This window comes from Poeciliopsis prolifica, unplaced genomic scaffold, assembly GCF_027474105.1.
Source record: "Poeciliopsis prolifica strain line A6 unplaced genomic scaffold, Auburn_PproV2 SCAFFOLD005, whole genome shotgun sequence".
Lineage (NCBI taxonomy): Eukaryota > Metazoa > Chordata > Actinopteri > Cyprinodontiformes > Poeciliidae > Poeciliopsis > Poeciliopsis prolifica.
The window spans coordinates 10,412,275-10,484,363 of NW_026562380.1; positions in this window are offsets into that span (position 1 = coordinate 10,412,275).

The window sequence follows — 72,089 nt, forward strand, 5'->3', positions numbered from 1 at the left end:
GGAGTGCAATCCCACGCCACCTTGTTCAACAAGCACCAAAACAAGAAATGAATGCAGCCATGGCATTTCACAATGGTTATTTTATATGTTGACACATCAGTGGTGTTTCAAATTCTGCCAGGGGGATTTTTTTTTTTTTTTTTTTTTGTTCACATGAATCCTTGCAGTTCAAATTCACTTGAGGAATGTGCGATGAGACAGATATCTGAGTTTCTGAGTGCCGGGATTAATCCTGGATATAGAGGATCAAAAAAACTGGACAAACTAATGTGACCTCAGGTTAATCAATAACTGAATACTAACATTTGAAGGGCTGATTCTAGATATGTTTTCTTAACTTGTGTCCTCTCTGGAACTGCTTAAATATTAACTTTTAAAACTATCTAAGGTTGAGTCCGTGTTGATGATAGAAATACCAGTGACAAATCTCCATTTTGCCAGTAATTCATACAAACTGAGTAAAACCTTTGCTAAAGTTTGCAGTCAAAACAGATTGCACTTTATCTTGCAGCTTTTTTCCTTGGGATTGGTGAACCATGTCTAAAATCCATGTTTATAATCTTGAAACTGCTAAACATTAATTTATATTCATGTCCAGTGATACTCTTTAAAATAGTGATCTTTTTCTGCTAGTTCAGAACTCAACAAGCTTTTGAAAAGAATATTTTTTTCTTGTCCGAATGAGCTAACAACTCCTGATTCAGATCAAAATCTTCAGCAAAATCAAAGAAGATCAGGCCAATTGGAATTGATAAGCCTGATCCTCTTGTTTAAAATTGATTGCAAAAGAAAATGAACATGTATGGTACTTTTTTGTAGGCTTGGCTGATTGTTCAGGATTGTTGTCCTTCTGCAGTCTTAGTGTTTTTTGCAGCCTTCATAATTTCTTTCAGGAAAGCATGAAAACCCTAGACATAAAGCTTCTAATCAAGTCTTACAAACTTCTCTGTACCTGCTGGAATACATGCTCCTCACAGCCTGACGCTGCCTTTACCTTGTTTTGAAATGGTAATGGTGTTTTCAGGATAATGTGAATAATTAGCTTTCTGCTGCACAGAGTTATTGCATTTAGGCCAAAAAGTTTAACTTTGGTTCCATCTGTCCAGACCATCATCTTTCACACGTTGGCTGTGTCGCCTTCTTCTATCTTTTAACTATGGCTTTCCTTCTTACAGTATAACATGATGGCCAGATGGAGTACATGGTAAAGTTAATAAGAATGATTATATGAGTTAGCATAGGATTCATTTCTGTATGCCATGTTTAACTCTTCTTAGCTTGTCTCTCAGTGGAAGAAACTATTCTGTTCAGGTCTATATTATTATTGTGCAAACAAATTAGTTTTAAGTCAGAATAATTTGGCCATTCATATATGTAGTCTCTCAACAGATAAGGTTACATTTGTTTGCATACCATTACTGAATCATTTTGACGATACATACATGGAATCTAACCGTGACTGTAAAGATTGCATTCTCCAATTGCCACAAAAGGAGAGTTAAAAATGGAAAACATGTATTTACCTGTGATAGATTAACAATAAAACATATCGGAAAACATTTTTATGGCATCATATCGCAAAACACTCAACATAAGCTTTTTATTTGATTGAAAAAAAAACATCATCTTTTACCTGAACCACAACATGGAAGAAACTTTTTGCATCAGTAGCTTTTAGAGAACAATGGCTACTATTGATCCAACATTTCATTTTGACAATCATTTCATGTAATGGGTGTCTAAATGGGTGCAGTGTGATAGTGAAGAAATGTATTTCAACTTTCTACAAAAACAACCACTACCATGGCTCAGTGACGTCCATGAAAATCAACTCTGTCAGTTGCTCTTTTTAAAAGTGTTGTAATGTAAAAGTAATAATCTGGTCTCTGAAAACAGACCTTTTCCTTCAGTCAATAACCCTTCAGTCAGGGAAGGCTGAAGGTTAGAGGTCAAACATTTACAAAACCTGTTATTGGATAATCAAGGGGAATAGCCTTAATTAATCGATGGAGTGTTCAGGAGGAGGGGTTGTTTTCACCATATAATTTGTTGGTCCCCATGACCATGAAGGATTCCATTATTTATGTAAAAGTGTCCATTATGTCACTAGGGAAAAAAAATAGGCGTTCTTCTTTTTTTTTTTTTTCCTTTTTAATGCCATCAACGTTTAATCAAGCAGAACTTCATTAATCCCCATAATTAATTGAGCAGACTTTGCTATGTTTCTTTTGCTACCTTTACTTTCTGGTCGGACGGACATGTTTCACCATTATTGTTGTCCCATCCCTCCAAGGGTTGTGAGTTAATCTGCATGACCCAGCACCTGTCACATACTAATAAACACAGGACTAATTGACTTTGTTGCCCCACTTATCAGCTACCTTCCAGCAACCATGGAGATTTTGGTTTGTTTACAGCAGGGCCACCAGGTGTGTCCTATCAACCAAGAAAGAGGTATTTTATATAAAAAAGGTTATTATTAGATAATTACGGAAGAAGGTTGTATATCATTAATATTTAAGGACAGCGTTTTCAGAACAGGTAAAAAAAAAAGCGCAGTGACAATGTCACTGGATGCTCTGATGTCTCAAATAAAATATTATATGTGCAGGTTTTAAAATCCTGCACTTTATAGGGAGTTTGTTATGTTGTTTATTGTCCCATGGACAGTTAAGTACTCAACCCAAAAGATCTCAACTAATCTAAAGAGCTAATCTTCTGTTTATTAGACATGGATATAAGAGAAAAATGCTGCAAAACAAATCGCCTTTAAACCAAACAACATGATGAAAGATACTTAGAAAGCAGGAATATTTATTTGCATAAGCTGGTCCTTGTAATTCAGGATTGTCAAAATCTCAGCAGACACCTAATGGCAAGCTCCATTAATCCCAGTTAGATGTCAATGGTCTCAGTCCTGAGCTTAAATTTGAACCAGAAAATAAACGTGAAGCTCTCCTCAATTGATCAAAGCTATAAGTGACTCTCATGCACAGAAAGTACTCTTTTTTTCCTCTCTCCTCAATGGAGTTATTGTTATCATAATTTTTATGTTATCTTTGTTTTTTTTTTTCATACAAAATCTTGGCTCCTGTTTTCAGGCTCTCACACTGCCTGTTTCTGCTGGTGTAGCTCCTGCTAAAGGAAAGTTATTTCTTTCCAGAATGCTTTAGCAGGATGAGGAATTCCTGGATAGTCAATGACTCAATGCAAATGACTGAGCTATCCAACTTTTTATCAATTTGGAGTGAACTCATACTCTGAATTTAACTGGATAATAAAATAATTTGAATGTAACAGGACTGTGTGACTCTAAATCTTCCTACAGGGGATAGCACTTGATCCAGGCAGTTACTAAAATGATGCTGAAGTTTCCATACATGTAATGTAAATAAGCAAAAGTATAAATGACCCTGTTAATAGAATTACTACCTTTCACACACCTTTTGTGTAACAATTTGAAATATGTGGGCTTTTACATTGAAAACATCAAGGTAACTTCAATGTCAGCCCTTTTCTTTTGAAATGTATTGTTTTGAATTGAATCTGAACTGAACTGGATACCATAAAATATCTGTCACTCAGTCCTTCAATCAAAAAATAAATTAATTAATAAATGCTGTTAGCTTTTCTGTTTTTCTTGCACTGTCGAAAACATCCTAAAAAAACAACATTACCTATGATTGTGATAACTTTTGATCAGAATCGAAACAATAATTTATCATTCTGTTTGTATGTGGGCCTGGAGTTCTCAAAAACTACAGATTTCTTGCCTTACACGTCTAGCATTTCACAACAATTACCCAGATCTTAGGAGTGGCAGAGACTTAGGAAATATGATCTTTATATTGAACATTTAAGTGTTATCGGAGATGTTGGGCTCATGTGTGTTCAGAGTGCGAAAAGCATGGCAATCAAAGCAGAAACAGAAGTCGTAGTGTCCTATTTATCCTGAAGTGCTGCAGTGAGGGAATGTGCCAGGATCACAATTATGTCACACTGTGAACTGCTATACCGCTCTCTCCTTCTCCCTGTTGTTGTGTCGTTGTTTTACACACTTACTTAAACACACACACATACAATGGCTGTTTAAAGTTTTTCCAGGGTATTTCTCGGTTAATTAACAGATTAGTGGTGTGGGGCAGCTCTGAAGTTCAGGGGTCAAGACTAAACCCTCTATCTGAGAGGATAATCAGTGGCAGGTGGGCCCACACTTCTCTCATTGCCCCCTCTGAAAACCCTCCCCCTCTTGACTTGACTGGACTTATAGCAAAATAAGCCCCCCCGATGCTACTAACATCGTTCTCGACTGTGGCCTCGGACGGCGCAACTGAAAGAAAGGAAGAGGACAGTGATGGATGTAAGGTGGGAATGGAGCAGGAGAGATCTACATTCGATGATCTGTGGAAAGGTTTTCTCTTTATTCCTTTCATATAAGCTGCCAGGCCTCGTATTTACAAAACTGAACAGTAGGAATCTTAGAACACAACCTGACTGAATGAGAAGTGAACTATAGGACAGAAGGCCTGTTGCTAATGCTATGAAACAGAAACACAAAAATAGAGTTCCACAGTAAATGAGATTTTTTTTTGCCCTGTTTCTGCAGTCACTCCTCCCATATTTCATTCCAGGTTCTGCTCTGTGGTGATCTCCATTGTGAGGTTGTGAATGGGAGACTTTGGGAGTGTCTCTCCTTCGGTTAATTAGGAGTGGCCAGCGTTTCCGCTCCCCTGCGAGCCCCTCCATTATCATTTCCTCACATTCTTTTTCAGTAGTTAACCCCATTCCTTCGCTTTGACTTCAAAGACTTTTGTCACAAAATAAAGTTTGCAGACAAAAGATTGTGACATGTTTATACTAAATCTTTCATTGCCCAGCCTTTACAATTCAAATAATTTTGGGGAAAAAAAACAGCATTAAATAAACATTAACAAAGTCACATAAGACAACAACTTTAAACAGTGGAAGACAGAAGTACATACATATAACTTTACAACAAATTAAACAATTTGTTATCTCATAGCAGAAGTAGAAGGTTTATGAAGCTTTGCATATGTGCACTATCGAACTAGCTTGATACACACAGTTATTGAAACACCAACCTAAAATATACCTTCCCTAGGTCCGTGGTGAACATCAACCAGAAAAATAAATCCCGGGGTGCATTCTCTCAGTGCCCAGCAGGCATCCATTTGCTGGAAAAAAATCACTTTGCCTCATTAGCTACACACACTCTTAGTTTGTCACAATGCCTTTGCTTGAGCTCTGCTAACAGAGCCCTCCCTCTCCTCCTTCTCTAGGTGGAGACTTCAGGGGCCAGAGGCACAGTTTTGGTGAGTGAGGCCTTTTCTTCTAGCCCTCTCCTAGCTGATTTAAGGGTTGTAATTATCTTTTGCTGGGGGAGGCTGTAAATTGGATTAAAGTGGAGGGTTTCGGCTGAGTGGGTCACCCCTTCTCCACTGCCCCCCTCCTGCAGCCCTCAGCCTCCCCCACCATCTCACCACTTGGTGGGCCACACGCTGATAAAGTGCGGAAAACCGGATTTGGATTCAGCCTCTGCATTCATGGCTTCCTGCCGGAAAAAATGAAATTTTCCAACAGAAGGGGCCAGTGTGCCTGTGGTATCTGCCCGTGTGGTGTGTTTCATCTGGCCTCACTCTTCCAGAAACACCATTACCTACGTTATCTCTGTGAACCAACTCAGGCTGACTGGACAGGGAGGCCTGGCCAGCTACTACCCCACACAGACCTCCAGCTAACTCCTTATTGCAGCTCTCTTCAGTGCTGCCAGCCTCCTGAATTATGGTTTATTAAATGTAACTGCTTTGCGCTGAGATACGAGCATGCTGATGTACATTATGTATACCACAACATAGAGAAGTAAGAGTAAGAGATTGATGCTTATGTGGTCTCATTCTGCACTCAGATGAAATTTTATATATCAGAACAGAATGTAGCCACTTAAAACTGAACTTTAGACAGCAACAACATGAAGATAAGGCCGGGATGACGCTTTTTGGCTTTGAAGCCATTTTGCTGGCAATCTTACATTTTTAATCCTGTCACAGAAAGACTTACAGATTGCTAGTATGCTGGTGCGTGAAATGGCAAATTTCCCTATCCAAATGATGTCAACCCTGGCTTTACTGACCTTCTCAACCCAAGGCAAAACACAACATTTGCATTAAACGAACGTAGCTTTTCAGATTGACGCCCATAAGATGGATTAAAAACAAGCAAACAATAAAATCTATTGATGATATTATTTTTTTGGTCTTTCCACTCAATAATTAGGTCTTATTTGATAGTTTGAAGCTGCATTTATAAAGAAATACCAAGAGACCCGGCAGATTCTAAATTAAAATTAGTTGCGAACTCTGCCTCAATAATATGCCAAACTATTGATTTTCCTCTTAAGAGTTCATTGTTTTGTTGATTTTGAAATATGACTGAAGATCCTACAATGTGAAGTAATGTTATCCCTCTTCTACTTCAAAGGTTTTGGGTGAAAACTTAAAATCTAAAACCCCTAAAAAAAAAACAGTTTTAACTGATGAAGAGAACCCACAACCATGTTTCACTTTAGATGCAGCATTCTCCTGTATTTTGTTGTTTCATTGCAAAACCTGTCTCAATAAAATTGTGGTTGAAAAGTTTAAGTTTGTTCCATCACACAACACTTTTCCCTGAAATGTTGCTGGAGATATAACAGAGATCAAATTTCTGGAAGCATGTGTGTATAAACGTATGATTTCGGAAAACGTGCAATGTAAATGTTTGACATGTTGTCACCTATTAAAAATTCTACAATATTCTCTTGCCTTGCATGTTTGCAAAAGAGTTTCTAAAGTTATAAAAGAAATGGATGCCTTCAACCCTGACAAGCAGAAGATATGTCCAGTATTGGAAACACCTTTAGATAATATTTTGTCTCTTGTGTTAAGACTAAATTTCACAAGAGAGAAACTTAAATAGCAAAAATACCACTTAGTTCTTCACAGAATAAAGTGCTATACCAAGCTAAATTGAAGGGTTATCTACTGTGGACACAACAACCTGAAACCTGAAGAGAGTTTATTGAAGACAGGTTTTTCAAATCATATAAAATGTCAATGCATTTTCCAAGAGACACTTAAAAGGGATCAGTGGACCCTCAAAGTGTTCATGGAGAAAATAACCTTTAAGTTTTACATGGGGATGCTACTCTATTGAGCCACTGTATGACCATAACACCTCTAATGATTTATCCAAATAGCTTTGGCATTTTGAAAAGAGAGGGAGAAAAAACTACAACAGTAGCCTAACTGTGATTCATAAAGAAATAAAAACACAAGAAGACATCAGCGGTCATTCTGGGTTTACTTATGCCTTCGAGCAATCTGAATTTAATGCTCAGGCAAAAGTCCTCACAGAGAGCAGGAGAAGAAGCTATCCTTGGTGTTAGTTAACAGTGTAGAAGTGTTTTTCATTCAGTGCTAGAAAAACAGAGCTGCAGTTATATGGGAGGCTTTTCTTTTGATGTTTCTTCAGACTCCCAGCCTGGTGTCTTTTTCTTGCTCTCATCCACGGAGATTAATGGAGGGGAGTAGTGTTAGTAGGAGATCTGGATTGTTTGTTTTGCTCCTTGCAACTAATTCATTTATTGTTAAACTCATGAAATATTGTCAAATATTTTAACTGAAAGACATGAGAAACCAACTCCCTTTTGACTGAATCACGAGAATATTTAATTTGCTTTGCAAAAATAACATTAGTACTTGGTTCACTCATAAAACATATATTTTAGAGATATATTCAACTTTGTTGTCATGCCTAAATACTGTAATAGCTGTTTATAGTACATCACAAAAAACGAAAATTAAGAAAAACATTTTTTTAATGGATTAAAAACAAATAGTTATATTAAGATTTTGTGCTGTGACAATGGGTGCTGTGGACACATATTTTTGGTAATCCAGATCTATGCATGAATTATCCCTAGATTCTACATATCCAGAGTGGATTTGTGTCAGCAAATGAGGGTATTTTGTCTGTGTGTTTATTAGACAGTAGTCTGAACCTCCTTTCATCTTTGATTTCCTGCTGGGCCATCTGAAGACTGAGATCAAAGGGAGGACAAAGTGACCCTCCACGCTCTGGTCTCCTCTGAGGAGGGTAAAAGACCCCTGCTGCTCGCTCAGCCCTCAGCCCTATCTCTCCCTGCTTCCTCCTCACTCAGCCCTTCACCACAGGCGAACCTTTAAAACTTATCAAGGCTATTTGCCTGCAACAATCCCGTTCATCTTGCCTTACCGATTAGTGATTGACTTGGGAGCCATTAGTATCCATTTGTTTCTGTCAATGACAAATACTGTGTCAGCCCGATATTTAATGTTTTCTCTTTACAAGCGGCTGGGTTTGTGCTACACTGTCTTACTCTCCACTTTTAATTTGCAGTTTGACTTCTTCTGTATCTCCTTGATGAAATGGCCATTCGGTGAGCATTTCCCTTTCTCATCAGAATACTTTGATTGCCAATCTGTGTGATCTTTGTCAATCAAACATCTGCTCAGTGTTTTGTCCACTGCTGCACCTGCTGACCTCCAACTGACCTGCAAAATAAGCAGTGAGGCGGGAAGCCACAGGAAGCAATTTACTCTCCCAAAGCTACCTTGGTAAAGTAAGAACCAATCAGGGCCCTGCCTGAGTGTCCATTTCTGATTAAACATACTCTCTAGCTTGGCTTCTTGTGTTTGATTTTCTTTCTTTTTAACTGCACCCACAGTGTTTCATAGGCAAAGGGGAGGTAAAAATTCTCCCTTCCAAATGGATTGCAATTTCCCTCCATTTAGCACCTGAAGGTAATTAGCTTGAAGAGATTGCAGAGTGAGAAACACGTTCATGGAACATTAACTCTCGCACATTCTCCAGTTGCAGGGAATTAATAGGAAAGATTAAAGTTTAAAGAGAGCAAATGCCATTAGCTCACAAACCCTTTCTCTGGGGCTGCAACCAAAACACACAAACTAGTTTCAAGAAGGGTTAAAACAGAAAACATCAAAAGAAAAGAAAAAAAGAAGGTATTTACAATGCGAAACGTAGAGCTTCATGTTCATTGGTTCATGTAAGCTCCATCATAATTGTTTTAAGTCAGTAAATCTAAAAATCCTGAAACAGAAATAAATCACTATACGTTTTTCAAAACAAATTAGTATTCTAAATGCATTTTCTGAAAAAAAGCCTTTCTATTTAAAGTCCCAAATCTGTAAAAGTTCATCAACTCATGTTCATACAGTAATTGCACCATATTGATGCCTGTTATCGTCTTTTGCTTTAATACAGAAGTATATTGATTTCTTGACAAAAGAAGATGGTGAATATTTTTTATTGTTCAAATGGATGGATGGTTGTTGATTGGCAACACAGAAAAGAGAGAGATCATTGTTGCTATAAAGATCATTCAGAAAAACATTGAGCACCGTGGAATCAAGTTGTTTGACGATGATGGAACAATTGTAATTCTGAATTTGGGGGAAGGAAAAACCCAAAGCTGAGGAAAAAGAGAAACAACATAGATCACAAGACACCTGCACAGGTGATGAGCAACATATTTATCGGCTAATATAATAATTTAACTTACATTGTTGTTTTTTTTTACTCTCCAAACTATTTTCTTCTATGCTTAAGCTAAATAAATAGTTCCAACTGCATGTAGTTTTTTTCTCCTTGAATGAGCAAAATGAATGTTTCTCTCTCTACAGCTGAAATCTAATTATTGTAGGATGTTAATTTAATTTTAATTCATCACAAATGTATTAGTAGCTTGAAGTAAATGTTTGCATTCTACATGTTTCAGTTTCATAAGGAGCAACTTGTAATAATATTTGGCAGTTATATTACTTCGCTTATACCCTCATAAGTGAAATTTGTACTAATTATGTAGAGTAAAGTCAGACTTGCACATTCACTGAACAGGTGGTTAGTATAAAGCAGGCATCTCTGGTGACTTCTTATAATATTGCTACAATAGAACAGAATACAATGGAATAATAATGATGCTGGTCATAAATGGAGCAGGAATTAAGACATCTGTCTGAATGCTGTCAGACTTTCAGTGTTTTGAAGTACAAGTTTTGTCACCAGTGGTCAATCTTTTGGAACTTTCCACGGGTTGCACTTTGCGTTTTTGTTTTCACTTATTTCTCACTTTCTATGACATAAATTAATGTATAACTCAAGCTACAAAGTTGAATTCAGTTCATTAGAATAGTAATTATGACATCCGCCCTATAATTAGTTTTATATGTTCTCTCATTTCCGCGTACGTCATCCTAGTGATGCTGAGGCATGTGTTCAATTTAAAGGCAAGCATTAAAAACAGAATCACTAAGGACTGTACATGTTTCAGAAAGTTTTTATGTCTTACTGTTTCTTCTTTGCCATGCCTTTTTCACTTTCTTAAAGTATCTATATGTGTATCTAATCATTTATTTCTATCATACATTTGAGTTTTCATTCAGTTATGCTTTTCTCCACTTATTTGCCCATTTAGTCATTCATCCATCAATCTATCTACCTTAAGGGGGATAGAGGAAGCGATGGCAATTGGCAATGAATTTTTAGAGGCCATCCCACTCAGAGATTCCATCATAGCTGGAAAAATTCTGAGGTAAAAAAAAAAAAAAAAAAAAATGAAATTGAGACATGGTAGAATTTATTGCCCAGAAAATTCCATTCTACTATCTGATTTGAAACGTCCAGTCCTCCTAGCTTCAGAAAATCTATTTCCCCACATTTTAATGCCTCCGTGTAGCAGTCCTCATAATTCATTCGAGTGTGTTAAGCTCAGTTTTATTAGATCTGAAACAAATTTTGGTGAGGATCTTATAGGTCATTAACCATGGAGTAATTTTATCCTTGTTTCCCTAATGATGCCATAATGGTGAGTGAATTTCTTAACTAAAGACCAAAGAACATTGTGAAGGTCAGCTTCATCTGTGGGCTCCTTCAAGCGCTTCTCGGAGAGATTGGAAAAGGCGCACTTTTTTGAGGAGTCATTAATAACCTCAAAGCTGAGAGCCTCCTTGCGATCTTTCTCTCCACCTTTTAATTTCCATGCCTCTTTCTAGCTCCTTCTATGGCTCCCTGGCTTTTCTTCTGTTCTTTTATAGCCCTGGTGCAGAAAGCATGGCATGCTGCACATGTATTTGTGCGTCTGCGTGTGGGTGATTTGTGTAAATGGATTGGAGAAAGTCAAAGAAAATGACGGAGAGCAGAAACGGTAGTGCAGTGACACAAAGATCCCAGATGTGATGCTGCTATAATTTGAATTTTATGCCTTTGTTATCACTTTAATCATTTTCTTTATTCGTTTTGTTTCAGTGGTCTGCGAGAGACACCTGATTGGGTGAACCACCCAGGGACCCATTTTTATTTGGAATGTGGTGGAAGGTCTAATTAGAATTTGAATTTTGCTGAGCCTTGAAATGGCTGGTACTTTATCCTGATCGCCTTAGATATTGTTCCAAGTCAATCATTTGTCACTGCAAAGCATGCTGGGAAGGTTCTGCTAATGAAGCCTCGCGTTTTGTTCGGCATTTTTTTGCTGCCCTGGCATTTTTGTCCATTTAGTCAGTGTGATGTAAAGACGCCAGCGGTTATATATCCGAGTTACAACACGAGCAGCAGCATGCAGTGACTGAACTGCTGCTGTCACATCCATCTGAGGCTTGTCATCCTTCAGCATTTAAAGGGTGCAGAGAGCCTGACATGGCATTCAGTGTTGGATTATAGAAAACATTTTAGCCCAGGAAAATCAAAATAAAAAAAATTAAAAAAAATCTTTTTACACACCTCTCAGTGAATTATAAAAAATATATCAACTATCAACTGTAATATTTTCACACCAACTTTTATTTGTTTTCTTTTATTGAAGTTGTGTTCAAAAAGAGAAAGTTATTCCAAGGAGCATCAGCGCATTTGATCTCATTCAAACAGCTTGTTTAAAAATGTTATCTTTTACTGCTTTTGACTTTGTCTGCAACATTTACATGAAAATATGCAATTCCTAACAAATGATCTACATTCAAATTAAATATGAGCTTTATCTAAACAACACAAGCTCAGAAAAATGTTAAGCTAAAATAAATACAAAGGTGAAAAATACTTCATTCACCAATTTTAATCTTACTGAAATTATACGTTTGATCGATTTTTCCACTCACAATAAGTTCAATTTAAATATTTTTGGTTCAACTATAAAGTTTGTTTCTTGCTGTAAATGAGACAGGGCTTTAAGATGATAAAACTGTGTAAAAGCAAACAAAAAGGTAATGGTGTTTTGGTTTTGAAAAATAACAATCCTTTTTGAGTTTTTTCATATATTTAAAATGTTAACAATTATGCAATTGTTAATAATCAATGCATGCTCTAAATTAGCGTTAGAGCAATCAAACCCTGGTTTTAATTGTAGACCAGCTTTTTTCTTGTGTGTCTTCATTGGTAGTTTGATCATTGATCAGGATTTACAGATGGGGCAACAAAAAGAATAGAACCTAATTTCATGCAAATTTAATGGAATAAAAAACTTTGAGTTGCGCAAAAGTGGTTCCTGTTAATTATTTTCCCACCACAAACAGGCTGAAAATCTACAGATATTGTAGTGTGTGCTTCTGCTTTTGATTTGGATGGATTCCTCCAAGGGACAGGAGACTATTAGCTGTCCTGTATGTGACTGTGTGAACAGGAGAAGGTAATGGTGTTTTGTCAGAGCTTATCTGGGTTAACGTGTGTCCTACTCTCAGGTCCCCTCTGATCCGTTTTATTTTCTGAGTGTGTCCTTTTGGGGAGATTGGAGCTGACAGGCTTTTATTATGCAAAAATGTGCCAGTAAAAGGCATCCACAAGTGCCATTGTGAAGTTTTTTGGTGGTACAAAAGAAAAGCACCACCATTTCCTATTAATAAAACTGGTAAAAAAGAGTCATGCTATTTGTTCAGTTTGCAATTAAATATTATATTATTTTCCCTCCCATCTGCCTGGATGAATAGGTGTCTCTTGACCACACAAATAGGAGTAGGCTCTTCTGTTAATTGCCCCTAAAACTAATCGAAATTGCAGTAAAGAGTCTGGGAAGCCGTCTTTGAAGTCCTTTAAAACAAAATAAAATTCTTCTGACAGGATGATGGATCACCTGTAAGTCTACCTGACACTGAAATTAAGGCTTTTTAATGACAAGCTGCCTCCTCCTAGATGTGAAATTCAAATTCCCTCCCTGGTTTCCCTCCCCGTCATCACCTGTCCCTTTGACTCGCATATGCGCCAAACGCGGGCACTTTGTCTTTGTCACCGGGAGCAGGACAATGTTTTTCACCACCAAGCTTTTGTATTAACCAATCTCATATGGAACTGAGGACATAGCTCATTGAGCACCGTGTTGTTGTTACGTGAGCGTGTTTTTCCTCTCATAGGAACCAAGCAGAGAATTTTTGAGCCACTCATTCTGTTTCTGCCGTAGCTGATCTCATATTGCTCAGTACACTTACATTTGGTGAGAAATCACTTTCTACTAGTATTAGTTTAATTTAATTTAAATTATAAAAAAGAATATTTATATTAAAAATGTAAAATAAATGTTCTCCAATACAATATTATTTATCCATTCATTCTTGTACAGAGAAAACAAATGATGTCTGAGCTCCACTAGAAGACAACAACTGCATGGTGTTACATGTAGTCAGGTCTAGCAACTTTCATCAACACTCACCTTGAGTCTCTTGTTATTTCACGTTGCTCTATGTCAGCATAGAACCAGCAATCTCTTCAGAAACTTGGAGGAAAAGGGTCCCAGCCAGCTGTGAGAGTGGAGCCGGTGAGAGGTAAATGAAAAATCAAAGCCACTGTGACACATTAACTTATCCTTCGATTTCATAACTGGCACTAGATGTCAGGAGAAATCTGTGTTGTGACTGGGCCCTAATGGCTTCCATGGCTAATCTATGTAGTGAGCTGCTGAGAGTTTTATCATTTGGGCGCTTTTGGTTCAGCAATCATATTCTTAAGAAATTTTGCTATCAAAATGGCATTTTTTTTTCTTGTAGTAAAGTTATATGGAAATATTGTTACATGCAATATTTCCCTTGCATGTAGCAAAAAGATAGCCTATCAGGCCAAGTTTGTTGAAAAGCAAATAGGTCCTTAGAGTGACAAAAGGAAAACATTTAGCAAATGAACACCCCATGTCAGCTTGTTTTAGCAGCTGAAAATGACTCAAAATGAAATGAGAACAAAACTATCAGTGGATATTAAACATCTTTATGTGTTTCATTTTTCTTGGGTGGTGGAGCCTGCATTTTTTTGTGTTATTTTATAGGTTGGAAATAGAAATTAAAGAAAAATTTCTAGAAAAATTACAATTCTTACAATTATACAAATTAGATATACTGCCTCCGAGGTGTTTCCTGGTTCTAAGTAAGGTCTTGTGTTCATTTGTTACATCAGGATAATAATAATGTGGAGAGAAAAACAGCTTTCATCTGGAGAGCTAGCCTCATCAGTACTCTCTCTCAACTGTTAAATGTATTTAAACACTAAATTAACAACCCATAAAGGGCCTCTGGTACACTACATTCAAATTAGAGTCAGTTCTTATTTACTGCCAGAGAAGTGCAAAAGTGACACTTTCCTTGATCACATTAAGAAATGCAATGGAGTGACCTTGGTGTAATGGAGGTGGATGAGATACGACTGTGACTGCCCTCATCCTCAAAAACATACAGATTCACTGCTTCTTCAGCCAGCAGGCAGTGATCGAAAAAAAAGTGATAGAAAGAGGATGTCTGTCCTTATCCACAATGTCATTAAATCATCAGTTAATGGTGTTAGCATCAGTTCAGCCACTATCGCCGAGGAGAGCTGGTTTGATGTATGGGGATGGCATCTGAATCTGATAAAAATAGGACATAAAAAATGTTTAAAAACTCCCAGATCTTGGCTCTTGGTTTCAGAAAAAGCCTAGCCAGCTTTCTGATTCACCTCTAAGTTCTGTATCGGGGGTGTCATCTTGTTTAGCAGGAGTTGATCGTTCACATATTTAATGCTTTAATTACACCTCAACAGCTGTGCACAGTGATTTAACTTTATGGATGTGAAAGCTCTTAATTATGAAGCAAAATGCATAAAGTCATTTCTGATGGTGGATGCAGACAATTAAATTTATTTAAGATTTTCTGCAGAGGCAGAGTAAACGGCTCCCTGAAAATGACCCTTGCTGAAATGCACAATATGCCTCAACGTGCTCTGTAATGTGTGATCAGTGGGAACGGAAGGCATCAATCAGCCCAGTGTCACTAAAGAGCGGGGGGGATCTCTACACTGTCCTGGTAGAGTATTCAAGATATTAAATGTGTCTTAAACAAAATGAAAGAAAGGTTCAAAACAGTGGTGATAAAAAGTTAGACAACGTTAAGTGAAAAGATGGCTTCACCTACGTTTAACAAAAATAAGAAGAAATCAGTAAGTCGTAGTTTTCTACTTTTGAGGTTACATTTAAAGGAAATTAGAATCTACTAATTGCCAGATCATTTATGCATGAAACTCAAAAAATGGGTAGGGTATATTTCTCTTTGCATGAATGTAATGAGCAACACATCAGTATTTCAGTCTGATAAGTCACTGGCCAACTCTCCAAGAAGATGGGGCCAATGACTTATTTTAGTTTGTTTAGTTCATGTAGCAGGAGTATCAAACTCCAGCCCTCAATGGCCACTCTCCTGCAGTTTTTAGATGTGCCACAGGTACAAAACACTGGAATGAAATGGTTTTATCACCTCCTGCATGTGTAGATAAGTTCTCCAGAGCCTTGCTAATGACCTAATTATTATATTCAGGTGTGGTGCAGCAGAGACACATCTAAAGGTTGCAGGGCAGTGGCCCTCCAGGACTGGAGTTTGACACCTGTGATGTATAGAGTCTACCTACCACAGCTGAAGGGCAGTATTTGGTGTTTCAATATGACACAGCCAATGTGTATTAATGGTGTCAATTGTAAATCATTTTATAAAGTTCACAACTCAAACATTGCTCTGCTTGTATGGAAATAGTAAACATAAATTATGAAGATTTTTCATTCTAGTTATTCAAAATGAAAAACATTCCAGAACTCTAAACCTTATTGTGGTTATAAATTACAAAATAAATTCAGTGTTGACCAATCACCACTGTAGAAACATGCTTTAAATAGCTCTCCTTTGGTGTCATTATTCAGAGTTTGGTGGAGCTTGTTAAGCTTGACCTGTTTATGAAAAGCCATTGGGAAATTCAAAGCAAACAAATTGTGACTCTTCTGGCTTTCCATATACTGCAGGTTGTTCCTTACTGCTGTTGGATTTTACCTGGAACCAAAAACAAGCAGCTGAGTCTCAAAGCATTACTTTTATATGTTTATAAGTGTGGATTGGTATAGATAGTATTTTCATCTACAGATTTTTATTTTATCGATTTAGCTCATTAAACAAAAAGCAAAAAAAACTTTGCTTAGCCTCTTAATGGGTCTTTTTCTGAGTAATCCAAATGAATCTAACTTCAATCTATGGCAGGACAATAAAACAGGATTCCACATCCTCACTAAAAAGATTTTTGTGTTCACATTCATGTTATAATAGCTTTTACTACAGTTTCAGTCAAGACGAATTCTCATCAAATTCCAGTCAGTAATGAAAGACCAGCACTAAGTGTCAACCCAACAGCTGTAATTCTGTTATTTGTCAGATGAAATATAGTTGGTTTGCTGATTGCCCAAAACGTAGCACGTTAACCACACTGAAATGCCTCTTCAGTCAACTTCTACCCACATTAGGGGACAAATGGACTCATGACTGCCTTTTGTAACAGAAAGATAATGTGGGACATTTTTCTTTCTTTCCTTCATCCCCTCTCAGCCTCTTTTATTCTCTCGCTGTTGCCCTCTTTCTGTCTTACTTACAGTCTTTTAAAGACTTGTTCTTTCTTTTCTGCTTGAATAAAAAAGGCCTGGACTTGAACTGATGATTTTGAAAAAAAAAAAGGAATTTGCTTAATTTTTTTCTTCTGAAAACTGCATGAGCGATGAGACTGTGTTCTTTATTGATGACATCATTATTATGTATAGCATCTTTAAGTGAATAATAAGCCATGATCTGTCATTTTTCCTCTTTCTGGGACTGCAAATTGCAAAGGTTAGGCGATTTATTTTAATGTTTGGTTTGCCATTTGGTATGGCAAAGCACGATTGTTACATTATATTACAGACATCATTGATTCATTTTTCCACAGCTCACAATCATGAGAAAAAACAAGTTTCTCTGTCATAAACAATTTGCCAAGTTGTATTTAATAGTCCTCTGGTGTACTACTTCCTTATGTGTAAAAAAAAAACCATATATATATATATATATATATATACACATATATAGATATATATATCTATATATATATATATCTCTATATATATATATATATATATACATATATATATATATATATAGATATAGATATAGATATATATATAGATATATATATAGATATATATATATAGATAGATATATATATATCTATGTATATATAGATATATATATCTATCTATATATATATATCTATATATATATATATATATATATATATATATAGATAGATATATATATATCTATATATATATATATATATATGGTTTTTCTTTTTTCTTTTTTTACAATATATATATATAGGAGAGCTATATATATATATATACAAATACCACGAAAAAAACATTCCCTCATTCAGAAGCCCATTGTAAGATAAACACTTCTGCCTGTCTTGCTGAAACTCTCTGACAAATGTGCTTTACAGCAAAATAAATATGCAATCTTCTTGGACATATTCTGTTTATTTAAGTTTTTTTATTATTAAACCATGAAACCTAGGTGGACAAATTTTTGTATTATGAAACATGGAACAGAGAAACAGAAAAGGGCCTCGCATACAAAGACATTTTTGTACAGCATATTCCCCAAAGATGAATAGCTGTTTTGTGGTATGGTCGTGCAGAACAATGAGAAGGATTTCAGGAAAATGGGCTTTGGGGTGGCATTGTACTCGTACATTGTGGAAGGGGGGGAATCAGCACGCTTGAGCGCATTTAAATTTACACAAACTCTCTAGGAATGACAGTGATAAATGTTACACTCTATTCTACAATATGTTTAATGCATAGGTCTGAAGACTTAAGTTTCCCCCCTCTGGTACGAGACTGCTGCTGTAGTTACCACTATATGTTACATCAGATTCCCTTCCATTAAAATGCCAAGTGGCACAGTGAAGACAGCAGGAGAATATGACACTGAATTTGTTTACCTGTCACCTTCCTCCATCCCTCATTTCGCCCCCCCACCCTCTTTTGTGTGCATGTGTCTGTGTGGGTCTGTCTCACAGAGGTCAGGTTCGATGCATCATCATGCTTAAATTGGGCCAGGAAACGTGAATAAAATTTTATTGAAAAAAAAAAAAAAAAAATTAGTGACTTTTTGTTTTGCACCACAGTGTAAATTTGTTAGTGTATTTTGCTTCTTCCTGCAACCTGAAAGAGATGCACTTTAATATTGAAAAAATGAATTGTCAGGCGTCCGAGTAGTAAAAACAAGTCTCCCGATCTCTACAAAAAGTTAAGCTGAGACTGTTCATACTGTAGTACATTCCCTGTGCTTTGTCTGTGACTGTTGCTGACACACTGCAAAAATCTGCAACCTCTCTTACTCATTTCCTCCCTTTTCACCGTGGCACACATTCACTCAGGCTCAAATATACAGAGTGGCAAACTTGTGTGGATTACGAAGACTAGTTTCTGACCTGCGTTTGATCTCTTGTAAGCACGGTCTGCATGAGCAGCTGAGTGTACTTCTACTGTACAGCTACGACTGTAAGCACTGATAAGATAAGCTTGATCTCTCATAGGGATAAGTGTTTTGGTTCACAGTGTACTCAGAGGAACTCGGTAACACCTCAGTGGAGGTTATTTTTATGAGCTTTATATTGAGCTGCATCAGTATATATCATAGAGCCAGCAGAGGGGATTATACACACTGAGATACTTTGGGCTTTGGAACATTTTGATTTTTAAAGTTAAGGTACAGTTGGACAACTTAAGCTACAATGTCAAAGTGACTTGCAGAATTATTCAAATTTTGTCACATTACGTTTTATGACGCACAGTGTGTTAATAGAAATGGGAAACATCTCAACATAATATATATAATAATAGATAGCCAACAGATACACATATTGTATAAATAATATAATAAGCAAATCAAAATTACTCTAAAATTACAAAACTATGTTTTTTTATGTTTAGATCTTCTTTTCTGTTAACTCTGGTATTATTATAAACTTAATACGTTAATGAAATGAATGAAAAGCATGCAAAAAACCTGCTTAGAGAACCCTTATTCTAATTTATCTGGTATGACTGTACTCTTGTTTTAAAAAATTCTAACTTCAAATGTGTGCTGCTTTAAAATTTGCTACAAAAGTTCATCTAGATTGCAGAGAATTAATAAGGTGACTTCAGTTGCCAGTTTACACTTTATGCAGGTTTTACGACTCATACAAAAGCCTGTGCCGTGTACAGCTCCCTGTGTGCTCTTACTTGTCCTCTGTTAAGCCTGGAATATGTAAACAAACAAGCCCAAACTTTCTCAGATTTACAACATTAACTGGTCTTGGCCCGAGATCCTTTACCACTTTAAACAGGGCTTTGCCAGGCAGCAATTCCAGTCCTAGACAGCTTGAGCACTTTCGATTTTATACCTCAGCAACTTTTATAGCATCTTTAGCTCTTCACGCACAGAACTCGCTATATCCTCTGGAAGGAGACGGCCTGCTGAAGGCAGCAAGGGAAAGGAACACACTCACAGTATGGATAACAAAAAAAATTGAGTGCTCATGAAGGATGCTAAGCAGCTTGGTCATGTGACCTGGAGTGTTTTTTGCTGTGATTGGACCCTGATGGAAGATGGAGAGACGTCCTGGCTCCTGACTGAACTGGCTGACAGTACGGCGCTATTTCAGATTAAGTAAGGTAGAGTAGCCAAGCCTCTGAGGGCTTAAACATCTGTGCAGTGTTGCTGTAAGTGATACTGTGAAGGCATAATTAATGGTTCCGACTGAGGGAACTTTGCATGATGCAGTTCACACTTAGATAAATGATTCTGGAGGCAGGAAAGAAGCTGAGCGCTTCTGTTTGTGTTTTTGTGAAGATGCTGTAATAAAAGGTTGGAATAAAGAGGCGACCACCGACATTTAAATTAATTTAATGACCAAATGTAGCTTTGTGTGTATCTGTTGGCTATCTATTCTGTAGACATTATTGTCAGATTGTTACTAAACTACAAATACAACAACCTAACACACACTTCTACACACTGAAGCTAGGCAGCAAATGTGTTATTTAGTTTCTGTAATTTCATTTCATTTTTTTTTTTTAAATCACCTCATTTAAGACCAGAGTTCCTGGCATGAACCTCTGCATTCATATTTTTCCACCTTGCAGACAAGGTTAGAGCTTTCAGATGCAACATACTCCCACCCATTCTTAATTTACCTGCCAGAAAATCAGAGGCGACAGTTAAAATTTGACAGTAGAGGAACATACACTCTTTGCCATTTGGAGCTAATGTCATGTTTCTCCACTAATCCCTCATCATTTTGAGGCCTCGTTGCCTATTTTTCTCTATGATATTAAGTATTCAGAGCTCATTTACATTCTTATTTTTCAATTTGCTGCTGCAGTAGTTTAATTTATTCTATATAATTTCTTTTTCTGAGGGGGACATTAATCACTGACTGTACGTTTTAGCGCCTCTGGGACTTTTTTAATCAATAAAATAAAGGGATAAAAGCGTCAGCCCTTTGGAAAGGCTGCGGCGAGGGTTTCTTCTGTGAAGCACCTTCTGTTTTACAGTGTCTTTTTGTTTGTTCAAATTCAATTACAAATCAGAGTACAGTTAATTTGTTCCATCTTATCCATGAATGCTTTTAAAAGTTGGAGCTCCTGGAAAACTTTCCCAAAAAAAAAAAAAGTATTATTTTAGCTTTGATTATAAAGCAGTGACAAAAACATGTCTCAGAAATAACGTTCATATCAATAAAGCCCTGGTAGTTCTATATTTATGGTCTGTTAAGCTGGAGGTCTAACCACTTTTATCCTCTTTTTTTCTCCCCTTTCTTGTTGTTTCTTCATCCTTTTACATTCATTTTATGCTTGGCTATTCCGTAGGCTATCAGTATATTAATGCTGAGGCTTAAGCCAAACAGCCTCTGCGAGATAAGCCTCGGGGTCGTCATGTGGCTGCTCACAGTTCGCACTCCGCTTTCCTCCTTTCTTTGAAAACTCCAAATCATTAAATATTGTTAATCTTTATTTTCTTCTTCTTTTCCTTCTTGTCAAGTGTATGCTAATATCTCTGCCTGATTTCGGTGGCTTTAAAGTTTCTCCCGTTTTTCTGCTCTATCACGCACAATAGACATATCTTCATTAGTTATTGACTAGTTTCAGAGGCTTGACCTTCGTGAGGTGTGAGGAAAGGTGGGGGGTTTGATTGTTGGTTGATGAAGGGGTCTGTGGAGATGGAGTGGGGGTGGGTCGGGGTGTCTGTAAACTCTGATACATAATGCTGTGAGCTATAATACTCTGTGCATGGCTGGTCGCAGGCCCCGCTAATCACAAGGAAAAAGACCCGACTGTCTCACTCCATAAACCAGGCCCAGAAAGAAGACAGCCATGGGGGCACAATGTCACTTGTAAATCCCAAATTAAACTCAACTGCCCAAAGCTTCCCAGCGTAAAAACACGTTCACTCCAATCCCACCTTCTCACCATCTTCTTCCTTTTTGCACAAGGTGTAAATGCACGCACGGAGCACTGATATGTGTCCGGGTGCTGACAATGTCAAGGTTGTGAAGTGGTCAATTTGTCTGCTTGTTGCCTGTGTTTTGCTTTATGCATCCATTTCATGCTGTAAAACCTGTGGTGCAGCCAGGCCTGCTTACAGCTCCCACACTGCACTCTGATGCTTCCATTCCAGCCGTGGAGTTTTTATGGATTTTCTTTTTCTTTTTTGTGAGTTTCTCTTGACTAAAACATGTCTGATGAGATTTTTTCAATCCTTTATGATCTCAATGCAAACAACATCTTCAGAGAAAAAATTCAGATGAGCAAATGTCGGAAAATCTTACAAGGAAAGACAAAGTTTATTTCTGGTTATTCAAATTCAATATAAGCAAATACAGAACCCAATTAAAACATCATCAAAGTTTTCTTCAACAATGCATTGATTTAATCCATATTACACAACCAGACTTTGGTCACTTGATTTTTTTGTTTTACAATTTAGTTGTACAAGATATATTGAACTTAGAATTTTTTTTTCTATCACAAAACCTCACACTTTAACAAGTGGATACTTTTGAGAGTCACCGTAAAAATTGCCGGGCAATTTTTTTGTCTACATGCATCTCTCCCTCAAACTCTCATCTACATTGTGTCATAGATATTAAAGAAATTTCTTTATATGCATATGGGCTACTCTGAGGCCGCTATAGGGGAGGGAAAATGGTCTCCTTCAAGGCAATCTGTTCATTAAGATAATGTGTTAGTTCCAATTAAACTAACATTAAAATGGTCTCCATAAAGAGTCAGAGTCAGCGTTTTTCTTAACTTGCTCTTTTAATTACATCGTTCCTCTCCTGTCATTAAGGATATTAAAAATTCATTAACAAGAATAGTATTGCGACTGCAGCACTGCAACAAATCAGAGAGACTTTCATCTCATGTTGTCAAAAGATTATTGCCATTAGAGATTTCATCTGAAAGGTGTTAAGCTGCCTCCGAGCAATACTTCAGGAGATCTCAACAGGTTACTGACGTGCCAAACTGTCAGGTTGTTTAGACTTGCATTTATTGGAGAGATGTTTTAAAATTAGATTTAATAGGGAAAGAGGCAAACGTTTAAATGATGAATGAGCTTTAGCAACATAGGGTTTCATGTGTTGTATTTAGCCATTTATTAAATGCGCATTTATTCGCAGCGGCATCTAGCGTCCTCTCTAATGTGATTCCATTGCCGGTTGTTATGTTTTCTGTCAGTTATATTTCTCGCTCCTAATTTGTTTTCATCAAATGTGTTTATAGCCAGTTGAAACTGTTTTACAGCTTCACTATTGAACCGTGCTGCCGCTGCTGCAGGAAATGAGTCTGTCCATGAATAACACAAGTTCTGCCAGCATCATCCTCGCAAGAGAGAACAAGGGAAGGACTCAAAATCTGCATCTCTTTAATATTAAAATTGTGAGTTTATCGTTCTGCTGCTGCACAGCCCTCGGTAGACAGTACAAAAGCGGACGTTCTCAACCTTAATGAACACCAGCATGGTGCCAAAGCCGACTCACTTTATGACGAAGATTAAAGAGACAGAGCAAACATACATTCACAAGAAATGCAGCAGGTGTTCATTTTGAAATAATTATGAGGTTGGCATGATAGGGAGAAATAATGAAATGAATAAATGTAAAACAACAGTATTTAAATGTTTGGTTGGCACACATATGATGTATTAGTGCTCTAAAAATTTCCCTTGTGGTCTGTCTCAACACCCTCATTTAAATTTTTTCAATAATAAAACAAATTTTGTGAATTTCATGCATGTCATACATGGATTTTTAATGTCTGGGAAGCACCAAGTGTAAAGAAACTTAATAAAGCTATGATTGCTTCACTAATATGTTTATTACAACAAAAAGTGAGTGGTTTCTAACTTTTTTGTAATCCTCAGTGCTTATTTCTGCATGGAAAATGAATTTGATTTAAAATTATCTCTAAGTTTTTACAACACATGTTTATTTTAAACAAGTTTTTCTTATAGTTTTACTCAACTTCACTATATGGTTAACATTAATGACAACACTTTCGGTTAAAAATGATTTCTGCATGTTATTTCTGCTATGGCGTGTCTTGGAATTGGACCTATGTCGAAACACTTTAAATACTTTTCTAAGTAATATAAATTTCCTTTCAACATAAGCAGCATTAAAACACTGTTGCTCAATATGTTTAAAGAAAGTTTGTTGTGTTCCTGACTCCTTAAGTGAGAGTGAACTTCAATGTAAGGTTGGAAGACTGGCACTGCAGAAACAAACTGTAGCAAGTTCACAGGAGACCACAAAAAGCTAAAAGAAGTTTTCAAAAACACTTTCATGTCATCAAGGGACCTACAGAAGATTGTTGCTACTGTGTGTATGAAAGTACCAGTCTCTACAAACAAAACAAGACTGGACAGAGATAAAAATTGTCCAGGCTACAGAGAATATAGACAAAGATTATTATTCTGAAGATTGAGACAGCTTTTAATGTTGCTCTAAATGAAACCCACCATTTAATCTAATATGATAGCAGTTCACCTCACATAGAAGAAAAAGCCACACTCCATTGAGAAAAAAACGTTTCACAACTAAAACTTTGTAAAAAGAGATAAGAAACAGCGAGTGATGAATGTATCTGCATTCTGTGTCTTAAGAAAATATCTTCTAACAAATTAAATGTGAGAATGAGGAACATTTTGATCTGAAATAGTCATTCTCATTAATGCAAGTTTTAACTTTTTTCAGTTTAATTAAGTTCTGAGTGTAAATGTTTTTTTTTCTCATTTAAAATGTCAGTTTTAAAATGATGTTGCCATTCTCCTCCATGTGGCAATGCAATGCAGGAAGTTAGATAAACTCTATGGTAAAACTCAAACACAACAAAACTGCTGAAAGTAGAAATGCATGTAATTTAATGTATCTCCAGTGACTAACAATGAGTGATGGAAGTGACTCTGAGGCTCATAAAAATACTGAAAATCTCTTTAAATAAATTACAAAATACAATTTATTTTGTTTAATCTGCACTATTCTAACATTAAAATGTATATTTTCTTGTAACAATTTGATGCTATTTTCTTCTTTTTACTAGACCAAGTTTACATTTAAATGTTGCCCTTAATGTACAGTATTATTATTGTTTATTTGCATTTTATATATTGATTATTTGTACTTGTTATCATTTCTTGTCACTTTAATGAGATTGCACATAAATTTGCAAAAAAATTCTTAATTTGAGACAATAAAGGATATTTCTGTTTATTTGTAGCTGTGCTTGCTTGAGACCGAAGAGTGACCACTGGATGAACTCTTTCCCACATGCACACCTTCTCTGAAAGCTGAGAAAATAAGAACATAACGTCACCACGTTATCAATATTCCATTAGGAGCTGTTTGTGAATTCAATCTTGCAGCAGCCGCCAGTGTATCATAGAGCACTGAAATATTCATATCCTCCTAATTAATTGGCATCAGAAGGGTGCCTAGTTTTGTTTTTCAAGCAGTACAACAGTAAAGAAAGCCAGAGTTTAGGCTGAGCTACTCAGTGAAGGAGTTGATAGGATTAATGCAGAAAGTTTCAGAATGAAAATAAACATTACATAATTATTTTATAATCTCACAAATAATAGTCAATAAATAAAACTCAAGAATAAGCTAGAGTCCAGGTTGGCACATAGAGTAACTGAAAAACATGAGTTCGCCTCCCTCGTGTGCAGTTATTGAATTGCATTACATGGCTCTGTGGGGCTTCCATTACTCACTCTGGCTAATCTGTAATGACTGGCTATCATCAACCAGCCGAGCTAAAATGGGCTCCCTCATTGATTATACTCAAGCCTAAAAAAAAAAAAAAAAATCAGGCGCTCTGACAGAACAACTTCACATCCTTTTTCACTTCTCCCCAATGTCACTCACATATAATCCCAGTTCTGGATTTTAGTCCCCTGGTCTCCCTCAGCAGAATTTACTATAGATTGGCTTTGTCTGTTCGTATTGAGGAGAACGTGTGTGTTTGTGCGAGGCGCAGACGGGCCGCTTCGTGCTTCTGCGTTTTTTACATGCAAGCTTCGGCCATGTTGGCCTCGGTTCTGCGACCGAGGTATATCCCAGCTGTGTTGAAGATCCATCAACCCTGACAGGTCCATTGTGCAGTCCCTCTTCACAAGCTCCAGTCGACAACTCGCACCAAGGTATCATTTACATGAAAAAAATAATAATTTTGAAGTGTTGGAACCAAGGGGGATTTTAAGGTGTAGAACAGCTGGAATATACCACTTTATCAGTTAGCATCATATTTTAGAATTTCAGTTCTTGTTTTAACAACAAGAAAGAAAGCCAAGCAAACTGAAACAAAACACAAAGAAAAAGAAAATTTTCTCATTTTTTAGCCACTTCAAATGTCTAAGTGTTACAATTTTTCTTACCAGCTAATATAAATGTCTTTTTGCATTACAATAAATCAAATATATATGGATAAAAGATAAAAGCTCGCCATAGTCCCTCCAAAACCAAACAAATAAATGAGGTCCTTGGGGGCCTGCAGCTTCAAAATTCCAGAAATGAATGGGTATTTGAATGATTGCTGCTGTGACAGGCTTGCTGTGATAGAATAACACATTCTGTTGAACAAATAGGCCCTTGAGTGCTGCCTGGTCCCAGGGGTCTGTCTATAGCCCCGAGGCTGAGGCTCTCTGAAGGCTGGGCGACTCACAGCGTGGTTGTAGCCTGACAAACACTCTGTCTGAAACTGAAATACTCCCTGCAAAACTCAAAGCACATTATTGTTAAATCAGAGACCTAAATATGCAGTCAACTCCTTTGAATTTTACAATACATTTCTTCTACCTTGAGATGATGTTAAAACATTTTAAGTGGTAGAGTGCAAGTTGAATTTGGAGGGGAAACTATTGAGGGAGCTAAATATTAGGATGAAGGCATGGAGGATTTCATCACAAAAATGGCCACAAGGTATTTCTGGGTGAGGAGTGGTGTTGAGGTTTTGGGAAAATCATCCAAGATAAAATATATTAAAATATAACCTTTTTACTAAAGAACTCATAAAAATGTTGAGGTCTAAAATTTCAAAAAATGTTTTCACACACTCTTCACACTGACAATATTGTCTCTATATTTATGCATATAAATTCCAAGTATTTAACCTGTAATGAGATAGAAAGTTCAGAATTATGTGACCACTTGGAGGCATAAGTAGACTGTGCATAGAGAATTGAACCTTCATTCTCAGAGAGACAGCCACTCATCAAAAATGAAAAAAATAAAATTCAACATTTTGTTGTTACAAAGGCAAAAGAAACTGCTTCTGGAATCACTCATTAGCACGACACACATATTGCTCTCTTCCCAACACCATGCAAAGCACGGGTGCATCGAAAGCAGCACAATTATTTGAATGACACAAATTTTTCACAAAACAGACTCTTATTTCTTCATGTTCAGTCCCATATAAAACACAAGCAAGGGAAGAAATGGTGTCCAACTTTGGTACTCTGGGGTCATTTTTGCTCAGTTGGAAAAGATTGTCCAACAACAACAATTAATTTTTGAAAGATTATGTGAAAAAAAAAGAAAAAAAGTTAAGGCTATAAAAACATAAAAGATGTCAAATATTTTGAGCAATTTTTTGTTTGTTTTGGTTTGTAAATGATGCCATAGCGGTTTTCCTTATTGAAGCAGCACATTCGAACGAGACTCCAGTGAGACTCGGAGCACTGGCACCCAGCTTTGTTCATTGGTGCCTTAAAAGACATGTTGCTGCCGTTGTAATGGCCTGAATCCTACACTGCTGCTCGCCATCCCCAAACAGCACGCTCTTTGATGATGTCACCGGGTTAGATAGGCGCCATTGTAGATATGGGCTTCCAGAGAACTGCTACACACTGTTTTAGCATCTGCTGAAAGAGAAACACCCTCCCAAGTCCCTTTGACGGGGGTTTTTTCTAAAAGGGAGCTGGACAAAAGCCACAGTTTCTTCTGTGATATCCTGTTAAGGCTGTTCTGGAGCCAGCCAAGCATGGCCTTCCTTCAGAGAGCTGAGGCAACATCATTCAGCTTCCTTCGTGTGTTTCAAGGCACACAACAAACCCTGTGGTCCACAGCTCAGTAGCCAAGGAAAAAGACCCGCACACATTGTCTTTTACCCCTACACACATTCAGAGGCATGCACATTATGCATCACCCCCGTTTGGGCTTGTACTACACAGCACAAAGAAAGGAAAATCAGCCTCTGTTTTAAGAAGAGCTTGGAGGTTTTTCACCAATATATTGTTCTCTGCAACTCGGTCCTTTATATTTGTCATTACTGGGAACCAGTTTGTCTTCTCAAAAGCTAAAATAGCTGTACCAGTTATCTGATTCAGTAAAGTGTAATCCTTCCAAATGGTTTCATTTTCAGTTTTCCCAAAGCTCAATTAAAGGACTAAATCTGTATAATTAACAACCCCAATCAAACTGAATCTGAATTAATGGAAACACTGATGAATTGAAGTCGGGTTGGTGGGGAGGAGCCGAGGGTGTATGGGGGAGATGAGTGAGGCGGCGGGGGGTGGCATACGCAGAAATACAGCTAACATATCTCAAGGGTAAACATGATAGAATTACAAAATGAGCAGCTTGCAAACTGTCTCATCTTTGATGAAGAAACGTTTAATTATCCCCTTGATAGAAGAGGTCCCTCATTGTCTAAAGCTAATTTGTCCCTTTTGGCTACCTCTCTACTCCAAAGGCCTGTCTGTTTCAGGTTACCTTCCCTCCACCCCCAACCTCCCACCCTTCCTTCTCTTGCTTACCAGCCCGCTGCCACCCCAGGTATCAGCATCTCCCAGTCCCAAAGACATCCACAACCAGGAGTAAGATCCAGACAGTATTTTGTTTGTTAAGCACAGCCCTAAGATCTGGCCTCTTGGGAAAAGATGAAAGACTCTGAGCCGCCTCCCTCTCAAGGAAAGGATCAAGCAGGTCAATTTCCTCTGACTTTGTCCTGTCTTGGAGTTTGTATTCCCTCCATCCACAAAGGCCACCATTGGTCTCCACCGGAGGCTCTCTCTCTCTCTCCTTCTCTGTCTCTCTCAGCTGCCCCGTTGTTGCCCTCATTTGATTCACAGAATAATAGATGGCAATCCACGCCTCCCGAGCACAACTCCTTTTTAAAAAGTGAAACAAGAGATAACACTCCCCGGCATAGAAGGGACATCAAAATAGAAATAGATACTGTATAATTCGTTCTACTTTCAACACACAGTTCTTGTAGGACACTGTGAAAATAGCATTACTACAAGACAAAAACATTTACTGTGTGAGCCATGGTGAAAACATGGCGTCTCCAAACATGTTAGTATTTCATGCTGAATATTGTGAAACCATCAATACCCCCCCACCACCTCCACCTTCCACTTAGCCTCAAACAATTTCTCATGCTTTCCACATAATGAAATTAAATACACTCACATTAGGCCTGACAGTGGATCCAGTTCACATTTAAATGCAATTTCAAAGGGGGCATATATTTGCATAGTGAATTAAAATTAAGACCTAATTATGCAAATAAATTATCAAATGCGACAGAGGATGCTTTTCAATTTGGTAAATGTCTCATTTTTTTGAGACAATATTTATTTATGGTGCAAACAGAATTGCACACTATTTTGCACTCCACATTACTTAGGTGGTTTGTATAATCAAAAAGGAAAGCACAGTAAGTCTGAAAAACAACCTTCATTCTATAATTAATTTCCATTTATTTTCCGCACAAAATTTGCTACTCGTCTATGAAGTTAAACTTTTCACTTTTATTCACTAAAAAATATAACAATCGTAATTGTAACATGAAACAAAAGGGACTTCAAAGCGCTGTCTAAATAATTCATCAATGTTTGAAAGACTGTGGGATAAAGTAGAGAAGCATCAGGCTTTCCCAAGCTGATACCGAATGCTGGTTTTCTTTAAGGTCGGAGGTGCAGACTCCATTTTTCACAGTTTTTATTCTAGAACAGAAACCTACAGCACATTCCGAAAACAACAGAATATAGCATTTATGAAAGAAACAGTCCTTCTGAAATCAAATAAATACTTATAAATTACAAGATTATCTCATTTCATGCATCAAACCTTATTTCCAGAAAACAGATTTGGGAGATATGGGAAAAATAATGGTGATTTGTTTTGTCAGATTTTGAAATTCCTATCCTTTTATGAATATTTACAGTATACATAAAACTTAAGTAATTTATAAATTAGCGTTAAAATATGACAGTCTATGTAACTTTCAATTTATGAAGATTTTTCTTTGCATTAGAGATGCACCAATCAATCAGCTTTGATCAGTGACAGGCAAGTCTGAAACTATAAAAAAACATTAAATAAAATCTTTGCAATCTTTTAATTGCAGACGAACTTTATTATGTATGTAAATCAACCAAATACAAATACTGTGGAGCTTGTCTTTTGAGTTCAATAAAAGGTTGTCAAATAACTAGTTGTAGCATTTTCTGTTATATTTAATATTATTGCCTCTATTTAAAAATATGGCCTACATTTTATTCTTTTTATGTGTACAAGTTCTTAGAATAAAAATAAAAATAGAATAATAAAATCAAAATTGGAGTTAACAGACAATTACTTCAGACAGCTATTAAAAACCCTAAGATTGTTATAAGCCAGGAAACCTGTCCTGGAGGGGCCTCTGTTCAGCTGAAGGCCTTTAAGGAGTCACATAGTATGAATTTGTTGTGAGCCAGCTGTGACCCTAAGCCTTTACCAAAGACTCAATAATAGTTGTGAAAATGCACGTTGTTGGCTAGAAGACCCAAAATGGTTGGAGTATCAAGAGTCTTACTGGGGATTGATTACCTTTGAAACAGAAGAAAACTTTGCAAAGTGTTAAAATTAGCAACATTTAAAACATGGTTTTGTTTTTCCCTAAACAATCTGTTTAGGAAAAAGATGAATGTATTATTTTTGTAACAATTTGGTCTTTTTTAATGCACTTGTTAGGTTTGCTCTGTATTCAATAAACATGTTTGATGACATTTTGTGAGAACAGCTCACAGTCAGCTGGTTCAGTTTCTGCTTTCCAAGGAAACGTGTCCCCTCCATCATAAACAGATTCCTCTTCCTTGTGTGTTTTTTCAGACATACTTACATCCATTTAAAAATCAAGACTGTTCAGTGAAAGTTAAAATACATTTTTTGGCTAACTAGATGTTGAGTTTAGACACAATCAAGCATTAACCCAAAAGGAAAAAAAAGTTTTTTCTAATATTTATTTTTTTGTCTTTCACAAATTTTCAACTAAGACAAAAATATTGCACATGATCTGTTTTGAATTCCCTATTACTAAATACTGCCTGGTTTTGCAGTTTGGGTTATTATTTCTTTTAGATAATTTTATTTATTTCTTTAGCTTGAGCTAGTTATTTGGATAAATTTATTTACATATCCCCTCTGCTGCTAAAGTACAGGAAATTGCTTTATATATAACATATAGACAGATAGGGGATTATCCTTTTACATCCTTTTTTTATTCTGTTTTAATCATATGAAATACACTACAGAAGTCCATATATATAAAATGAGAATATAATAAACACTTGTTATATTTTTTTTTCTTTTCATTTAAACAAATTATATTTCATCCAATTTTACTTCTGGATTTCAATGTAGCAGTTTGACAGTTAAAAACAGAAATCCTCCCTCATTATTTGCAGCGCAGGTCCCAACATTTTATATGATAGCAATTCTAAGTCAAATCAAAACCTTCAAATTTTTAATCTATAAAAAATCAAAAATTGAAGATCAGTTGGACATTTTGCAACACTCACTGTTCGGCAGGAGCCTAAGTAGCGATCTACATGTCAAAATGGTTTTATGATAAACAGTAATCAGTGCAGACCTCTAAAAGAAGGTGGAGGATGAAACAGGTGGGAGGTAATGAAGAGTAACATAGGGTAATTGATGACCTGTCCCCAACACTAGGGATATTGTTCCAAGGCTTAATCTTTGTCATCAGAGTAAAGACAGTTTGTATGTGTCTGACGCGAACGTGGGATGGAGAGCTTGGAGGCTTACTGTGTCAACTTTCTCTCTCCCTGTTTCTCTGTGGGTCAAGTAAACAGCCTTTGCAGGGACAGCTCAGGGCTAGTGTCTGACCAGCCAGGCTGAAAATGGCCCTTGTCCATTCCTGCCATGTAGCATTTCTTTCCCCAGCTGTTTGTCCTTTGTCATGGACACAGCTTGTAATAAGAAGAGCCAACATATTTATGAAGTGGCCGACCTCGCCGGTGCACAAGGCTTTAATCCAGCAGGCACAAAACAGCTTTGTTACTCTTTAACAGTTACCAAACCTTCACAGTGAAGGAGAGATGTCCGGTAACATGCATGTGCTGCATGTGAACTATTGTACATAAATGTTGTTTAAAGGAGAAGAAAATAAATATTTATAAAGGATATTGCATTTCCTCTCTTTTATGATTTGCTTTGGCTTAAAGGCCAGTAAGCGTTTTCATGCCCAGCGATTTGTTTTGCTGTGTGTAGTGGCTGTAAATTCAGAAACATTTATGAGTGATTAGTAAGGCTTCACCTGAGCTCTCGTACAGAGGGAGTCCAGTGTAGAAGTAAATGCTGGCAACACAAGAAATGAATGAAAGAGCCAACAAAGGAGTCCTCTCATGGGGCTAGATGAGTGTGTTTTCACACAGCAGGGGATTCCCCTTTAAACCATTAACAGGTTAACATGATACAAGTCAACTGCATGTATAGTATAAGCACTTTTAAATAAGGACGTAGATCAGTGCATTTACTTTTAGTTTTAACCTTATTTAAAAAAATTGTATTTAAAATCAATCAATGAATTAATTCATAAATAAATAAATAAAAACAAATTTAAAAAAAGGATACAGAGTGGGAATTTATTTTTGAAATTGAAGTGGTGAGAAACTTTTGCTCCTGCAAATATTTTATCCAGAATTTGTTTTCTGCAAAATCACAAGAATGCGTTTTCTAAGTCACTTTAATTTTCTTTTCTCTGAATTTTGCAGGTGTTTTTCAGTTAACCTTCTTCCTCTTCAGAATTGAGCATCATTTCTATATTTGCAACATTTTGTTTGCAACAAAAACGATTGCAGCCAGATTTTTTTAGTACTTGCATATCGACTGTAAAGATAATGCTCACTCGCTATGATTTCAAATTTCTTTTTCACAGTGAAATAAATAGCAGTTAAGTGATCAAGCCAGATATTCAAATGCCCAGCGTTAAATATACAAAAGTTTTTATTATTATTATTATTACATAAATCAGAATAGAATTTTCCTACTTTAGGTCACATGTAATTACAGATATTATATGTGTTTGCTTAGTGTCAAAATAATAAGCAAAAACATTTTTTGAAAATGTTCCTTTACTTTCTTCAAAGCATTTCAAGTTTTTGAACAAGTTTTTGGAAAGTCCAGATCACAATATCTAAACTGCTTATTTTAGGTTAATTCAAGACACTTAAATATAAAAACAACAAAAGCTTTTTCAAGACTTCAGTTTTTTTACATCTCAGAACATTAATTTATGAGATAATTACACAAATGCCACTTCATAGGTTAAATATGTATTCCTTTTTTAACTTGGTAATAACATGCAACTTTAAGAATATGTCTAGCTTCTAGGTAGATACATTACGGCTTCCCTCATGTCAGAAAAATACACCAGCAACATCTCAATTCCAAGTAGTTTTACCAAGGTTAAAGTGTGAGAATGTGACCCCTCTTATCAATTAATAGTTCACATCAGAGAAAGGCACTTGCATCTAATGATTACTGTTAAATAGCTTAAATGTGTTTTAATACCTCTCCATCAAATCGTGATTACAGCGGACGGGTATATCAAGTGGTCCTTTCATTTGGTTAACATGATCAAATTGACTCCTGTGTCATGAGCGATGCCACCAGTGGTAATTAATTTCTCCATTAAGGGCGGCCAATGTGACAGCCATGCAAACAGAGCGCAGTGACAGCGAGGACACAATACCGTCGGCACACCAAGACAGCCCGACAGCCAAGGAGGAGCAGCGGGTAATCACATTATCTGTCTGCAGGGAAAGGCTTGTTCATTAAAGGAAAACAACACAGGCTACAATGTCTGTTGCTGCATCGTCAGCACATTTGCGGATCTGGCAGATTCAATGCCGGCTACGCATTTACATATAGTAATGAACTTTTTAAAAATGTTTGCCAAATTACTGAGTTGAGCCATTAGAGTCTATAGGTGATTCCACCAAGGGGCATAAGTAGCTGTACAGTTTTTATTTTTTCACATTTTCAGCATATACCAAGCAAATCAAAACAAGAGACTTACAACTGGGGGAAAAAAAAACTAAGATGAACTCATGAATTAATTTCATTACACATACATTTTTTCTTTTCTTTTGTACATCAGCTACAGAAATAAATCAAATCCAATTGAAATGTTCAAATAATCACCTTTAATTATTATTAATGATCTCACATTACATTTGTGAGATCAGGCATTTTCTCACAAATGCCTGATCTTCAGCATTTATAGAAATCAGCGGTGTTGCCTTTTTAATATATAATGTGATGTACAGTTGGTTTAGGTCAACATGTGTTTTTGTGTGCATATGTGCGTGTGCATGCCTGCAGGCTGCCTTTCCCCTCTGGGAGTTTTGATAAAAAGTGAAACCAACAATTCTCCTCCAGCAGTAAAACCTGGGGGTTTCTCCAAGGGTGGGGACAATTGTCCAGCATTTTCACCACAATGCTGCCATATGGGGAACAGAAGGATCAGCCACTGACTCCCTGCCAGAGCAAAAGCAAACACCAATCCACATATGCATAGAAGTGGTCATTTAGAGCCACCGTGTTTTACCATAACAACAGATGAAACACAGGAGTCATTTTGCTTCCACTGAGGGGCATTGTTCCCCGGACTCACCGCCTCTAAAGCTGTCACCCTATGAGGCAGGATAAACTTAGGGGCCCAGGCCTGGGTGTAAATAACAAAGAAAACTTCACTTACATGCTTCCTAAATCCTTTCCAAAAGATGAAAAGGAGGTTAAAAAAGAGCCATTCCATTTCCTCATCTTCTGAAATGTAGCTTAACATGAGACAAATGAATTTATTTAGGACTCACCTCACACCGTGTCTGTGTGCTTTAGTGTTTTATTATTTTTGCAGTGTCATTTAGAAAGCCTGCAGCACAAATGGTTCCAATTGTTTTATAATTCAGCTTTTAATTTATAGTGTTGAAAAATCAAATAAATGAATTTAATGCTTTTAGACTGCAGTATGTCAAGAAACTTAAAAATAGACGGACCTAGTGACAATAAAGATTAATTCTCAGAGATTAAAGAATATTTTTAGCTGAACTATAATGCTGAACTATAATGTTCTATTGACCTTACAAAGAATGCTTTTATTTCTCCACTTACAATATTAACCAAGCTTAGTGGACTTTATCTTACCAACATAAATATAATAATATTTGTATTTCAAATATTATTTACTACATGCTCTTTTAAAAGTAAAGTTGTAATAAAATAAATGTAAAATAAATTGAGATATAAAAAGGCTTCAATTACATTTATTTTACTGAGTGTCAAATCTGATGAATAATCAAACTTCTTGATGAATAAATGTCAAATTGAGGATTGTATTTTTCAAAAGATTATATATTTCTCCAATACAACAATGATTTTTTTTAAAATACATTACCCACCTGAATATTTCCAGTCAAATAATTTCCCACATGCAAAATCTGTGCATGAAAGGACTTCAAAGTCTAAGATTTGGGTAGACAACAGGTTTATATTAGCAGGTGTTAGCATTCTCATCAATGAATTTTTTTTTTCCTCATTTTATCTCAAAAAGCAATGAGCCAGTTGAGCATTTTGTGCAGACTGGAAAGAGGCTGAATGTGTATTTCAAAGCTGGTCAGCCAGTCAGTGAGCTACTTAACAGCAGCAATACCGTAATAAAGACTCGCTGATGGGAGGGTAGCAATGGAGCTGAACTTCTTACATTCCTCTGATGCTGCCTCATTATGATTTCAAAGAGTAAATTATGAGTGCAAACAACCTGGAGACTATTCCTCCCACCAACCGCTTCATTCCGCTTTGAAGAAAACTAATATTTTGAAAGAATGCAGGCAAAACAGTGAAATAATGTACTTTTTTCAAAGGTTTACCTTCTTTCACATGTTCTAATAAGATTTGAAAATCAGACCGTTTTAGGAATGCTATTGTTCAAAGTGTGCTACACTTCATTTGACTTGCCACAGTGAGGTAGCATGCAAATTTACTGCATTAAAACACCTTGCACGTAAACATAAAGCTAACTTGTTGCTCTCCAAAGTTTCACTAAATGTCTCTCTACTGAAGCTACAGTTGTGCTTTTTACCTTTTAACCTTGATTCTTAAAAGGTAAAAAATGCAATGCACCACAGTAAAGCACCACTACACAGTCATCCAAGGCATTTGAAAAGAAATGAGAGTCTGATAACTTGTTGAATATATTTATCAAAGACAGCTAAAGCACAGTGTTTAAGCCATATCCAATCTCAGTGACATATAATACAGACTTTTAATATCCAGAGGGTGTTGGGCTGGAGCGGGGAGCAGTCAGCTGCTTCACTATAACCAAATGTTACAGTATAAAACAGCATGTCGCGCTGCGATTTGACATGGTGCAATGAGATTAGATGGAATTCATTTCTAAGTGAGGGTAAATTACAAGCCTATTGAAAAACAGAGCCACTTACCCTCATCATTGATCGCAGCCCATGTGCACCCCTAAAGTGGTTTGACATAGAAGGCATAGTCTGGTAGAAAAGTGACACAGGATGAAAAGTATTCCCTAGCTGGTAGAAAAGATTTTTTGGTTCAGGTTAGTTAATCTGACAAACAAGCAAATGCTTTACACTTTCAATAAAAAAAATCTATAAATATTCAATATTAACAGGATAGAAAGAAATTCAAATGTTGAACAAATTTAGTTGAACATTTAATATGTGAATACTTGGTGTCAAAAGCAGAACTGCTGCATTTTTAAAGTTCTCACAAACCTCCAGTTTGTGAGAATAGGTTCTTACAGGTTTTACAGGTTTTACGGGTTTTACAGTAAACCTGTAAAAACGAACACAATAGCATGAAGCATTGGATACAACACTCAGCATATCTACATCATAATACATGTCTTCAATTTCTTTAATATTCCTCAGAGGACAAAAACTAAATGATGGGCAATTTTTTATGGGCTATTCAAATATTGCAATGAAAAAAATATATAATAAACTATTGTTGCAAGGAATGATTTCTTCCCTGATTCTCCTCATGAATGTGTCACAATGTTTTATGTCACTTAAATCAACATTAAGTATTTTTATTAAGCCAGCATTAATCTGCAGTGAGTTTTTAGACCATTTCCCGATAGCAGGCATATAATCTTCAAGTCAAGTTTTCTGATTCTTAGTTGAATCAGTAATAAAGCATAAAATGCCTGTGTGGGCGATAGTTTTTTGTTTTGTTTGTTTTTTGCAAGAAATTACTTAAATTAGATGAAACTGAATTAGCTGAATCTGAATTAGCATTACATGTTAGATAAAAGATAATATAAATTGAGTTATTTTCTCAAAAATGTTTGATAGGAAAGCATGGAGTCATCTGCTTGGTTTTAAATTTTTAGGCCACATTTACACAAAATTTATATCAGTATTTTTGTTTTGCTAAATAAAAAAAAATGACATCCCAATTTCAGTATTTATTTTATTTTATTACCATCCTAAAGCATCCTCTGTTCCTGCCACTAGATTCTCTTGCTCATTAATACCATGACCAGGTAGAGTCCTTTGACATTGTGATCCTTGAACACGTCTCAGACTTTGCAGCACATCAGGATGACACCTCAAAAAAAAAGGAACTCTGCCTTTGGCTTCTTCCGAAGAACAACACGTGTCAGTGGCCCCCTGTGGGCCCTGTCAGGAGGTGAAGAGGTTAGGCGTTCTGTGCGCCCGAATAGATCCCTGCTCTTCATGAAGACCACCATAATGACTGCTAATTATGCTGCCATCTGTGGGGTGGGCTGTGTTATGTAGACACCTGTTCATTAAGTAGGAGAAAGAAACTTTTCTGACAAAAACAAAACAAAAAAAACAACAAACCCAGCATCTTCCCTGCACCCAGCTTCTTCGAAAACCTCATTAGCCCACATACGGACGCCGATTAAACTTCCGAGCAATACAGAATTGAACTGCTCTGTGTTACTAATGATCAAGTGAACTTTGTGTGAAATGTTTCCAGCATCAGAGCCATCACCAAGGTTAACCAGTTTTTTTTTTTTTTTGCAGAGGAAGCCAATAAAAAGCTCTCAGATATCTGCTGAGGGGGAGCACAGCTTGTCAATCCCCTGACCCTAAGAGGCAATCTGCCATTACAACTTCACAGAAGACTAATGAGAACCATTCTTTTGCCCCCACCTTCAATACAATGTCAATACCCATTCAGGCTATATTCAATACTACCTGTTTTACTGTCACTTGATGTATTTTCCAAAAATGCCCACCACTGTCCTAACAACTAACAGTCTGAAAATAATTTCCTGTAAGGTAGAAGCTCATATCCTGCATTTGATATACTGTGAAGGGCTTTAATGTTGTCTCCTCCTCCTTCAGCCACCCAAGACACATTCATCTAATCCCTATCTTTCATCTGGAGATTTATATAAATGGATGATGGGAAAGCATTGCATATTTCAACTTTTTATCTGTTAAGCTTATGACTCCATTTAGTTTTAGATTCTCAGAGATGAAGCAAGTGCAGGATTCATAAAGTGAGGGCCAATTAGGATGTTGACGGATTGAGTTTGGAAGATAAATTTGGGATGTAAAAAGGTTGACATAACTGCTGTGTCTCTTTCACTGCATGTGCGGCTCCCAATTAAGTGAGGAGAGGCAGTTTTTTTTTTCTTCCCCAGCCAGGATCAGCATGTCTTCCTGACAGATGAGCCACTAATGAGAGCAAATCTCACAAAATCCTCAAGAAACATGATGAATTGAATCATGTTCACCCTGTTCATTTTTTTATGTTCACAGATGAGACCAATGCAAAACATTTATTTAGTCAACAAATGGCAAATGAGTAGGTGGGTCAACATTGTTCACACCATCTCTATTGAGCTGCTGTTTTTCTACTGTTTCTCATTATCTTACCCGTCTTGTCTCATTTAAAATGGAGTACGGAGTTTAAAGGGAGACACATTTTGCATCCTGAGGCTTAAATCTGCCTCCTTCCCAAATATTTATCAGCCAAAATAAGGAGGCTATGTCCTTCATTATTATTTCCCAAACCTCCACCATATGTTTGCCTATTATTAAAGAACCAGCTGAAGATGTCCTTTTTTTTTTTTTTTTTTTTCAAAATTTAAATGACTAAATCTAGTCTTAATTGGTCCAGAAACGCTGCCTAGCGGATGGTATCAAAGTCAAGCTTGGGAGAGAATCCGACAGATGGCTTAGTCTTATGACTTGTATTAACACCTTCAAAGTTTAATGAACTGTTAATTGCTTTTCTAATATATATATAATGGGGCCACTGGAATACAAGCAGTAATGCAAACAGATTATTTTGTAGACAACACATAAACACACATTCGCTTCAATGTCACCTTTAAGTACATTGAACAACAAAATCTGTTAGAAGGAGAAAAAAAAGGATTCATTTCTCACTGGATGGGAATCAGGGGTGAAAAACCTGGTTCATTTTATGAATTAGAGTAACTTTGAGTCAACCACGAAAGTTTAAAAAGTTGTTTGGGAGCCAGACGCTATTAGTTCACATACATGAAACTTAGTTGTAGTGTCCCAATTAGAAGATTTTGTTTACATTAACAATCCTGATTATTTAGCACTAGAAGTTTCCTGTTAATACATTTATTTAACTAAAAAGATAGATTAACTATTACAATCAAGGCTGGAAGATGATGGATTTATCTTGCCTGCAATGGGAAGAAGGGTATGGTAGATAAAAAAGAAAAAAATGACAGTGTTAGGAGAGCAGCAGTATTTTAGGGTCACCACATTTTAACAAGCATTTATTTATAAGGCACATTGCAGAGCCTAAACCAGGGGTACCAGTCACTTTTGAGGATGCTGTATATTATTGAAGGTGTCCAACGCCAGCTCATCAAGTAGGTCTTTTTCCAATGTCTGTGCACTCTGTCATACTTTTCAAAAAAATTATATGTGAATGCTACTTTTCTACCGTCTTGAAGAAAGTTGACATTAAAATTTCAAGCCATCCATCAATTACCTCAATGGAAAATCCTTCCAGAGCCTGTCTGCAGCGGTCAGGGGGCGAGAGATAGTGTAAACCCTGGACAGGTCCTCTGTCCATCACAGAGCAAATTACCTCTATGGTTCATCTATGTTTTAGCTGTATGTTTACCTCAGTCTGTGTCTTGTACTTGAGCAAACATTAATGCACTCAAACCTTTACACACAGCACTTTATTAAATTATCTCTTCTTTAAGGTCAATATACTTCTGTAATTAGTTGTCTCTTTTTAATCATCTGAGGTTAGATAGTACTCCCATCTACTCTTGATTTAATGGCATTGGCATCAAAGCTTAGCTAACAACAACACTGATGTTTGTCATATTCCGGCTTAAAGTCAGCACAAGTAATGCTTTGCATGCTTAAAATCCATTTCCATAACTAAGTGTAATTTCCCTCCAGTTTGTTCCTGTTTAATGAGGTGTCTTGTTTGTGTGCCTTCCAATGTCACAGAAAAAGTCATTCAAGCGGCAGTGTCTGACTTCAATCAAATTAACTTTACTATGTTGTCAGTTTGCGCAAAATTCTTTAGGTAAAAATATTTATGGCTAATGTAGATGTAAGAAAAAAAAAGAAGCTTTTCTTATTTCTTGGAGTTCCGTCTTTCTACTCAAACTTCGTAATGATGGAATGTGTAAATGCTTGAGGGTGGTTGCAGAAAGTCAGGGGGTGGAGGAGTGAAAATGACCAACATTGATTTATTCTCGCTGTTCTCTTGTCTGGTTGGTGCCCTCAGAACACCTCGTTGCATCCCATTCCCTCCCATTATCTCCCCGCGATCACCGCAGCCCAACGAGTTTCCTACAGGGTCATAAATACTTCCCTCAGACCCCATACTGCTTCCACATTATCCTCCAGACGCTGCCTAATGACAGCGAAAGACAGACAATGCATCCTCTCTCTCTTGTGACTGCCATGCTTCTCTCTGTTCATACATATTTTACAGTGGTTGAAAAACATACACCTACACCAAGAGAGGCCAACAGCAGCAGTAGCAGTGTCCCCGTTAGACTTTGCATTTAAAATGGTACATTAAAGCAACACGTCTGAAAATATCGTGCATGATTGATGTTGGTAATGACCGTGTTTTCTCTGTGTGAAAGACATCAGTGTGGTTTTCTCCACTTTTAAAATCTCCAAGGAATAAATGTAGTGAAGCTGGATACAAAGAGAAAAGGGTACAAACACCAAGGGAACAAACAGAAATGCTGTCACTCATAGGCTTTGTTATCGAAAGCATCGAGTGAGTCAATTACTCATCACATTTCGATGGGAGACAAGCTATTAGAGACAATGAATCAAATTAATTATTTTGACACGCTGGTCATCCGAATCAATTAGGAGCCACACACAAAGAGCCAATCAGCATAAACAAAATGTTTTCCCAACAAGCATCCCAGAGACCTGTCACACAGAAAACCACATTCATAAACCGCAATGATGTGAGCCTTAAAAGAATGATCCATCTGATTGGCAACAGAAACGCGGACGGGTCAAGTGGGTGGTCAATTGTGTCATTGTTCATGTGTACAGAAAACAAAAAAATAACTTGTTTGCATTTGGCATTGCACAAGGGGAGCACATTCTTGGCAAAAGCCATGATGTCTTTCAAAACATTTGGCGAGTTCTGGAACTGGAAGTTCTCTACATACAAAAAATGTCCCACTTCGCCAGCGACAGAACGAACAGACCAACAACAGGAAAAGGGACACCCAAGTCTTATTCATACATTTTCTCACCCATTTTGTCATGCTTAGTGCTGCAGCTGCCTCCAGGAGTAAATTAGAGAAAAGTGAAGTCGACCCTGTATAGATCTCCATTACATCACAAGGGCTTCTCACGCAAAGTGATTTTAGCTTGGTGGTAAAAAATTGTGATACTATAAATGCCTTTTTATTCAGAATTGTTCATTATTTTTTCAAAATAATTAACTGGAAAAGAACATTTCATAAATAAAACAAAAGTCCAAACGTAAGTTCTGAAAAACCATTTGATCAAGTCAGTTTAATGACTTCAAGACTGTGGTTCTTGCAAAGAAGCAAAGTATATAGAGATTGTTTAAATGCTTTGCATGTACTTTAAAATATGAGACAAACAAAGAGTTGTTCCAATTACACAACTAATTTTATAAATCGGCGCATCATGAATAGCATGACATTTTTCTGTGCATTGCCATCACAATGGAAAACTAAAGACCCAATTATGCCAAAATCTCTTACTAAATCAAGCATAAATTACAGATTTATCCTATTCACACATTCCACAATGTGTTTGCCAGACCATGTTTAGAGAGAATCAGCTGGATGAATGAATTGGCCACCCCTAGATCCCTTGCATTGTAAAGCTGCCACATGCTCTATTAGCCCCCATGGTTGAAATGTGTACATTAACAGATAGAAGAAAATAAGAGAGAAAGGCAAACTCTGCAGCATGAAATCAGGACATGATCATCTTTTGATCTGAACATGAATTTCCCCACATTGCTTCAGTTTACATTATTGCACGCTGTATGTGCCAATTTGGTCTCCCAGTGGCTCTCCACTGTCATGGAGACCAAGTACTTATTGTAAACTATAATATATGACCTCGTGTTGAGCATATTCTTTGTGAGGGTCTGACACAAGCCGTGCACTCGGGAAGGACACGAGTGATTGAGCATTGCTTTATTGAGTAAGCCTCCTAATAGAATGCCATGTTAGACTTGTCATTCAAAGCAGAGGAGCGTCAGATGATGAGGAGGCTTTGTGTAATGTAATGTAGCTAGCAGAAATATTTGTGTTTGGTTTTCTGTTAGGGAAGACATTAGCAGAAAACTTATGTTTTCTGCAAACAATGAGAGATTGTGCTGGGTTTTATATATTTCTGCAAAGCTGGACAGTGTTTAGCTTTAACAATCTGCTTTACAGTAGTTTTCAGTGGTTTCAGTGCATGTCATTGTCTTTTGGTCTATCTTTCACCCTCCAATGAAAGGAGGAGGGAATCGGCTAATTAAGGCTGTAAAAAGGCTGCTTGTAATTCGCATGTAAATTGTGCCTTACCTCAGCAGAAAATTTATTACAGGAGACAATGTCAACTTTTACATGAAATGGAGAGGGCCATTTGCATTTTTGAAGTCATTACAAGGGTGGTGCTGCAATCATAAGCTATGATACCAACTCCTACTATCCCTCATTTTGGTGCCACCAGTGTACCCATCACTACTGTGTAGAGGATATTCTGATGGGTTCCTCTTCAGTGGTCACTCAGTGGGAGGAGAGAGGGAGAGGAAAGGAGTGAAAGACAGGAAGAGAAGTGAGGGGACTTTGCTCTATGTGAAACATAAAGCGGCCCTCCACCTTGTCGGTGTGTGTATGTGTGTGTGTGTTGCTCAGTGTATACATGTGCTGCACTGCCACACCACTCTCCCAAGCGACAGAAACCTTGTTGTGATTTATGCAGCCTGAGATATGAGTGCTGGTTACGCAGTAGCAAGACATCGATCTGACAAAGCAAACCAAACAATAAAGAGGCGAGGAAGATGATGTGCCCAGTGGAGTGGAGAAATGGAGAGTGTACCTATAAGAGCTAATTATCTGAGCACATAATTCTTCAGGTTAAGACAGGGGGAGCTGAAAGCCAGCCAAGCCACAGCTGTCTGAGAAAAGGGCCTGGGCAAAACAACGGGGCTGAGGTCCCAGATTATGGTCAAGGATGATTCAAAGTAAAAATGTGTGCAGGTGAGACTAACCACACATAATCTGTGTATGCAAAGGCTGGTTTTCCATTTGTAAGCCTGTTCCTGTCCTTACACATTATTGTTAACCCCTTTGGTCAAATAGTGTTTATGCAGTTGAATTCTCTGTTGTTTAAAATACTATGGCTTTACATCATGTACAACAGCTTTCCATCACACTGCCCCACTTTTGGGAGTAGAAGTATAAAACTCAAATACACAAAGTGTTTGAGTTTCTCCTCTTCTTGAATTCACAACTTTGTTCTCAATTCATTCTTTTCTCTCTGTCTGCAGATGGCAGGCAGAGCAGATCACATGACACAAATAAAAAGCTACAATCACCAATATAGGTTATGTGCAGACCATGTAGTGCACACAAATTAGACCACTGAAAATGAATTTTGCATGACTTGCTGTGGAAATCCCACACAGAACACTAACCACAGGTAACAGTTGCGTTGAGCATGAAAGATTATAACGCCAGAAACTCACCACAGCTTTCTGTAGTCTCTCAAAAGATTAAACCTTTTAGGTTTTTACAAGTTAGATTGTCTGCAAATTTTCACCAGGCAAAGTGACTGGCTTATTATTCATCTGAAAGGACTGTAAGGCTTACAACACAGCTTGTATAACAGCCATGACTGACCCTTATGGTTTTATCAGCACATCATTGCAATCATGGAGCCAGTTCACAATTCACAGTTCAAATAGACTCTTCCAGTCTTGTGTCATTTCTCTATAAGTCAAGAAAACAATAATAATAATATTTACAATTATTACTTCCTATCTTGCAAACCCATTCTCTGCTTCTGTAAGCAGGGAGCCTTTAATTAGACACAAGTACACATACACAGAGGACTGGAGGCAGTGGGCGCTCACTGCCATTAATAACACGATATAAAAGCAAAGCCCGAACGCATGTGACACTTTAAGTAGTTTGGGAAACAAGATGTAATCTGCGTCTGGTGCCAGGAGCAGAGTGGGGCTTCATGTTGGGCGGGAGAGAGGGAGTGTGGCCTGTAAGTCAATGCAAACAGAGCAGTGTGAGTACATTACTGATGAAGACATTATCTCTGAGTTATACTCACATGCACACTGGGGAGGGAGAAGTACAGAGGACTGCGAGAACAAACTGCAACATGAAACCTCAAGAAGGAAAAGTAACATAAAGGGTGAATTTCTGATTAATTTGACTAAAACTTCTGAAATTAAAATAGAAATAAGAAAGTTTAGGGACTTTGTGTGATAAGCTAAAACCCAGCATAGAATAGCATAACAAAAAAGTGACAGCTATATAGTTTTGAAAATCTCTTACAAAAAAAACATCATGTAGCTGTATTCTAGCCACTTTACTGTTACATCGTAAAATAAAATCCAGTACAACTAATTCCCTTAAAAAGTCCCCTACTTAGTCAATGTAATTAAGAATTAGTTTTTGTGTGTGTGTGTTCGTTTATGATAATACATGCAAAACTAATACACTGAAGTCTGTGCTCACAACAAAATGTCAGAAAATATTTAGCTTTATGCTTAATTTTGCAAGGCCCTGTATTAGAAGTCTAATGTAATAATATTTGAGTTGGTAGTTTTTGTTTTGCTGTTCCCTGGATGTGTTCTGTGCATTGCATCGTGTGATTTGGTGGCATTTAGTGTTTGGAGAGAAGGGAGACTACAGCAGAAGATGAGGTTCCATTTAGTGGCACCCTTGGCACCCATCTAACCTTGGCATACAGCTGGGCATGCTCCACTGGCTCTGAACATGCTGAGGTTTGAATCCAGAAATGCCTTTGTGCAGCACAGACCACCAGACAAATGGTGGGAGGCCCCATTAACATCCCCAACTGTATCGCATCAGTCAAGACTACGTGTTCAAATCGGCAGAGTTGGTCTTCTGTACCTTTGCGAGCCTATCTATTGGCTTAAAGATGGGATTTGTTATATTATCTAAAGGAGTAAAGTTAAAAGTCTTTAATCCCAGTGATTTTTGGAGAAATTTGTTTCAATTTAGAGAATGAGCTCCCGCACATTCACTTCACTCAAGGTCAATTTGTGTCATTGTTTTCTTGTTTGTGTGTTTGTATGTTTAATATAAACCATGAATTCTAATTCTGGCAACACAGAATGGCCACATTAACCAGGCATGGCAGTCTGGGACACAGTCCAGCTGGAAACACAAACGGGATATTGCTTTCCCTGCAACAAAACTGGCTCTGCAGCCGAAATAGTGTCTTGCTTCCAAGAGGATGAAAAAATAAAAATAAAACAAAATCTTTAATAGTAAATCTCAATATTGCTTTTTAACTTATGGTCTCTACGCCGTCAGTGGTCATAATTATACAGAGATTTGTAGACTAGCTTTAAAACATTTTATCTCACCTGTACCAGCGCACAGCGATAAGATGCAGAGGGGGTGATGCTATATTCTCAGTGGAATGTTTAGGGCTTTACCATTTTTAAATCCTACCTCACAATTTATCTTCTCCTCCCTCCTGGTGTGTTCCTTCTCCCACCAGCCTGGTTGTCTGCTCAGTTTGTTGGATGTCTGAGTTGTGTCATGTACAGGAGTGAATGTCAGGCTGAGGGTCAGGAAAAGTGCATCAGATCTATGTGTGTGACACGGTGGGTGGTGGGTCCCCAGTGACCATTTCTTTTTCTTAGCACACCAGTTCCTCAAATTCCCCATGAGCTACTCTAGGTCTTACAAACTTACATATGACAAAAAATGTGTCAAAACAATCTATCAAACAAGTATCTTTAAAAAAAAAAAAGCACACAAATGCCTTATTTTCCTTCAAGAAAATATTCCATTTAGTTCAGTTCAAGTTTATTTAGTCAAGAGCAGTACAGTGAGCCATGTTGCGTGATAAAACCAAAGCAATCATTGTTTTGTATGAAGATGTTCTAGACAAAGGTTCATTTCCAAATCCAGTCCTTTCTGGACTGGATTTGGAAATCTTTAATTCTAATTTGAACAAAATTAGAATTAAAGATTTAATTCTAATTAGAACAAAATTAGAATTAAAGATTCCTGTTGCACACATTCACACATGCATACATGATGAGTTACTATTGCTACTAACAGGAAAAACAGATAAAGACATAAGATAGAAAACTAGTTCTCCACAACAAAGTAATTTAGTATACCTCAGCGTTGACATAGCTGTTTATGTTTCAAGGAGGACGCAAAATGAGAAACCCTCAACTTTCCTTTTGCAAGGCAGCTGATTGTCCCACTGAGCAAAAGTTGCCCAACAATCTAAGACACTTTGAGCTTTGTCTCCTTAGGCTCAGCTTGAAATTTCAACATGTGCCGACCTTCACTTGAGCCTATCAACAGTGGGGAGAAAAGTGTGGGTCAGGTGCTATGTGAGCCGTTTGGCATGCCACATCGAGGATGTAATCATACTGAATCTGGTGTAATAGTTTGACATTTGAGACATCTTTATTTGTGTTTGGTCATTTCCACACCAATCTGTTGACTAATCCCAGAAAATTGCTGTCTCATTTTGTTGTAAACTATTTATTTAAGAATGAAAGCCCAATAAGTCAATTTGATTTAATGTTGCAGAAGCACAGTAGTCACCTTGGACCTCCTGTCCTCATTGGCCTTTACTGTGAGCAGCCTCTTTTCTCTCACACTTTCCTCAGAATCCCATTTCTGAGCTTCGACTGGGAGCCCCCTTTGAAACTCTACTCCTCATGGTATCGCTCTGGCCCGCTTAAGATGGACGGCCGCACCTCAGGTCCTCTCGGCCTGTCCATCAAGCCGTACAATTAAAACAGTTGGAATGACCAACATTTTTCTGGCATGCCCCCCCATCCTCCCCTCGCAGTAAAACCCCTCGTTCCCACTGCCATCCCTTTACTCTCAGGCCACCACCGCCACAACCCGCTGCCCTCTCACCTTTCCCCTCCCTTCCTTCAGTGCTCTTCTCCCACTTCAACTGCCCCCTACATCCCCCTTATCCATCTTGTGGAGAAAAAACATCATTTATTCTGTACTTCCCAGATAATTTACTTTTTCTCTCCCTCCTTTCGTTCCTCGTTTCTTTTTCTCCTCCTTTCTACAGGAATTCTCCATTTCCCTATAAAATGAAAATTCATCTGGAATTACATCTTATGTCATCATTATGTTTATTAAGCGTGGATGATGTATATGAGGAGCTGCGGCGTGCCGCTGAGTGCTTAATGATGCATAAGATTAAGCCGAGCCTCTCAGCTGTGCTGAGACTCCCCTCTGCTTCCCAGGCTGCAGACACACGCTGAGGGAACAGGCTCCAAACGGCCATCAGGTGAACAGGGGAAAAGGGAAAGCCTCTTTGTGTGTCAGCAGAGGAGGGAAAGTGCAGCACTGGTGAAGAAGAGTTGCTGATCGGGGAGGATCAGAAAGTTGGCAGCAGGTTCAGTAGAAGAGCATAAAGTGCTGTTTGCTACAGTTAGGAAAGTAAATATCTGACTTTGTGTCCGCACTTTGTAATAACCACATTGATTTTCTGAAATACTCGTGCACTCCTCCTGGTTGACTCCTCTCATGTTGGTGTTCCAAATTTCATCTTTTCTCTGATCTAGTCACACTTTGAAACTTAGCTCACACACGCTCATTTCCACAAACACACAAGGCCGCCCTCCATGTGAACAGCAAAAGTACCAACAGTCTGACAAAAACATTATCCTTCTGGTGCTAAACAATCCAATAAACCTCTCCACAGGGAAGAACTTAACCTCTCCTCTCCTCCGATGCTTGCATCCCAACCACGTGATTGCTGCCACAGTAAATTCCAATCATTAGTCTTCTCACTTCGCCATCACACAGGGAAGGGAGGAGGGAAAAAAATCCACCTCTATTAGTAATGGAGACCTCGTCAGAGACCTTCCTCTGAGAGCCCTGCCTTCCAAATTCCCACAGGAAAAATCCCCAGCAAAAAACTAATTCTACTTTTAATAATCTGTCATCAGGACCAGAGGCAGTCATAAATTATGTGGGGAGCGTGTGCAGGAGTGGGCCACGAGAGGAAACTCAGGGAGGGGGGGGAAAAATCAAAGCCGAGTTTGACAAACTTTGCCGAAGATAAATAATAACTTACAAACGGGATTAGTTGTAAAGTCACGGCTGAAAGACCAGCCGAGCCATTTCCCTTGCAGTCTATGCAGGATGAAGAATTTACAGACACACCTATCATCCCCCCCACTAACACAAACACACAAACACACATCCTTTTTTTATTCTACCTCCCCCAGTCTATTGGTGAAGCCTCTTTGGCTTTTCTCTCACAGAAAACAATGTTTGTGTTTCATCATTAACCTTCTTGCTTCCTGGGGACAGGTGCGGAGGGAGTGATTCTGTGGAGATAAAGCAGAGACAGTAAGGTGTTTAAGAGCCAGCGTGCCAAGGGAAATGGTCTCTTCCTCCTCCCTGAATGTAGATAAACATAAATAAACAATCAGCCTCCCACATAGAGACACCTCACAGTAAAAATAGCAAATCAAGCTACAGTTTGAGACACCAGTACAACTGTGTGAAAATCCATGTTTTAGTTGTTCCCACTCTTTTGGGAAATGTTTTTTTGGGTGACACTAATATCCCTAAAAAAACAGTAAGCTGTAGGCTTGTTCGCTCACTGTTTCCATGTCAATATTTGATGCAACGACCGACATGCATCATAATCAGCTTTTCCCATCGAAGCCTGGCTAAAGGCCCATCTCAATGACGAGCTGAAGGCCAGTCAGGTGAGGAATCTCGCCGCAGCCAGGCACAAGGGGAGGAACTGGCTGGAATAATTCAGGCATGTTCTTACATGTCTGTGGTGAAGCTCTATCGATTTAATCATCAACAGAAAAATGTTTTCTTGGCTTACACATTGTGGGGTCACTAGATGTCTGCCTTCATTAGAGAATAAACAAACAATAAGTGTGACTACTTACTTCTGGGCATTTTTGGAAAATCCACTACAGCAGAGGAGAGGAGGTTATTTAGTGTGTAGTTAAGGATGATTGACAGCGCTAAACCCCTCCTCCTGGTTATTTATGATCAAGCAGATAATTAATGCAGATGGAAATAGGAACACTATGAGAAGGCAAGGAGGTTGCCTTTCTATAGTCTTTGAAATATGCACTCCAAGAAATTTTCCATTATCAAAAAATACATTAAAATAGAAGAGTAAGGACATTTGAACTTAGCCAGAGCAATGCTTGTTTTTGACATTACTTTTTTAAAATCAAATGTACATTATACACATATTCAAACATGTTAGAGGTTTAAGGATCACAGAAAATGAAACAAAAATCTCAAAATTAAAGCTAACTGGGATAATTTGGTCACAGACTTGCACTACATAATTAAAATTAAATGACCAAATAAAAGACCGAAAGAAACTTAAGAGACTGAGTTGTGCAAGGGTTTTTTTGTTTTTTTTATCTTGTGTTTCTTCATTAAATATATGAGTCGTGAGATTTTGAGACAAACATATATAGATGATGGTAAAATTATGGATTCAAACATCTACAATAATTCAATTAAAATCATTGCTTTAAAAATGTCCTATTTTTCAAAATAAGTTTTCAAAAATCAACTTATTCCTTGATTGTGTCACATGAAAACATAAATAAAACAAAAACAAAGAGAGAGAGAAAGAAAGAAGGTATACATACAGAGCTGCGATTTGATGTCTGCAAAGTCAAGTGCTCAATTTTCCTTTCACTCTCCAGCGATACCAAAGAAGCTCAATCATATTGGGACAGTAATATGAATCAAGGACAGCTCACTCACTCTCAATTGCAGCTCAGTCTAACTGGGACCATGGGTGCAGCAGAAACTGGATTCTCAATTCAAATGGGAGAGCGAGTAGGCCGGTCGGACTCTCCGGCATGTCTCGAGGCTGATAGATTACTTTCTGAGATAAGGACAAAGGGAATGAAGATGACTACTCTGCCAAAGCTGGCTACAGATGAGACATGCACGGCTGAATGACCATGGTACACCTCACCCATTTGTCTATGTGCTCAAGATTTGCTCTACCTGTGACAAAGGAGTCAGTGCACCACACTATTGACATATATTCTCACCTTTATATCTTGGAATATCTTGTTACAACTTTCATTTTGAGTTAGATTTTGAGCACGTTGGAGCATCCATCAACTGGATTGACCATTTAATGTTCCTTACATGCTGCTATTTATTACACAAAATGTGAAATGCAGGCATAAATCTAACTTTCTGTGTCTCAAAGGTAAAATCTGGTGACAGGTATGTAATGTTTGTTGAACCACATACTGCATAAAAGCTTAAAATCAATCAATACATTATGACAAGTATTTGTTAGGAGTGTTCCAATACCTTCAGGTCACAAGAAAGAACAATGCACAATACTGGATTTTATTGATCATAGAATCACTTTAAGATAACAATATGCATTTATTAGATAGCATCCAAGCTTATTGTTCCACACATGATGAGCTTGAGTATAAGAGACAAACATGGAGCGTTAATTCATGAGGCATTAGTAGGGACAAGGCTTTTCTGTTTTGTGACTGTTGATTTTTCAATAACCACCACAGAGGTTATTCTATGCCGGGCTTTCTGGCACAAGTTTTTCTGATCTCTGCACTTCATTGTCACTCAGCTGGCCCTATATTGTTCGTTTCATTACAGGTCTATTTAAGCTGCCAGGAGTGGAGTTGTGGTAGAGAGGGCATTTGATTTGACATCGTCCGAGCCATAGTGGAACCGCAAAAGAGTGACTATGGGGAGCATCATCTCCACAAGTTTTGACCACCGGCCCACTAATCCATTGGTCCACTGGAGAAATCCCTGTCAGTCTGCTGCTGTATACAGTTAATATTATTAGCACTAGTAATGGAGAATCATATATCTTTGCACAATGATATAAAGAAAATGTAGATTTACATCCCAGTCTGATTGAGGTCTCAGGGACTCTGATCGTGGCTGGAGGGAACTGATGTGTGAGCACTGAACTGCATTTTGAGTCCTTCAGATTAGGAAAGGTGTCCATGCAGCACCTGTTACACTTTGAAATGGTTTTCTCATCGGCCTTCCAAATACTCCAGTCACACTAGAAAAAGATTTGACATAATCACTTTTAAAAAGGTGATTCGAGAAGTTTTAATATATAATTGTTAAGTTGGCAATTCTGGCAGCAACTCTATACTTACTTCTTTTCTTACTTCAAAATAATCGTCTGAAACATGGATACATCAGGATGTGAAACTTAAAGCCCTCACTTTCACATGATACATAACAGCTTACTTGCTTTACCATGCACAGTAACAGTATGAATCTTTGATCATAGTTTTCCACAGTATTTGTAGCTTGTCACAATATTAAATATCTGAGGTGTTTTGTTTGATATCAGAGACCTTATATGTGTAAGTAAATATATGTAAATTTTTTATAAATATTGTGCCACCCAAGATTAACCTAGATGTTCTTGAGGCCAGGTTCACTTGTGTCTGAGCCTCAGTCACATATTACAATGCAGCTAAGGTGGCAGTGGCTGTAATTCATTCTCTTCTGTTCTCTTCTGCGTTTGCATATTCCACAAAGCCGCCGCTGCTCTGCACTTAGAAGGTCACCTCTTTCATCAGCTATTCTACTTGCATTCTAAATTGTGTGCACATGAAAAATCTGCCACTGAGTTTTTCTTCTTTTTTTTTTCTCTTTGTGGAGGCAGATTAGAGATAGAATTTGCCGTATGAACCTTTTGCATGCTAACCTTTGCAGATGGCCCCACTATTGTGGGGAAATGGATTGCCTAATAAACCATATCATCCAACATATTTGCCGCTCGGCTGACCAAATAGAGGCTGTGTTTTTTGAGTAAATTCCCTTTGTCGAATTTGTCAGTGCTCATGCTGCCATTGTAGCTTTGAGTTAAAGGTAAAGGAGCCTCAAAGTATGAGCTTAAAGTGTAGCCTAATTTGCAGTCTTTCCAAAAAATGAGGCAATTTGTATGGTATTTATTCAATGATCAGGGACCATTTTGTATGTTTTCTTCAGGCTTGTGTTTACTCCTAATGGATTACTCACTGAATAAGATCATGTACTGCTCAACAGTGGCAGACAACTGTTGGCAACCTTATTTCTATTCATTTACAGATACGATTATTAAAGGGATTGCCGGTAACAATACAGCATTTTTTTTTTGCATTTTCTCTACTATATGTAATGTGAGGCAATGATCACCTTGAATATTACAATCTGTATGAAATAATTCTGACATTCATCTTCATAATCTCAGTTCAGTTCCCAGCACAATTATTTTCCTTAATGTATAGTTACTGAAGAAATAGAGGGTGGTACAGAAACAATGCCACTTCAAAACCTTGCAAGGTTTTCACAGAGAATCTAATTTCACAGTGGAGCCCTAATTTATCGCTCCCAGAAAAACCTCTTTCATCAAACTTTGCATATGAGCAGCCAAGTGATGCACAGGCTCTTAACGGCATGCTTTGCCTCCTTTGGTGAGTCGGCCAACCAATCCATCTTCGTGACTGTGCTCAGAGCCGAAGAGTGGGCAACCGATGCTCCCGTCACCGGGCTCCTGCGGGAGATGGATAGGGGGCTCCATCGCCCACCTCCAGTCCGGTACCAGCCCAGTGGCACAATCTGGACCTCTGCGCTGAGATCCACGTGGTGGGCCTTGTGGGGGCTCTACAAGAGGGCTACAAGAGGCAGGAAGGAGGATGCTGTGCCTCAGTCATTCATGTAGAATCCAGATCCTCGCCTCCACAGGAGACTAAGCTGGACCTCCTGTTTGTGTTCCACAGAACAGAGTGAGGGTGTCCAAGTCATTGCCTGCCTGTGCAGTCGCTAATGCAGGCATTATATCTATGACAAAATGTCACCCGGTAATGTGATCATCAGCAAGAAAAGAAAACTTACAGACACTATCTGACTTGTTTAGCATATTAAAAGGCATAAATTGCAATCTGCTGAATAAATTTGTGACCTCCATCTCAAGTTGTGTCCTTCATTGGCTGTTAGTCACTGAAGTGTCTGACGGAACAACAAATACAATAAATGATAGCCCTGATTCCTCTTAATCTAATACGGCTCTTCAATGTACATCCACCATTACAACAACTTGTCCTTCAGCTGAAGGAGGAGTTTTGTTTCGTCTCTTCGTGTCGTTCATCATGGCTGATTTTAAAACTGAAGTGAAAGCTTCTTTTATTAATCACAAAGAACTCAAGTCAAGGCTTTTCACTCCGTCGCTTGCATCCAATTTACAGCAGCGATAATTCATGCTATGCTAAACATTTCTTGTAAAATGTCACTTTGTGTTTGCAATTAATTTCCACATTAATAAGCAAAATTTCTGAGTTAAGGGCTCAAACCCTTTGAAATCTTGGTGGGTATAACGCATCAAGACGTCACCTGGAATTAAAGAGGTTACATAAAAATGTGACCTGATGCAGGTTTTCTGAAAGTTTCAATAAATGCCACTGATTAATGCATCCAGTTGTTCAGGTAACACTTCTTCAAGAGAAACACATGTAGGCTTTACATTACTATCATAGAACTTGTCAAATGGACTCCCTCTTTTCGCTGATCATTACTCATGATGTATTAAACCAGTTGCACTTGTTGACCCTGCCTGTTGATCTGCCTATATTGTTGATAAACCAAAGGGTGACTTTCTAAAACCTACAGGATCTGGAACAGCACATAATTTAAAATCTTCATGGACTGAGTTGTTCTGAAGGCAGACTGTTTCAAACAGTCCAACTTTACTAACATCACACAGACCTTCCTTTGAATAAACAGTTAATTTTCATAACAAGAAAGGGATATGACACTAATAAATCTTCACAGAACATCATAAAACCCAAACTATCCCTTTAAGAATAATGCTGCCAGTAACTCTGTCTTTTCCTAATCTTTCCTCTGCAGAGGGTGGCCCACTCCATGAATCCCATGCTTCCAAATCAGGAGCCATGTGTTGGGTTACCTATGCAGTATCATGTGACCTTCATTTAATGCAACCTATGCACCTTTGATCAAAAGGAGTCTAAAGAGTAGAGGGCCAGACAAAGTGTTTCTGTTCCTGCAAAACTTGGCCAGAAGGGCAAATACACTTGTCACACACCGAGCAGTTGCGCGCATCTGAGTTGATGAATCAGATATCCTCCATTATTCATATTATTGTACTGTATCAGTATTTCTTTGGCCACTTTGTTGCAATGTTCAGAGATCAAAGAAGCTATGATAATTCAGTCTGTTAAAGAGATTTCATTATGGAGTTTTTCCTCCACCACAGCTTGGCCATCTCCACTCCTGCAGTGTACACTGATGGCAACATCCATAACCTGTCCTCTGATATTTCATTCCCATACGGGTGCCGTGAACCTAAGATGTAATCGATACACAGACACACAGGCCTCCTGTGTTATTACAAGAGGGACAATGTCTGCTCAGCTTCCCGTGCCGTTACACAGTTCAGGCTTCCAATTAACCTGAGCGGATCCCAGTGCCAATCACACAGGGCTTCTATCGACAAGCCGCATGAAAAGAATAATGTTGTTAGGATGATGTAGCTCATGGTGGGAGGGCTGCCCGTGCTACCACACCCCCCACCTCCACCCCCATCATCCCACCACACCCCAACCTCTACCCCTCCTCTCCCAGCACTGACAGGGACGAGTGTTGCAGTCATTTATCACCTCCTCTCTGGTCACTGAAGGGCCAAACAGGGCCGCATGCTTCTCACACCTTTGCTTCAGTAGACCGCAGTCTGAGAAAGTGTGATTAGAATACTAACACACAAAGGTGCATCTGATTTTCACTGCACATAATGTGGCTTTAACATGTAAAGAGCAGGAAATTGATAAGCAAAGCTATTGTGAATGTTGCCATATTCATTGTATAGAAAGATAAGTAGGCTTTATTACGGACTGTAAAGTGTATTTACAGTAAAATGCACTGAATCTCTAACTCATACAGAACCAACACTGGATTCAACAGGATGTGGATGCTAAGGCTAATGCCATTTGTGTTCTGTACCCACACAGGTTTATTTTACTTATTCCAGTTATAATGGTGTGATTATTCGGCAGCTAATTATCGACTTCAAGCTTTTTAAGACTTGTCTGTATTATATATAAAACGACTATTCTTCTTTTCTAAAATGTTTCCTCCTTAAATAGCATCATTGCAAGAAATGTCTTCATAGATAAAAAGAGTTACCTAAAAAGTCAAAAAATTTAATGGATAAATAGAAGTTGGAGGCAGGGAGAATTTGCTTTCCACATGCTATCTGCATGTGGTTTTGTTTGTCTGACATGCCGCAGGTTGAAAATTGTTGGATTGTTGCTTTAAAATTATTATGTGTTGGTTACCCACATGAAAATCCATTAATTTAAGACATGTGTCAGTGATAGGAGGTTGAATGTTTTCTTTGGAAGTTAATGCATAACTACTTTCAATTCAAGTGATCAGAAAAACACCTGCATGACATTAATGTAATCACCCAGTCAGAAACTTATTTGGTCAGAAGGAACATATTATTCTATAAATCCAGTCTCAAAACAGATGTTCACAAACTGTCAGAGTGGGCTGAGGCGTCAATCCATTTATTTTTGCCCTGTACCTTTTTTTTCTGAGAGATATCATACAAATTGAGACTGTATATAAGTTACAACAGCAGCCAAGTGTGGCCTACTAGGATTTCAGCTGTGATTGAGAGTGTGTTTAGACGCTCAGGGCCAAACTCTAAAAGCATTGTTACATTGACAAGGCCGACACAAAGAAAGAATGTCTCTCTGCGTTTGCTCTCTCCTTTCTTGGGCACTGCTGCCACTGGCGACTTCAATATTGATTATTGTGAAGCAAAAAAGATCAGCTCAAGGAGCACAGTCATTAAGACAAATGCAGTTCCACTCAATGCCAAATGCACAAAGACTTAAAACTCTTTAAAACATATCTCTCTGTGTCACACTTTAAAAGATACAGTGAACATAAGTTTTCTGTGTGGAACTGGTCTGTTTATTGGGGATACAATGTTGTTGTTGTTTTTTTTAATTGAATAAAACCTTTCAATTGAACTACATTAATTTCAATGGCATGTTGATCTTAGATTTTCTGCAAAGTATTGCCAAATAAAAGCAAACATTTGTTTTCAGTACACATAGTTCCACAGAATGTTCATTGAGTGCATTTCCTAATCAATGAAAATACAGATTTACAAGGCATAAATTAAATATTGAATAATGCCACATTGTGAGTGTTGAGTGGACAAAATAATAAGAACAGTGTCCAACTACTTATTTTCCATGGGGTGTCTCAGTTTGGATTATTTTGCTGCTTGTACATGTCCAAATTATGTTTATATAGGCACTTCCTTATGCTGTGTTACAACCCAAATCATAGAGTACATACAATAAAGCATGTTACATTCAAGCATGGTGTAAGATTTGCCATGATTGGAGAGATACATCTACACCGTTTTTTCAACATAAGTACACATATACATTACAAAAACCAAAAACTACTTATTTTTATCTGTCAAATTTTGTTCTCTTGAAATATCCCCTTTAGCAAAAATCACAAAAGAAGACCAATATTTTTAAGGGGAGACGTTAGCTTTATGGTGCCCCTGTGTGGTGTTTTAATAGTTTTGTGGAAGGTGCTACGAGGTCCCAAACCTGGTGGGAAAAAAAATTCCCCTTTAAAAACACATGTAAAGTCATCCACAGTCTGCAGGGATGAAAACAATAAAAGTTGCATTTTTCTTTTACAATAATACTGGGATTATTAGAGCAATTATTGTAAAACCTTTGTTGACTCAAATGTCGTGGAATGGTGTGCAGACAGAACAGTTATTAAATGCTTTTTGTTTTTATTTATTTATTTTTGCTTTTTCCAGTTCATGTTGTGCATTTAAATACAGACTGTGGCTTTATGACACACTTGAGCCAGGTTAAGGTGATAAAAAAGCTGAAGGGCGATTGCTTCTCTCCTGCACTTTTCATGACTTACATCAACAGGGTAAAGCAATGATACCGAGCTACAGCATTTTAGTACCGCTTGAACACTACATTATACATTTTTTAAAATATCATATTCATAAACTTTACAGTGGCCGGTGATCAATCTTTCCTGCTTAGCTCTGACTAGAAGATGTCAGTGCAGATTTAATGTGGTTCTCGTACCTTTAAAACTTTCCATTTGTTATGTTTGGTCATCCCATTAGTTGCCATTTGTTATCATTAGTGTGATAGAAGCCTCATCCTTGCAGAAAGAGGAAAAAAAAACTTGAATATTTTCACATTAGATAGAGCTCCACTGGTGCATCAGATTAATGTTCCTTTTAAAAACAGAAAAAGGTAGGTGGAACATCAACTTCAGGAGCAGAGCCATAACTATTACATTATGCTGTCTGTTTATTTGCTTACTCCCTTGATGGTTGGCTAAATCCTAACATTCCCATGATGTTTGAAGATAAAGCCTTCACTCGAGTCTAAATGTGTTTTAAGAGCTTGTGACGGATGCCGTAGTTGTTCTCTTGTGGTTGTTTGTGCTATATGTAGCTACAGGTAAAAATCAAAGTGATAGTGAGCAACATCAGTAATTTCATGCCTCAGATTCTACCAAAAGAAGAGAAAAAAAATCTCCATTTTAGATTCAGTAAATCCCTTTTTATATAGTCTTGTGAAAATCATGAAGAATCATGTAGCATTTTATTACTTTGCATCCAGAGAGCCCAAAAGATATTTTCACAAGAGACAGAAAAGTTGAGAAATACTTTGAATAATTGAGGTCTAAAATATATCTGTCTTGTCGAAGTGGGCGTGGTTGTGCCTCGGGCCCAGGTCCCTGCTCTGCCCAGTGTGAGCGATAAGCAACATGGCTCCCGGGAAACGGGACATGTGTGTGGCTGATTCACTTTGTAAAACTCCGAAAGTGATTAATGGTTTTCTTAATATATTCACAGCAGTAATAGAAGCCCCCTCCAAACTAACCTTGCATAAAAATGCAAATGAATAGAGACAAACTGCTGAAAAAAACTCGATGGGCAGGGCTAGGCCTGGAAGCCTTGGGAAATGGGTGTGCATATTTCTTTATCTGACTGAAAACAACTTAAAATTGCAGATTAGACCTTGTTTAGTTTATGCAATTGAAACTGCTTTAAAAAAAAAAAAAAAAAAACTACTTAGTTTCAGGAAACTATTCACCCAGAGAGAGAAAAGCATTAGAAAGTAATTTCGCTGTTCAACTGTAAATAGTTTTCAAGTCTCTTAGGATTTGACCAAATGAACTTTCTCATGTTGGATGCATGCTGTCATGTCTTTCTAAATGACAAACTTATTAGTTGTATCAAGGTAATAATTCACCGTTATAATCCATCCGTTTACTCTTTTAATTTCTGAGTTAATTAAAACGGGAAGTGTTCCTATTTTGAGGAATCAAAAAGTGTCTTAGTCATTACCCTAACTCAGGGTTTCTTAGTCCTGGTCCTCAGGGATCATTTAGATGTGTCTCTCTTCTAACACACCTGATTCAAACCATAGCATTAGCTCCTGGATGCCATCAAGAGCTTCAGAACCCATCCATTCATTTGGGTGTGGTGAGTGGCAGAAGAACAGCAAAAACATTGCTTTTGCTAAACAGTAAGAGAATGCAGTTTAATTAATTAATTAATTAATTCTACACTTTTGTCCTTTCTACTGATAACATATCCTGTGAATTTAACCATTTTTAACCAAAGATCAGGCTCCGCTAGCGAATCACTGAGGAGGAATGTGGCAAATGACACGATCGAACAGCAGGGAATCAGAGGGGTTGCTCCATCAGAAAGTCAGTTTCCAAAGGCACAAAAAAAAGCTTCATTAAAGAGCACATGGAGACGGTGCGACCTCACCGGACCACACACAGCGTTAAAAGCCTGCAGAGTGTAAACAACCTCAACCTTTAAAACCACAGAATGGTTAAAGGAAGAGACATACTAGTTTTATCCTGGTTTTAAATAACCCAGAATTGTTAAATACAGTATTGAGTTTGAGAAATTTTTGTGGTTGTCATTATGAAGCTAAAACAAACTAATTGTTCTTAAAGTAACGTAAATCAAGCTCAGATTTCTGCAGGTGAATACACACATTTTTATTCTCGCTCAATAGCTGCATTACATAAAAGACAAGCTTGGAAGCTACTACAGATTTTTTTTTAGCTTTTGCTTTTGAGAAATGTTACTTTGTGTAAAGTTCCCCTCCTTTGAGTATACTGTGGAAACTCAAAGGAGAAAGCAATCATCTATTCTTACTGGATTACAGTACTTTCACTTCAGAGTACACAACAGAAAAACTGCTTATGAAACCCAAAGTCTAAAATCTTCATAAAATGACTCTGCATCAAGCCTTTTGTGTGCCTTTTACTTAAGTTTCAGGTGTGTACTTGAGATGCCAATTCCACCAGCTAACAACATGAAATAAAATATATGAAGATCCCCAACGAGTTAACCTCTAATATAACGATTAAACATATCAGCAATATTCTCACCATGGCTGCTGAGGCAATCTCTACATAAAAAAGGTTTAGCTTTTTTTGAACCATTATCATCATTATAAACAATGCTGATTAATTATCAAGTCAAAATCACTGAGGATTATCTGTGCAGAATAAATCACTGTCAGGAAGACTGTTGAATATTTCATTTACACCAGGAGCGATTTAATTACAGAAGTTTTAACAGATTAATTAAAACTCAGAAGGTGTTGGAAAATAAAGAACTGGAAAAAAAAAAACATTTTCTGAACTGCAGCATGTTTTTTTTCTGCCTTTGCATCATAATTGTTGAGCTTTTGGTTTGGACTTTTTTCTTCTTCAATTCTTTTTAACTGGAAGAAAAGACGTACATGATAACAAAAGCTGTATCAGTGGCAAGATGATTTCTGAAACAACGTTCAAAAGATCATATATTTTATTTCAGGATAAGCCATGTACTATTTCAACAATTTCAGACAAAAAGTATAGGTCAATATTTCATAATTATACTACTAGCCTAATTGCACCCTACTGCCTTGTAAAATCATGGCACCGTTATATTATTAAATGAACAATGGCATGATGTGTTCATTGTCTGCTGAAGCAATAATTATATAAGGTCCACAATAAAAGCTTGAACAGAAATGACATTAAAATGCATGAAACCTTCACCATCAGGTGCCTGCTGCTGAAGTACATCTTTTAAAGTTGGAAATGAAGATTGATGCCTTATATTGTTGTTAATAATATATTGATGATCCTGTCAAAACATTACAAATCAGATTTTTTTGTTAATATTGATACATTAGCTTGGATAATTCATTAGATTTCTGTAAGCCTCTTAATTGTTAACCATCTGCTCCAATTATAAGAGCTCCCATGGGAATGGTCGTGATAGGTTGAAATTAGTGGTTTGAGAAGACTGAAAGCTCCCAAGAGCTCTTCTTCTTTTTCTTGGCTAATATCAGGTATTGGGCACAAAGTCCTTGTTCACATCTTCACATTTAAATCATCAGGATGTGTTTTTTAATCATTTGGTTTGTTTTCTTTTTAGATTGTTTTGTTCTATGTCCATTAGGAAATTTTGAACAAATTACAAAGCCTTGGAGTATTTTTGCAAAATTTTATAGCATGATAAGTTATTTTACAGACTAATTAAAAAATAGAAAAGTGACTGTGTGTATAAATTATGCATTTTAAACTCCTTAAACATCATAGTCAGTAGAATGGCAGGGACATGGATAATGCAATATAAAGAGCCAGTAAAGAAATGGACCAAACAGGTAGGCAGACCAAAAAAATCAAAGTATTAACTAAATGTAATATATGTTAATTAAGGTGCAATGACCTCTGCTGTTGTTTTTCTTCATTTCCTAAGTAAAAATGATGCTTGTTGTTTTTTTTAACTCATGGCATGATCTCACATTTTTGTTTACTATTCTCCCAATAGGTTTAGAGGCTCTATTGTCAGTTATAATTTTAGTTTGCAAAACTTTTATTGCTTTCAGTTTATAATTGTCGCATTCATTTTCAGGGGGTAAATCCGCTTTCCAAATGTATTGAATATCTTCAATTTCTGCATTCTCTCTTAGTTTTCTCTGCTTCTATGTATTGTAGGCTTATTAAATGCATACCAGAAACCCAAGTCTGACCTTACATAATTATCAAGCAAATAATTTTACCCATAAATCTAAACTCCACTCCCACTTTCCACCAATCATTCACAAAGTGCATATATGTACCAAACTTGGCCATGGCGCTGTGGAAGAATGTGACCTGGTCTGATGAGTCATGTTTCTTTCACATAATGAAGATGCCTCAGGTATGTTGCTTACCTAGCAAACTGATAGCACCAAGATGTACAAATTATAGAGCCCTAACCCATCAGTGTCTCTTGTATGCTAAAGTAAAATGGCCACCTTTGCATTTCCGCCAGCTTGGTTATTTGTATGTTTTGATTTACAAGGCTGCTATTTAGTTGACAGCACCTCAACATTAATCTTTTTAAACTTTAAACAACCACCTCCGGTAAACCATTACTAAAAATATGTTGTAATTAGAAATACAAAAACATTTAAACTTATGACGTGACTATTGGAGAATTAAAGAAGACTGGTGGGTATATTTAATCTTTCAATAATCATGACAGGAGTTGACGTGAAATGAACTGTAGTCACTCTCCTTGGCCAGTTCGCAGTGGTCAGCGGTCCACATCCTGGAGACTAGATTGGATTTATTGCTACTGGGCCAAAGGTAACAAATACATGCAATATAACAGGTGAAGATGGATGCCATTATCGTTGAATGGATTTTGAGCCCATCATCAGGGGCAATCACATGGAATAGATTGATACTGCAAGCAATAATTTTATATTAGTTTTATATATCTTAACTGGACAATTCACTTACAGGAGGGCTGAACAGGATGCAGATGCAAAGCTGAACTTTAAGCAGAAACAAGTCTGTTCACTAAAAACGTTCTTTAGGCAGCCTTTAAATTAAATGTGAGGATCAAAGAATCAAACAGGTCAAACTCTGACTCCTGTGGTTACTCATAAACCTCCATCACCCCTAGAGGTCTCACTCAGCTGAGGCAGGAATATCTTCATCTCATCTGCGGAGTTGACCGCAGGTTTCTAGGATGCCTCAGAGTGATGGGATGAGGTTATGAGAGGTCATGTAGAACAGCTCTGTGCGACAACAAATCAGAGCCCACCCCTCCAGTCTTAGTAAAGGAAACCAAGAGATGAAAATCAAACTAAACCACAGTGCTTTAGTGTCTCACTTTGTTGTTATATGTAGAAAGATATAAAAAACACATATATTTCTAAGAGCATTCAGTTGTACTTGTTTTCTTTTTATAAACAAAATAATTTAAGATTCAGTGTACTTATTTATTTAGAAAATAAAGACACATTTTAAAATATATGTTTTAAAGTGTTTGGTAATAGATTTTTAATGTTCATTTGTCTGTGCCCCGCAGGCTTGGATCTTTGACATTTGAAATAATTGTCGTTCGAAGGATCATCACCAGGGGAGCGTTGTGAATAGTGTGGGGACGATTTGAGTAAATGACTGTATCAGCCTGTTTATTTGTAACGATATTGCCTCGGGCGTTGCTGCAGGACAGCTATTAGAGGGTCTGGTCATGAAGAGATGGAAAGAAAAGCCCAGCGATCACCCAAAACTTAGCACTTAATGTGACAACTTATCAGACAAAAGCTCCCCCATGGAGAAAGGAAAAATGATAAAAACAGGGGAGAGGGGGAGAAAGACATTATTGTCCACCACTAGAATAATACAAAGCAAAGCTGAAGTAACTGGTTCATAATAATTTGAAGTGGCTGTGGTGTCAAATATCACATTTCTATTCAGAATCTCAAGCATCAACCCTGTATATTTTACATATCGCACAAAAGCATCAAATCCTTTTAAGCCCAAGGGGACGAGTGGAGCATGGTGGGACGTCCAGCGCTGTATTTAATTAGATGACTCTGATACCTCATGCCTGTGGCAGGGCCTCAGAGTAAGTGGGCTTACAATGTGGTCTTTAAGAGCTGCTCAATAAACACAGCTGTTCCCAGTAGGCCTGAAATCATAAGAGGATGTTGATCCCAGCATTTAAATATGGCGAGGCTTTGACCTCAATGGAGAGAAAAATTAGGGGAGGAGAATAAAAGCCTGACTGTTTTCCACCAATGCTTACTCTGTGCTAAATACATATGATTTCACAACTAGATTCACACATTAAGGAACCAGTGCACAAGGTCAGAAAGGGGAGTTAGCATCAAGATAAGATCATAGCTTCGTCCAGTGACTGTCAATCTGACACCATCTAAGGAAATTGTGCTAAGTACTGAATGACGTGAACGCTGCACTACCAACAATCCGGAACTGAAAAAAATCTGCAAGCTGATGGACAGTACAGCAACAACAATCCTTGAGATGCTTGGCAAAGTAATATCAATTGCAACCACAGTGGATGATGTCTACATTTGCACAGATTGAGGGATGCAAAAATCAAGGCAATATGGAAAGAAGTAAACCAATTGTCAAAACACAAGAAGGTTTTGACCAGAAACAGACTACCCAAGAATTACAACCAATGCCTGAGAATCAAGAAACCACCAAAGAAAGAGTCCACGTCTCAGTCACCCAACTGAAGAGATCCACAAGAAGATAGAAGAACCCATTTTACAGCAATGAAACGTTGACTGATGATTTTGGCAACAAAAACAAGTTTTCTTACTTACATAGAATCCCCAGTAAAAAATGTACAGTAAAATGTGTGACTGTGAAAAGTTTTTAGGGATTAAACCAACACAAACTCTTTTGTTCAATTGCTACAGGAGAAACAAGTAGAAGACGAGGAGCTTCAGAGAGACATGTCCTAAGGAGCATAAATAACATACAGAAATAGCATCTGTTAATTGCATTTCAGCTCTGACATAGATAGCAAAAAATATGAACTTTAGGCTGTTTTAAACTAATATGCAGTCACATTTTTTGAAGTGATCTATATGGGATGTTTTTCAAGGTGGCACCAGAGATTGTGGAGGCTCAAGAAAAAGATCTGAAGAATACTGCAACTTATTACTGTTGCACCTTTAACAACTTTATATTGCTTTTATGTCTGACTGGTAAATGAGGAGTTGACTGTGAATACTACTGAGAACACAGTGTATTTTGGCTGGGGAGCTGCAGAAGAAGGAGTGAGCAGGGAATACTTTCTGCAAGTTCCACCACAGCTGGCATGTCTGAATTATACTGTTGAGAATTTCAACTTGCAATGGTTACCATTGCCCCACCAAAACACCCCAAGCTATGTTCTCTGGTAAATAAAATGTAAAATAACAATAAATTTCTCACTCCTCTCTGGAAATATATCTTGCAGACCATTGGATGGGTGTGGAATGCTAAGTTTTCTCATATTTATTTATGAATATAAAATGGGTTAAACTTAAAGGAACAGTCAGGTTACAAAAGGATGACCAAATACTGTGATTTGGGCCTGGTATAAGGATGCTTGTAATCTGCTCTGGTTACTATAAATCTTGCCATTGTGGAATGGATAGTCCTATTGTTGTCTAAAATCTGCAAGCAGAGCCGGAAGATCAGATAGTTGCCTAGAGGCCAGAAGAAGTAGAGTGTTATAGCAGTTATTAAAAATAGTAAAAAGTGATAGAGATGATGCCAAAGTTTGGGTTACATTTTAATTAAAGTTCCTTGTAATATCATTAATCTTTTCTCAACAACTCTTTATTTTATGATATTTATCTTGTACTTTATGAACTGGTCTTTTTTTTGGTTTGTTTGCTTTTAACCAGAAAATCATCATCTTGTTGGCTGAAAACAATTCATCATAACTTATGTCCAGCACAAAGTATGTATGCATGTGTGTCTTAGTGAGGATAAATGGGAGGGCCCAAGGTTTTTGGGTTTAGGCTAAATCAGCTCCAGCTAGAGATGTGGGTGGAGCGGAAAGCCAGACAAAGACTGAAGAGGACACAACTACTGGCATTTAAATGACCAAGAGGATGAGAAATAAAAAAACTAAAGGAAAGAGGGAGAGAAAAACCAGAGTTTCTCTGTGACAGCAGACACTGTTTTTCTGCTTCCTCAAACAGATGCTGAGGCAGATGGTGGTGAATTAACAGAAGATGAGAGAAGAAGAAATGGAAATGCTGAAAATGGGCCCATGGAGGGATGACATTAAAATATTGTGTGTTTGTGAGTTTGTGCGTGCACGCTTCTGTGTAAGTGTGTCTGAGAGGGCATGTGTGCAGAGTAGACGCGTCCAGGAGAGAGACTGTTAAACAGTATCTCAGCTGGGAGGACTAAAGAGGATGGGTGGAGGATTCCCAGTCAGAGACAGAGCTCGCGATAATAATCACAGGCGTGAAATTACAATGCTGATATTTGTTGCACCCCAGGGTTTGGTGTGAAGTGGTGGGGCTATCGGAGCTTGGAGAGCCCACATATCACAGGAGGGCCTGCGCTGGCTGACGGTCGGTCATCAATGATCAGAAGAGCGGCCCCTCACCCACACCTCTGCCAAGGCAAGCAACGGATCCGAATCATTCAGAAGAAAGAGTGTTAAAAGTAATAATATTCACCTGGGAAGTGAGAGAAAATACATTTAATGAAGTTTGTTTAATTGCATTCCCAACTAATATCCAAATCCTTCTTGACAACTTTAATTTGCAGTTTTGTAAACAAATCAGAGTTGCAATTAATAATAATAACAAAATAGTTGCTACGTCAGAGGAGTTTGCTGGTGGAACTGGCAAATAAACCAAGCAAAATAAGCAATGCTAAAGTATATTCATTTGTAAATATACTTTAGCATCTCTATTTAAAAAGGACTAATTAAAACAGTAATTTCTAAAAAAAATATATGCACATAAGACAGAATTACACAGCCCTTTGCAAATGTACATGTTATTGTTGTGAAATAAAACCCTACAATACAATGCAAATATTGAATATTGTTCCAACACATTTATATGGATGACTGAAATCTTTAGCATGCTCTCATGTTCTCTAGATAATGATTAACCATTTACTTATTCCAGTAAGAAAATTTTGAACTAGGATAATATCTGAAACCGGAAGGTTAATGGCCCTTGACATCTGAGTTTAGACACCACCGATGTAAACATCCTGCTAGACCAGAGCAGGTCTAGCAGATGCATGGAGGACCATGCATCAGTCTGCAGTTTTTCTGGGATTCCAATAGGTTTTCTTCTGGGATTGAACTGTATTCATCTCCATTCACCTTCTCAACACCTCTGAATAGCCTTGTTTTCTTTGCTGAGGAAAAGCAGTCCGACAGCTTAGTTGACGTTTTCCAGCTGAGTCATTACAGTTGAAATGAACAACAGTAATTTATTGAAAACAAAGCTAAGACATAGCTAGCGAAATGTTGCTCATAGGAAGCCTTATGGACTGACTCAACAAAGCAGCAAGACTCCAGTCTCTGACATAATTCCCGGAAAGTTAAAATTGAAGTTTGAATATTTTTTTCTACTTTTTGCCAGCTCGTAATAATTACAAATATTTAATGTGTGACATCTACTCTTTTATGGTGCTCATTATATTCGGGAAGAAAATCAGAGCCAGAAAAGTGGCTGCATGTACTTCTGCATGAGTATCCTCATGGCTGAGCGCCAAACTCTGACAAGACATGACACCACATTTTTCAGTTCACACTGTGAATGAGGGGGGAGAGGAGCTAATTTCCATGTCCATCATCTCTTACTCCTGCCAGTGCCTCTGTGAAAGCCCAGTCTGCCTCCTCCATTTCTGGGGTGAAAGTGAAAAGTAGATGCGTTGTCAGGGCAAAACTGATAATGGCTGTGAGGCACAGACTGATCCCAATTGCCTTGCTTTCAGCCCCTGCCACCCCAATGCTCCCTGAAACTAAAGGGTTCACTGACAGATGGGACTGGGCCACTGTAGAACAGAGTACTGATCTGGCATCAAAACGCCCACCAAATAGGCTTTTTTTTTTCTGGCATCCTGTGCTTACAGATTTATTTTGCTGTTTGGATTATTATTTTATTTTGCAAAGCTCTCATCTCTGATCATCAATTACCTTTGTTACTTGAGCTCATGTATTCAGTGCTTATTGTTAGATTTGGCATGCATTCAAACCTGCATTCCAAAACTGAACAACATTACGCTTCGTCTGCCCAGCGTGTTTAATTTCTGCCATTTGTAAAGCAGCCGAGTGGCCATAGTGCCTGGTGGTTATTACTTCACAGGCGCGCTTCACTCAGATAAGCTTCACCTCTCAACGGGACAGAGAACTAAAGGGATCTATCAGCAGGGGGAGCAAAAAGTGAAGGTTATTATAATGTCATCACAAGTTATCCAGTCCCAGGGGCTGAACATTGTCCTCTGGAGAGCAGAGAAAAGACATAAAAGGAAAAGACAAGGGACAGTAACAGAGTAAAACAGGGACATGTTGACAGAAAAGAAGTGAGCGGGGGAAAAAAATCCCTCTGCAAATGATAGCTTACTAAAATAAAAAATCTGCACGATTTCTTCAAAAGTGTGTTACCTTTGAATGCCATAGAAAACTGGTTGGTATGGTGTCAGTTTGTCTTCAAACATGAAAACATGAACATTTTTCTCTGTAGAAATGTAACACTGTTACAGGTTGATGGTTTTGCATTTCTGCATTATTTTTCCAACTGATGTGTTAATAACAAATTAAATAAATCCAGATTTACTTTTTATTTTTCATTTTTTATTGCAATGCGAATCAAATAACATCTGGCTTCATGCAGTCGTGTCTTGGGCCTGACAGCTAAGTTTCCACTCATAAATAGGTCAGGATTGTATTAGTCCTTCAGTACATTATAGCTCAAACTTTTTACCTTGTGTAATCCAACCAGGGGAACCGAGAAAAAAGAGATTATTTGAAATGAAAGCGAGTTAAACAGATCTAAATAAGATCAAATAGGTCCTAAAAATGATACAATATTATTATCTTCCCTTATGTCATTTTGTTACCCTTGTGCAGCAAATGGCCCCCTGTGTCTTCTGTGTCTCTTTGATTTTTTGCAACGCAATAGAGACAGATGCCCAGTTACGACATCGCAGTAATACAATAAGCTTCATCAGATACTGGTAATTGGCCATTAATGAAGTCTCTGTGATAGCCCACTGAGGAATACACACGTGGGCCCTGGGGAACATGGGAATAAGAAAGAGTCTTGTGGCATTAACATGTTCCCAAGGTTACAAGAGATTTTCAAATGGCCGATCAATAGCATTGGTTCATCGTGCCCTCTGAAGGACCCTAATGGAGTCTGATCAGAGACAGCACATAACAGGAAGAGGTTTTGTCCTATGAGTCTCATTTCTTGCAAATGGTGAATGAGAGAAAGTAAACAGGAAATAGAATTGTTTTTGTCTTTTCCGAAACTCAAATCTCCCATCTGTGCTCCTTACTTCTGTGCTCCTCACATTATCTATTAAAGGCTACAATTGTTTCTGTAAAACCAGGACAAGGGCATCACAAATATCAAGTGACATTTACTTTACATGTCCTGTTAGAGAGCTACGAATGAAGCCGAACTTGATTTTTCCCTGAGCAGTTTTATTCTTAATTCTCTCATTTGTGTTATATGGCACAATGAAAGGGGATGTCATTACATAGAATAGCACTATCATACAAATACACCCCGTGCCCTTGAATGCGGCATAATAAATGCTTCATCACCGGCAACCAAATGGCAGGACGAATTTATGGTCGCTGATCTCTTCTCATCATCAGAGCAAAGTACTCAGTAAAATTTCGTTGTAACTTCCAGGGAAATAAATAAATTTGCCCCTTGACCTTGAGAGAGAGAGAAAAAAAATCATCCCCTCCCACTCATCTCAGCTGAGATGATGGACCCCTGCCTCCATTCATCCATCCATACCTCCTTCCCTCCCCCATCACTTCTCTCTTTCTATCACCTCCATACATCTTGCCTTCTTTGGCACTGTATCCATACATATATAGCAGGCTAAAGATAGGTTATCTCACCTCCACCAGCTGTAGATCCCCAGAGATTTGTGCACCGTCTCTTCTTGCCTCTGCCGAGGCTCCAGCCACCCCTGAAGAGCCCCCCTCTCTAAGGAATGGGGAGCAAGAATGCAGAAGACAGCACATCTGGAGGGAGGGAGGGAATGAGTGAAAAAAGAGGAGTGGAAGATGTGGAGGCGGCTGAGACATGACAGGAGAGGAATATGCAGAAAGTCTCAGTTTAAATCATGATAAAAGACAGAAATAGAAAATAATAGAGGAACAAACCCCTGGATGGAGGCTTCCTCTAATGGAAACACATGGCTGAGGGCGAAGGTGTTGTCAGCAGTCTGCCTGAGCACAGTGACATTCGTGCCTGATAATCCGGACTGCCATAAAATTAGAATAGCAAATACCCTGTTGACAGAGATGCATGTCCTCCCACTTTTTCGCCACACGTAAAAAAGAAGAAAAAAAAAAGAAAAACTCCTGCCAGTGTCTCAGGACGTCATGAACTTCAATTTAAATTTACAGCACTGCAAAAAGGCGAGGTGATACGCATTCAAAAATTTTAATAACCTATTAAGTTATGAGTTCAATTTTCTTTTATGAATGTTTTCCTTGGGGAATGCTCCCGTCACTAGAGTAAGTGAGAAATTTAAAAGAGATAAATAGTCCCATTAATCTATAACATTTCATTATTCCTGAAAGTGAGAAGTTAGTTTTCAGATTGTACTTAATTACCTCCTCATAGACTTTACAAAATAATTGTAATTTAAGGCTGCCGTGTGACTGAGAAGAAATGAACATTTATTTTATGTAAAGTCTATGTGACAAGCAAGATATGAAGACTGAATGGATTCAGTAGCTTTGTTAAAGAACATGTATAGTATTTTTTCTGCTTTTTTTTTTGCTTCTAAATAAATTGATCAGGATTGGAGCTCACAATTGTAATTCCTCCATCTAAAATCAAGGAAAAAACAATATATTCTTGGCAGCCAAAAACATCGCCAAAAGTTGCTGCCAGAAATGTTCAGTACATAGTCATTTGTCCAGTGAGGAGAAGAAAGTCAGAAGAAATTATTTCTGAGAACAGGAATTTGGAGACTCAATATACTGGCACTCTACTTGTCAATTTAACTGCACTTTGTGGGGAGTCCATTTTGCTTGTACTTCCAATGACCATTTATGACCAAAGTTTCAGGTGAATATTTGAATGTTAGGCATGCACAAGCAAGTTCTTTAGCAAAACATCTTTTTGATTTAATGCTACATAAATAGCTGATTTATCTAAAGTAAAAATATTGATATTTAATCAGAGTGAAGCTACTGTGAAATGTTCCCTCCTTCATTTGGCTGAACCACTGAGAAAATAAGAATCAGTTCTGCAGCTAATACTGTGGGTAAACATGTTGAGAGAACGTTTGCTGTAAGTTCCTTTCAGTTCCTCTGTGCTGCAGAGAAGTGCAGCACAAACCTGTTCCCTTTGGAAAAAAAACCCAAACATAAATTCTCACACATCGTTTATAGCCCGCCACCATGCTTTACTGCATAAACTTGATATAAGCTGCAAAACTATTAAACAAGTCATCATAACTCCACTTTGAACAGGGTAAGTGTGGGAGTGCAGCAGGGAATAATGGCTTTAATCTGTCTGTTGTTTGTCTCATGGGCATTAAACACCATCTTGATATGAATGAGACAACAGTGCGCACAGGAGGGGGTCCTCATAATATTTAATAGGTCATCAAAGAGAATGGGGGGGTTGACTGCTGACATTTGCCTGGATAGTTAGAAGAGAACCCCAGGAGTTGTCATATGACTCATTACCAGAACACAATCGAATTGGTTGCATCATCGTTCAAACAGACTGTCTGGCACAAAAAATAAGAATAAAAATGGTAATAATCATCGAGAAGATGTGACTATCCAAGTCCCATTGGCCCCATTAACTTACATGAGATTATTTTGTTTCCAGTTTGAAAATAGAGACCAATCACTTGATAAAATTCTATTACTGCTAATGTGAATTAGGTTCTTTAGTTGCTGTCATTAGACAGAAACACTCTATAATGCAGTGCCCTTGGAGCATCACAGGCTACAGGGTAAACA